Here is a 70,207-nt window from a genome sequence, read left to right as displayed (position 1 = left end):
CAGGGAATTCAAATTTAGGAACTTGATAATGAGGTTGAGGTTACTCTTCCTACGCCTAGAAACTCGGTGGATCTAGAGCGGAATAAAGAGGTTCAAACTATCATATCAAGGAAAAATATACTGAAAACAGATGGCACTGCTAGTGATACTGGAAGTAGTGGTAGCAGGAAAATAGTTGGGTATAAATTTGTGCAAATTCCAGTATATGAAGACGAGACTCCAAGCACGAAAATGATGATGAGTCATGAAATTCATTGTCATGCAATAGTTCAGGGGACTATTGACACATGCATACGTGTTAAACTGTGTTTTCCAGAATATGAGGAATATACTCTAGATATTCTTGTAGACATAGGAGCAACCAAATATATTGCAAGGAAGCAATGTTTTCCACAGGAGTTGTGGAAACCATTGGAAAAACCAAACCTAAATACGGTTGCAGATAGAGGTCAAAGTATGATCACAGATGTGGTAGAAAATGTGGTTGTACTGTTAAATGAGAAAAAATTCACTCTAAGGGAAGTTCTAATAGTAGAATACTTAGAGGTAGATTTTATTCTCGGAATTAGCTTTCTGCGAGGGCAAGCAGAGGTTAGGCCATTTACTCAAGATAACGACCACATTATCCTTGGAGGACACAAAATCCATATTCTTGTTAAGCTTGAAGTTTCAAAAGTTAGGAATGGTTTTAGACCAGTGAAACTAAGGTAAGAAGCAGATCACATTGTTTTCCAAATTCTGGAAAAGGAAAAATGGTGGTTGCAAACTTCTGAAGCAGAAGAAGTGGATGAGGCTTGTAATGTTTTCTTTCAAAGATTGTATCCTAGTCATCATATAAACCGGATTGCACGGGATATATCGCAGGAGGTTGACCCCTCTAATGCATGTCCCGAGAGCATGGATAAATTCATACATAAGGAAAAAATCTTGAAGATTGAAAACAAAAGCCAAGAGAACTCTTTAAGGATTGAAGAACTTGTAAAATCCTTTAAAGAGGAACTTTCTCCATGCTTTGATGATCAACCATTAAAGTTATGGGAAATGAACGGTATATATGCTTCGCTTGAATTAAAAAGGAAAGATGATAAGATAGTAACCAAATCCTATCCTTATACTCCTGATGCAGAGGAGGAATTTAGTAAGCAAATACCGGAATTGCTTGAAAAGCAATTGATACGCGCCAGTAAAAATCCACACTCTTCGCCAGCATTCATGGTTATGAATAGAACTGAGCGGGAAAGAGGTAAAGCGCGGATGGTTATCGATTATAGGCAATTAAATGAGAAAATCATTGACGATGCCTATAAGATACCAAACAAATCGGCTTGTTTGAATAAAGCAAGATTTGGAAAAATCTTCTCCAAACTTGATCTAAAGTCAAGATTTTGGCAGATCAGGATGGCGGAGTCAAGCATTCCTTTGACGGCTTTCACCTGTCCGAAAGGATTGTTTGAATGGATGGTTTTGCCTTTTGGACTTAAGCAAGAATCATCAATATTCCAGAGGAAAATGGATCAAGTTTTTGGAGACTTATCCAACTTTTGTATAGTCTATGTTGATGATGTTTTGGTTTTTAGTAAGACCAAGGAAGAACATGTAAATCATCTTAGACTGGTGAGCAAACGGTTCCTTGATAATGAAATGATTCTATCTGAAAGAAAGATAGAATGGTTTAAGAACAAGGTGAAGTTCTTAGGTGTAGAGATAGGTGAAGGAGGTATTTAACTCCAAGAACATATCTCAAAGAAGTTGCTAGACTTTCCAGATATGATGGAGGATAAGCACATGTTACAGCAATTTCTTGGATAAGCCAATTACATACGCGAGTATGTTCCTAATCTCGCTAATGTAATCAATGGCTTGACGCTTAAGGTTAGTGACAAAATGCTTGGACTTGGACACTTGAAGACACTAATTGTGTTAAGCGGACCAAAGTCTTGACAAAGCAATTAAAACATTTAAAACTCCCAAAAGATGAGGATAAACTCATAATAGAAAGTGATGCATCTCACTTGTATTGGGGAGGTGTGCTTAAGGCTAAGGGTACTGATAATATTGAACGGATTGTTCGATATGCGTCAGGAAAATTCTCTCCTACTGAAGTAAATTATCCTGTTCATGAGAAGGAAGTTTTAGCAGCGAAAGAATGTATTGACCGATTTCGATTGTTCGTGATCAGTCAGGAATTTACTTTAAGGACAGACTCTAAATAATTAAAAACTTTTATAAAATTGTCTTTAAAGGATGACAAATCTAGATTAATCAGATGGCAAATTTGGTTTGCAGATTATAAAATCAAGTTTGAATATATTTCTGGTAAATCTAACTTTGTTGCTGACTTTTTGTCCAGACATTTTTTTGAAGATTTGCAGGATAATGGCGGACAAGAAGGAAACTGGAAGTCACTTATCATGCTCCAAGTGTAAGCAACGAGGACACTTGAGAAGGAATTGCCCTTTGAGGATTACTTCGACTTCAAAGGTTACTTCCAAAAAGGAAAAAACTGCGGATAAGCAGGTGGCTTCTTCTTCTAAGCAAGTTACTACTGTAAAGCAGGTTGAAGGAAAGAATCGTGACTATGATTCTGATACTTCGGAATGAAGGAACCCGAAATTTCAACAATTGAAAGGGGAAACTTTTATGAAGGAAAATACTTTTGTAACAGAGGTTATTCTAGTTGCTCCTAAGAAGGAAAAGACTCAGAAGAAAGCAATAGTTTGCTGGTCTTATAAACAGGAAGGACATGAACGGACTAATTGTCTACTGCTAAAGACAAAGAATTCTGAGGAATCATCGTCAGGCGCTGCAAGCGTGGTGACTCCACACACTCCACATGATTTTTGTTGTAATATTCTATTCAATAATTGCCTCGGATAGGGGTGAACGGTTCCAGGGACCCTGCATTTTTCGGGGGAACCGGAACCGCACAGTGCAGGTTCCCAAAAAAAAAGAACCGGAACTGGAACCGCACAGTGCAGGTTCTCAAAAAAAAGAACCGGAACTGAAACTGCACAGTGCAGGTTCTTCAATTCAAGGAACCGGAACCTAAAATGCAGGTTCCGGTTCCTTTCCCAGGTACCCTATAAAAAATCAATTACCCCCCTATTAGTTTAAAAAATAACAAAAATACCTTAAAAGTTTACAAATACACCCCTAACAAATTTTGATTACTCATTCATTTGTGCCCAATGTAAACATAAACCTGTAAATTTAATATTATAAATTAATAATGTTTATAATGTAATATAGTATATTGTAATTAATTAAGTAATTATAATTATAATGTAATGTTATAATTAATTAAGTGATCATACTATAATGTAATGTTATAAATACTTATATTATTAGTAGTTATTTAAAATAATGTAATGTTATATTAATTAAATTATAATAATTTAATTAATACTTATGTTTAATGTTATAATATAGTCATAATTAATTAAATAATCATTTAATTATTTAATGTATATTAATTAAGTGATATATTACAGTGTAAATTGAATGTTATAATTAATTAAGTAAAATACTATTATTATAATGTAATATTATAATTAATTAAATTGTTAATAATTTAATTAAGTATTGTAATATTGTTTATGATAGAATGTTATAATTAATTAAGTAATCATACTGTAAATTTATAATATAATGTTAAAATTAATAAAATTCTAATCATGTAATTAAGTATTGTGTAAATTAGTAAATTACTAATGTTTATAATATAATGTCATAATTAATTAAGTAATCATTTAATTATATAATGTTATAATTAACTATGTGATCATACTATAATGTAATGTTATAATGAATTAAGTAATCATACTATAAATCTATAATTTAATATTATAATTAATTAAATTTCTAATTATTTAATTAATATACTAATTTTTATAAGGGAATATTATAATTGATTAAGTAATCATACTATAAATATATAAGGTAATGTTATAATTAATTAAATTTTTAATCATTTAATTAAGTAATATAATAATATAGTAAATTACTAATGTTTATAATGTAATGTTATAAATTCATAACTAATTATGTAATCATTTAACTATGTAATGATATAATTAATTAAATGATCATAATGTAATGTAATATAATAATGTTATAATTTAATTGAGTAATTATTTAACTATAATGTAATGCTTAATTAATTAAATTTTAAATTATTTAATAAAGTAATCATTTGTCTATAATGTAATGTTACAATTAATGTTTATAATATAATGTCATAATCAATTAAATAATCATCTGATTATGTAATGTTATAATTAATTATGTAATCATACTATAATGAGTTAAGTAATCATACTATAAATCTTTAATATAATATTATAATTTATTTATTTATAATAGAATATTATAATTAATTAAGTGATCATTTAATTATGATGTAATGTTACAATTAATTAACTAATTAAGTAATCGTACTATAAATTTATACTGTAATGTTATAATTAATTAAATTTCTAATCATTTAATTAAGTATTGTGCTAATGTTTATGTAGTAAATTAGTAATTACTAATGTTTATAATATAAGGTCATAACTCATAATCAATTAAGTAATTATTTAATTATGTAATGTTATAATTAATTATATAACCATATTATAATATAATGTTATAGTGAATTAAGTAATCAGACTATTGATCTTTAATGTAATATTATAATTAATTAAATTTTTAATCATTTAATTAAGTAATGTAATAATGTAGTAAATTACTAATATTTATAATGTAATGTTATAAATTTATAACTAATTAAATAATCATTTAACTATGTAATGTTGTAATTAATTAAGTGATCATAATATAATGTAATGTAATAATGTTATAATTTAATTAAGCAATTATTTAACTACAATGTAATATTTAATTAATTAAATAATCATTTAATTAAGTAATCATTTGTTTATAATATAATGTTATAATTAATATTTATAATATAATGTCTTAATCAATTAAATAATCATCTAATTATGTAATGTTATAATTAATTATATAATCATACTATAATGAAATATTGATATACTACAATAAATTAAGTAATCATACTATAAATCTTTAATATAATATTATAATTAATTTGTTTATAATATAATATTATAATTAATTAAATAATTATTTAATTATAATGTAATGTCACAATTAATTACGTAATTGTACTATAAATTTATAATGTAATGTTATAATTAATTAAATTTCTAATAATTTAATTAAGTATTATGCTAATGTTTATATAATAAATTAGTAATTACTAATATTTATAATATAATTTCATAATTAATTAAGTAATTATTTAATTACGTAATGTTATAATTAATTATGTAATCATACTATAATGTAATGTTATAGTGAATTAAATAATTATATTATAAATCTTTAATGTAATATTATAATTAATTAAATTTTTAATCATTTAATTAAGTTTGTACTAATATTAAAAATTGGAACCAGAACCTACCCGTACAGTGCCGATTCAGGATAAGTTTTGGTTCTGGTTTCGGTTCTACCCCTAGGTTCCAGTTCTACCCGCTACCTGTGCTCACCTCTAGCCTCGGAGAAGGTTTATGAGTTTAATTTGTTAGTATTGTTTGCTTTCTTTAATTTATTAATATTTTCTTAAACTAAATTTACCTGCACATGGCTGATCTTGTTTGACCATTCTTTTGTGCCTCACGGGGTCCATTTTCGATCATGTTGGAGACGGGGAGTGATGCTTTCAGCTTAATCCATACTACTCTGCCCCACCTTGGCTCAAGCCTTATCCGAACAGCGCTCCCATCACCCTCTTCTTGCAGCAAATGGTTCTCCTTGGCAGCTTTGAAAACATTATTCCCTCATTCTGTCGCTCTATCAACAAAGGAGGAAGCTAACATAGTGGAGTGAAAAGGTTAATCTTTGAATAAAATATAATAATTTTAATAATTATTGAAGCTGAGAAAAAGACTGAGTGGGGCACTCAATAAAATAACTATATTAATATTTGTTTTAAGATAGGAAAAGTTAAAGCTGGATATTATTCTTCTTTGTCTTTCCTTTTTCTTTTTTAATTCGTTTAGATAGCCTCACCTAGGGGTGTTCGGTTTCGGGTACTCTACACTTTTTGAAGGAACCGAAATCGACGGTTCCTTGAAATTTGAAACCAGAACCGGAACCGACGGTTCCGGTTCCTAGGTACCCAGAACCAGAACCTGTAACAACGGTTCCGGTTCCGGTTCTGGGTACCCTGTAAAATTTCATGACCCCCCAAAAGTTTTTAAAATAGCAAAAAAACCTTTAAAAAAGCAAAAAAACCTTTAAAAACTTACAAATACCCCCCTACCTGGCACTTGTTAACAAAAATAAAATTACAAATTATAAATTCAAAATTACAAACTCCATTACTTTGTAAAGGTAGATTCTCAAAAGTCAAAACAACTTACTTTAAATGTTATGAAATATAAATATAAATGTATTCACATTACTTTTTCTACAAAAGTTTATATTAATTCCCCTAATCTTTAATTTTATTTTATATTAGTCTCGGTTCCTGGTTCCTGGTTCCGGTTCTGGTTCCTAACTATAGGAACCGGAACCGGAACCGGAACCGCACAGTAACGGTTCCAAAAATTTGGAACGGAACCTACCCATTGACGACTGGTTCTGGGTAGGAACCGGAACCAAACTCAGGGTACCCGCCGGTTCTGATTCCAACCGGTTCTTTTGAACACCCCTAGCCTCACCATGTGAAGTTGTTTATTACATTACATACTTTTAGTTTTAAATTAGAAGAAAATCAACTTTTTTTTAATATTATACTCTTTTATATTATTTTTCTTTCCTTATTACCACATTTTAGGGATTCATCATGCCGCACGTTACCAACAATATTTATCATTATGAAGGCCTAAAATAACATACTGCAACCTTAATCTTATTATATATATTTGTGGGTAAGTTTTTTATATAAATGAGGGGGTAAAATGTATATATTTTCTTAATTAGAACATTTAAAATACATTTTTGAAACAAAATTTATCAAGCATTCTTAATTTCTACACTTGAACAATATAGATGTAAAATTAATTATTTTGCTGAAATTACAAATAAAACATCTTTCCAAATTTTGTCAAAATGTTATTTATTTTATTTCCAATTAATCTTAGGGGGTGTGGTGGAAGTAAAAGTTATAGTTGCAACAGTACCACAGAAGTGGAGAAGGAAAACAACATTGAAGAATGAATTTTGCAGTAATTGTCTTGAACGAAAACGACCAAGTATTAGACAATTATTTTCTTCGAGTAACATTATTTGAGGATTAAAAGTACAGTTTCCTGTTTTTGGTTTTGGTAGCTATGTTTAGAGCAATGTTGATGTTTATAATGAAAGTAAACAAACAAACGGCCAATATAGAGAGATTGGGGCTGCTTAAATGTTTAACCTACTTTTTTTTTTATCTAAAAAAAAACCGAAAAAACAAAATGAATGGTTAACATGTATTACGATAAAAGTTAAATTTTGAGTTAAATCTGAAATATCAAATTTTAACTTGGACGATATTTCATCCTTTATTATAATCAAGACTGACAATGAAACAGTCCCAAATGACAGCTTAAGAATCTTATGGGCATGATGATGTAGTAAAATGGTTTGATGGTCCAGTGGGATGAAACCCATTAGATGTAACTGTAAAGAGTAAAGACAGTAGAGTGTAGAGACAAGGGAGGTGGTGTGTTCTAAGAATATTTTAATAATATCAGCTGACTGCAACTGTAACGCAGTGACGTCGATATTCGTTGATACATGCCGAAATTAGATTAGGATAGTTGACTGCGGACAGCTCCGAATTCAAGCCCAGGGTAAGAGGTTAATTAAGCTTAAGCCACGACGCTCTTTGGAAAAGTTCAGTAATCGTCATATTACCTAATTGCTTTCTAATCTGAACAAGTGTATAGCCTGAAATAAATAATAGAAAGAACAAATAAATTAAATTATTAATTGATGTATAAATGATCAATATTATGTCTTTCATTTATTAGCAAAATAATAACAGTCGCTTTTAAGCGCATCCTCTAATACATTTTCATTGCGTGCAATTTCTTAGGAGGACCAATAAGAACTTGTATATAGTCATGAAATAGATGAAGAGAAAAACAAGAAGTCAAGAACAAAGCAACGCAAAATTTCTAGTTTATTCCTCTACATTAAGGTAATTAACAACAAATAAACCATAACAAATCGTTAAAAGTTGTTGAAAAAGACTAGAATAGAAGTCGAAAAGCCCTACAATTATCAATCACCGCCAAACTTCATAACCTCGGCCACTTTTTTGAAAGCTGGCCTACAAGTAATATCCTCCCACCAAGCCTTCACATGGGGACGTTCATTTATAAGTGAAGCAAAAGGAGTCTTCGTGAAATAATAAGTGTAAGAAAAATGGTGCAAATCAGCCAAGCTATAGAAATCTCCTGCAAGATACTTGGTGCAACTGAGCTTAGTCTCGTACACGTCAAGCACTTGCCCTAGCTTCACTAAGTTTGCATCAATGATGGCTTGATCTGGTGTTTTGCCTTATGTCGGCGCCACATAGAATTGGTACACAATCGAAGACATGGGTGGGTGGAATTGTTGCGATTCAACTTCGAGCCATACCTTTACCAATGCCACTTCTTTCAGGGGTGTCTCTAGAACATTTGTGACCCTAGTTAGGAGTTACTTTGGGGTCCTCTAATAATATAAGTATATATTAACAAAATTATTTCTTTTTTTTTTTTTTTTTTTTTGCCTTTTGAAATGAAAAATCACTAGGAGAGGTGAACAGTAATCGACAGGCTAACAACTGCAGTAGCAGATCCAGGAATTTCTTTTAGGGTGGGCCAAAATAAAAATTTATTATACATTACTATTTTTGTCAAATAATATTTTTTTTAGGGTGGGCCAAAATATATAAATTTACATATTAATATTAAAAAAAAAATTGAGGGTGGGCCAAAAAGTGGCTGGATCCGCCACTGCTAACAAGGTTAGGTTGGTGGGGGGTTTTGGAGAGTAGATGTTGGAGAAGTGATGGGTGGTGAAATGGGTGATTTCCAATGCCAAGATTGATAAGTAAAGGCTTGAGAAGTCACGGCCTAAAAAGTATCGATGGCCTGCGATTGGCAGAGTAAACGGATAAGGTATGATAGAGGTTTTGGTGAGAGGGCTGAGGGGAGGAAGATGGTGGTGTCGGGGAAGGCCAACAATGTCGGATACATGCCAAAAAGGTTGGAAATGGCTGTCGTGTGGTGGAGTTAGGTTGCGAAATTCATCATAAATTAGTCAAATCGAGGGCTATCAAGGTTGGGAAATGATAAAATGATGATTTCGGTCGATTTTGGTGAAAAAATCGACCGGAACCAAAATTGACCGAAATCAACTCCAAACCACTGGTGGCAGAAGAGGACTAGAGATGATTTATGTGAATGTCAAATTTTTGGATTGAATTGGGGGTGAGTTATTTGAGATATGTAAATGACTATTTTAGTCTTCCATTGTTAAAAGAGATTCAATGTGTTAATTTAGGGGTATAAACTAGAATATATAAAACTAGAGGTATAAACTTGCTATTTTGTTAAACTTTGGATGGGAATATATGTAAAAAGTTTATAATAAATTTGGCCTTTTATGGTTTTTTTTTTTTTTTTTGGGAGAGGGGGGCCGCCTTGGCTTAAATAAGAAATTATAAACCATTTTCATTTTTGTAAAATATTAAAAAAAATTACAAAAAATTTGGGCTCCCATTTTTTTGGGGCCCTAGACAGGTGCCTCATCTGCCTACCCCTTAAGCCGACCCCTTGACTTAGGGGGACCTTAGCTTAAATAAGAAATTATAAACCATTTTTATTTTTATAAAATATTCAAAAAAAATTATAAAAAATTTGGGCCCCCATTCTTTTAGGGCCCTAGTAATTGACTCACCTGCCTACCCTTAAGCCGGCCCTGGCTTCTTTCAGGTCTTTGCGCCTCAAAAGATCAGCGCCGGTTTCCTTGAATTTTTCAGCAACGTATGATGTGATTGCACTAGATTCTAGCATATATAACAGTTAAGTTTATGAGGGTTTCGTTCAAAAATAAAATGATTGAATGAGTTACATGAGAGAAGGAAGAAATTAAAGCTTACCAAATAAAGTGAGATCATTGTCTTCAAGAAAACCAGCTCGTGCAAATGGGCAATCATGCACGCATAATGATCAACACTCGGTGAAAAGCCATACTTCCCATCAATCAATGAAATAAAGTGGGAGGATTGAAGAAGGATCAAGAGTTTTCTAAGGAATTAAAGAGAAGATTGAACTTACGCCAACTGCGGATATTAAAGGGCTAGCTCTTGGTCAGACAGGAGAGGAGGCAGTTTGGGTGGTTCTAATGAAATGGAACAATAAGGGTATAATGCTGACGAAGTGACCTTGGTTAATGTTGCTTGTCCCCACTCCGGACTGTGTGCTATGCACAGATGGGAAGATGGAGTGATGTTTAAAAGTTCTGGGAGTCGATGAAAGAGAGGAGACTGAGAAGGACCTAGGCTCTAGTTCTCTAGTAATTACAGGACCCCCAAGTGCTTATGATTCGTATTAACTGTTATCAAGCATTAATTCCATTTCCATACAAGAAGAGTCGCGGCAAGTATGGAAGCAATGATGTATAATTTTGAATCATACAAGCCTGTTTCGATGTTCTACCATCAATTAGCATCCTGAGCTGCATCACAGATGATACATATCTAATAATGTCAAAACAAGGATTTTGGTAAATAGTTGTTGTGTTGTCCACACAAAGTAAATTGACAATGTTCACAAACTAGAACTCTGCTTTAATTCACTTCTATTTACCAAATTGGAAATAAAATCGGTAAGATGTCTTTGGGAAGGCAATTTGTTATATTCCTCTTCGTTTTACCTACAAATATCAGCGTAATTCGTCTGTTTACAGGAAATACAAGATTCGATGGCAAATATTGTTTTGTTTTATTATAATTATTCTCATAAGTCCACAAAGTCTAATCATCCCAAAGTGTATCACAACTATAGTTATCTTAGACAATTGGTAGTTTGGTACGATACAAGCTTCAAGCAGTACACAAACGCTTCAATATTCAGACACACTAAAAACATAATAAAAACTCCCGAAAACACTGCCTTTATATTATGACAGACAAGAGACCGTCAAGTGGTGTGCAGTGGCTAAATGCCCAAATATCTATTGCTTCTGCATGGCAACGACCTTAGACCAAGCTGGTCTAGATGAGATATTTGCAGCCCATGCACTAACATGCGGGCGTGAATCGAACAGCTTTTTGACTGGTGTCCCCATCAAGTAATGTAAATTAGGGAGGTGATGCATATCTGCTAAGGTGAAGCAGTCACAGGCCAAGTACTTGGATTGAGCCAATCGAGCCTCGTAGATGTCTAACACCTTGCCCAGCTTAGCTTCATTCTCTTCAACCACAGCTGGATCCGTAGTCATGCCAAACATTGGCTTAAATACTAGTTCCCAGTTCAATTTTGATGCTACAGGGTCGAATTGTTGTGCTTCAACCTCCTTCCATACCAAAATCGGAGCCAAAGGCTTGCCTGGGCATGTTAACTGAGTGCCCTTGTCAGCATACTCCTCAGCGATGTATTGGGTAATTGCCCTTGATTCTGCGGAACAAAATTTGAAAACATTGAGTAAACGCCAGTCATATTCATACAACATTAGTAAGAGAGGCATTTGTTAATTATATTTACCGAATAGCTTTTGGTCTCCAACTTCTAGGGCTGGGACTTGACCAAATGGCTGGCATCATCAACCACACAAAACTTCGTTAGATTGAAGAAGAAATTTCACATGGATGTAGGCAAGACATGAATTAACCCACATAAAAGGACTTTTCCTTTTATCATAAAACAAGTCAACGAAAGGGGCTGACTAATTAGCATAATTTCAGTGCTGTTTGATGTATTGAACAACTAGCCAAGCAGGCATAAAAGCTTTTACTTGATATTATACTTACATTGAGGGAAAGGAATGTTTCCGATTTGTGTTGACCAGCTTTCATGTCTATGGGAACAAACTGGAAATCAAGATCCTTCTCGTAAAGGCATGCAAAAACACGCATTGAAGCTGTGGAGAAAACGGCACCGTGGACTTTCAAGACTGCCATGGTTGTTGTGATTAAACCGAAAGGTAAATAGCTTAATGGTTAACGGTGGATGAGGTTGGAAGCAGAGGAAGCAGGCGTTTATAAAGGAAGGAGACTTGATGCTTTAAATTTCTAGAATACTCTTCTAGGTTATAAAAATATGTTTGTGGTGGGGAAAAGGCCGGTAGATGCCTACCCTGTTCGTGGAAAAAATCTTAAATTATATTAAATTATTGATAGATCTAGACCTCGTATTGTCATTTCATCTTTGTTTTGTTCACTAGCATATACCTAGTATTTTAAAACCTACATAGAATTATCAACTTTTATTTGTTTATAAAAAAGATGAGGGTGAAACTAAACTCTTGGCCTTGGGTAACCCGCAGCAAAGTCATGCTGGCCTTTGTTGACTTGTAAAATTCTATAAACTTTTATTTGTTTTACATTAAACTCCCTTATATTAACGGACGCACAAAGAAATTTCAAAAAAAAAAAAAAAGGGAGATTTGGAGTCATGTCAGTTTGAGGTGAATGAATAAAGTCAAGTTGAATTGAAGGCGTAGCTTTGGGTCGTGGACTCGTGGGGCTGGTTGGGGTCATCTATTGGTCTTTGTCAACTGACCGACTGTCGGTGGCCTAACCATATATATATATGTTAGTTTATATTCTTGTATAATTTAGTGAGTACATGGGCTATGCTATAGTGATTCAGACCTTTATTTTTGTTGCACTATTGTATTCGATAATTGCCGCAGAGAAGGTTTATGAATTTAATTTGTTAGTATTGTTTGCTTTCTTTAATTATTAATATTTTCATAAACTACATTTACCTGCAGATGGCTGATCTTGTTTGACCATTCTTTTGTGGCTCATGAGGATCCATTTTCGATCATGTTGGAGACGGAGAGTGATGCTTTCAGCTTAATCTATACTACTCTGCCACAACTTTGGCTCAAGCCTAATCCGAACAGCGCTCCCATCAGCCTCTTCTTCCAGCAAATGGTTTTCCTTGACAGCTTTGAAAACACTATTCCCTCTTTCTGTCGCTCTATCGACAAAGGAGGAAGTTAACATAGTGGAGTGTTATTTGGAGTTAAATATAATTCTATGTAGGTTTTAAAGAAGAAATATGATGATTATTTTGAAAGAATAGATTGAGATTAAACCCGAAATGAAAAAAAAAAAAAAAATCTTGAAAATAGATAATCAGGTTAACTAAGGGATTTAGGAAAAAAATATAATCTTTGAATAAAATATAATAATTTTAATAATTATTGAAGCTGAGAAAAAGACTTGAGTGGGGCACCCACTCAATAAAATAACCATATTAATATTTGTTTTAAGATAGGAAGAGTTAAAGCTGGATAGCATTCTTCTTTGTCTTTCCTTTTTCTTTTTTAATTCGTTTAGGTAGCCTCACCATGTGAAGTTGTTTATTACATTACTTATTACACCATACTTTTAAATTTTAAATTAGAAGAAAAGCAACTCCACGAATCATTTTTTTAATATAAAATTGTATGCTCTTTTATATTATTTTTCTTTCCTTATTACCCCATTGTTCTCTGGATTAGGGATTCATCATGCCACAAGTTACCAACTACATTTCATAATTATCAAGGCCTAAAATAACATACTGCAACCTTAATCTTATTATATATATTAATTTGTGGGTAAGTTTTTTTAGATAAATGAGGGGTAAAAATGTATATATTTCTTAATTAGAACATTTAAAATACATTTTTGAAACAAAATTTATCAAGCATTCTTAATTTCTGCACTTGAACAATATACATGTAAAATTAATTATTTTGCTGGAATCACAAATAAAAAATCTTTCCAAAATTTGTTAAAATGTTATTTATTTTATTTCCAATTAATCTTAGGGGGGCGTGGTGGAAGTAAAAGTAATAGTTGCAACAGTACCACAACAAGCGTTAAAGGTAAAACACTACTAGCTATTCCTCATAAGGAGACTGATTTAATTAATTGAAAGACAAATATGTTTGTTTGAAACACTAGCTATTCCTCAACCAAATATGTTTGTTTGAAGGAAAACAAGCGTTAAAGAATTTGCTCTAAACTAGGAAATATAATTCATTGAAAGACAAATTTGTAACCAATCTTCATTATTAATTCTTGAGAATATGCTTGTCATATATATATAATACGACAACTTGGTATTCAATTTCCCGTTAAAAAACATTAATTTTTCTATAAAATTTATATCATTTTCATTAATAATAAACAACATGAAACGAAAGATAGATGTTATGTTTAAAAAATCAGGGCTGACACAGGCTTACATCAGCAAAGACAACCAATCAGAATTTAGGAAGGGATTGTGTCGTCTAGGCACTGCCATGTCGTCCAAGGACAGAAGGAGTAAGGTTGTCATCAACTTGGCAAGTAAAGGTTTGGCGAGTAAGTGGCTGGGAGTCACCCACTTGCTCAAGCCCTACGCGATTTTAGGATATCTTCCGTGTAACCGGCCAATAGGAAGTAAGATAGGAACTGTACGGCACCTGCCCGCTGGCAAACCCATAATCATTACCTAGAAACCTCTTACTATAAATAGAGAGTTCATCTCTATTTTTCGAGATTCTAGCTTTGATAGCATATACACTCTCTCTCTCTCTCTCTCTCTGTATTTCTGTTCTCTTAAATCGTTGCATGCGACCTGATTGTACTCTTTTATAAATAAAAAATCAGTTGACGTAGGAGTCGTTTTGAGCATCCAAACCACCTTAAAAATTGTCTCCCCTTTATTTGTTTCATTTTCCAGTTTACGCGTAATTTCTAAGTCCGTTTAGCATTTTGCACATGCGATTAGTTGGTGTTAAAATCCAGCATCAACAATAGAAAATCAAGAAATAAGAAATAGAAAGTCAAAAATTTATTATTTCTTAAGCATTTCTGTACAAAATTACGACATCATTTACACGCAATCGAAATAGATGAAATGCTTGAGGATTTGGGTGCATCTGAAGCATCAAAGTCCATGTAGGTCGAGCGAGAATCTGAAAGCACCATGCACTCATATGAGGCCGACTCTCAAAAAGCTTCTTAGCCTTAGTTCCCAACGAGCCTGCACGTTTGGGATGTGAAGTAAGTCAACAATGGTGTAATTATTAAATGCCAAGTATATGAACATTGTTAATATGTGATTTCGACACCAACGACCTCGCACATGTAAAACGTTAAAAAAGATTTTAAAAATTACACGTGAACAAATTTGAGAGTTGATTATGGAATACTGTTATCACAGTTGCATGCAAAGACTTAAAGTAAATGAGACAATGAGAGTTTTATAGTAGTTCGGATGCTTAAAGCGAATCCTACATCCATTGTGTTCTTTCATATGAGTGAGTTCTTGGTTATTAGCCAAGTTTACAAGAGGTTGCAAACTGCGATCTGGTTTACAGGTGCTTAGTGTTTTAAGTATTCTTAGAGAATATCAAGCTAGTCTCTTTCTCGTAGGGTGTCTTTGTTATTTTTCTTTGTTAAATTCAAAGTGTCTTATTTTGATTTTGTGAGGGGGAGCTACTTATTTATATCCGCTGAGCTCAAGGTAATGATTATATATCTGTAAGTGGGTTGGTGTCGTGTAAATCCTTCCTGGCATCGATCTCATTGGTTGATAACTTCAGAAATATCCTTAAATTAAATGAGGTTTGAATAAGTATGTAAACCAAATTCATTCACAAATAAAACTTGAGTCAACTGGGTTGTTGACAGATGTATTCTTTCTGTCTTGAGCGACGTGATAGACCTTGGACGATGCAAAACATTTCTAAACTTTGATTGGTGTTCACTGATATCAATTTATGTCAGCCTTGATTTTTTAAGCATAACAAACATAAATGTCAAGAACTTTTGCCGGTTGGTCTTCAGCTTCACCCATAACGCTGTCATTGGGAGTCAATCTGTTCTTGGGCTTACTAACCGACTCCGATATCAATTTTATTGCGGGTGGATCGAAGTGGTGATCCTCCACATCAATCCAATGTGCTACAACAGCCTCTTCTTCTCATCTCAGTAGATGAGTTCTTCTCCTTTTCTTCTCATACACATGAACCATGGGTCTTATTATTCCTCTTGATTCTACAATAAACTCATGATTCTTTAGTATATATAGGAAAATGAATGGTTAATATGTATAATTGATTTTATATACAATATAAGTTGAATTTTGAGTTAAATCTGAAATATCAAATTTTATAACTTGGACGATATTTCATCCTTTATCATAATCAAGACTGAAATGAAACAGCTTAAGAATCTATGGGCCCAATTGGGAGGTGGATGAAGATATAGGGAAATGGTTTGATGGGTCCAGTGGGATGAAACCCATTAGCTGTAACCGTACGTAAAGCCATTAGAGGCAGTCCTTCACGTGTTCTAAGAATATTTTTATAATATCAGCTGACTGCAACTGTAACGCCGTGACGTCGATATTCGTTGATACCTGCTGAAATCCGATTAAGACAGTTGACCGTGGACAGCTCCGAATTCAAGCCCAGTATTTGGGCTTAGGAAGGAAAGAGGTTAATTAAGCTTAAGCCACGACGCTCTTTGGAAAATTTCAGTAATCGTCATAATCATATCACCTCTTACTAATCTAAACAAGTGTATAGCCTGAAATAAATAATAGAAAGAGCAAATAAATTACATTATTAATTGATGTATAAATGATCAATATTTATGTCTTTCATTTATTAGCAAAATAATAACAGTCGCTTTTAAGCGCATCCTCTAATACATTTTCATTGCGTGCAATTTCTTGAGAGGACCAATAAGAGCTAGCATATAGTCATGAAATGGATGAAGAGAAAAACAAGAAGTCAAGAACAAAGCATCGCAAAATTTCTAGTTTATTCCACTACATTAAGGTAAATAACAACAAATAAACCATCACAAATTGTTAAAAGTTGTTGAAAAAGACTAGAATAGAAGTCGAACAGCCCTACAATTATCAATCACCGCCAAACTTCATACCCTCGGCCACTTTCTTGAAAGCTGGCCTAGAAGTAATATCCTCCCACCAAGCCTTCACATGGGGACGTTCATTTATAAGTGAAGCAAAAGGAGTCTTCATGAAATAATAAGTGTAAGAAAGATGGTGCAAATCAGCCAAGCTATAGAAATCTCCTGCAAGATACTTGGTGCTACTGAGCTTAGTCTCGTACATGTCAAGCACTTGCCCTAGCTTCACTAAGTTTGCATCAATGATGGCTTGATCTGGTGTTTTGCCTTGTATCGGCGCCACAAAGAATTGGTACACAGTCGAAGACATGGGTGGGTGGAATTGTTGCGATTCAACTTCGAGCCATACCTTTACCAATGCCGCTTCTTTCAGGTCTTTGTGCCTCAAAAGATCAGTGCCGGTTTCCTTGAATTTTTCAGCAACGTATGATGTGATTGCTCTAGATTCTAGCATATATAACAGTTAAGTTTATGAGGGTTTCGTTCAAAAATAAAATAATTGAATGAGTTACATGAGAGAAGGAAGAAAAATTAAAGCTTACCAAATAAAGTGAGGTCATTGTCTTCTAGAGCTGGAATCTGACCAAAGGGCTGCCCTAACCAAAAAGAGATTTTAATTAGAAAATAGAGTTTAATAGTGGAAACCATCAGTGATTATAGAGGAGAAGTTAATTACATTCTTGGCTAGAAAAGCTGGTTGCTTGTGTTCAGCTGCAAAAAGATTAACGGGGACAAGCTCGAAATCCACAGATTTTTCATGTAGACAAGTCATCACACGCGTGGTGCAGGTAGACATTGGGGCTCCATACAGTTTCAGCGCCATTCTGTATTTGTGTGTTGAGAGAGAAATCAAATTTACACAAGTGAAAGAGAGTAAGGGCTCTATATATAGGCTTCACACCCTGAGATGGCTGAAGTTCATATTTCAATTTCTATAATGTTTTCATGTTTATAATTGGCTAAATTAATAAAATTAAATCTTACTGACTAAGAGGCATGTAAGACAACAATATTCTTCTTTAAAAAAAGAAAAGAAAAAGAATTTCTCCCAAACTCCGATATGTATGATGTAAGGCATAAAAAAAAATTCACTAACATGAGTTAACCAAGAGTTAAAGCTATCAAAATTTCTATTATCAGTTATTAATAATTTTTAATATGGTATAAAATATCAGATTAAGACAATAACAAAACCATATATAAGCCTGTAAATATGAGGCCTGCATTACAATTGGGAGGAGGAAAAGTTGGCTAAACCTTTCTCTTATTTACATGTTCTAAGCCCCACACCAAATGATCGATTAATTAATATATGCACGTCGACAAATTTGTCAATAATACAATAAATGAATCTTTTAACAAGACATTCTCAAGCGGCCATCCTAATGAAGTTATACAGTAATTCAAGAAAATCATTCAAGTCAAGCATCGTTGTTGACGAGCAGGAAGATATATACAAGACACCAATCAACCCTTTGAAGAATTAATAACCAAAGATAGAAGACACCAGTACAGCAAAAAGAAATAACTCAATTTTGAAGACAAATTATTTGTTATTTAAAACTTATTAACTATGAAAATATCACAGCATATATATGATATTATGGGAAGGGCCATATATTTCAGTTGGAATAAGTTGATTAAAATTAAATAAATGAGGCTGATTCAGTGACTAGTTAACTAGGGTTTGTTTGTCAACATGTCGAGTAAATCAGTGCCTATAAGATGAAGAAGGGAAAAAATTGGCAACTCGTGATGGTTGTGCTGATCTGCATCTGCATCTGCATCAGCATCGGCATCAGCTCTGTGTAGTTGTGTTTTATTATTGCATGTGTTTTCTTATTCATTGGAAAGGTAAACTTGCAGGTTTTTATAAACATTGATGAGTTAGGTATTGACTTGGTTTTATCCCTTTGAATTTCCATTGGAACACTACTATATTTATTACCCACCTATTTCTTACCCTTTCTTTTTTTATTATAATATATGCAATTTGAAGTTCATTACATTTCTTAAATCTTTACACCAAGTACTGGGCAAAGGCCTAACATAATGATGTTGCTTAGCTGTAAAAATGAGAAACCATATATATATATATTCTACAACCTTCCCTCATCATCATCTTATTAATATATTTAGTGGTATAATTATGATACTTAATGGATTGGAATTTAGGTATGCTCACCTATTGTAAACATAGGGGAAAGACTATGAAATTGATATGATATTCAGCAATTTGCCTAAAAGTTACAACAATTACAAACGGGATTACTTCTTTGTTGCAATATCAATATGAATACATTATATCAACAGTGGCATGATATGTTAGGAGCTAATTAGGAGAAATGATGAAGAGTCATCCTCTCACTCACATGATCACAGACATCCAAGGACCTTGCTGCTCCAGCCACATGGGCTGTGCCTCATAAAATGAAAAAATAAAAATAGAAGGTATAGTCTAGATATGATCCAGTCAAACCACAATTTTCGGTGCATCAATATAAAAATGGTCGGCTTCATATTGAGATTTGTTCTTAATCTTGTGAAAACACAGAATTTCAAATAAAATACAGAAGAAATTCTAGTTAATACAAGTTTAACTTGATACATAACTGTCATGGTTAGACGACAAGTTTTCAACACCAGAAGTTTGAGATGGTAAACGCTTTTACCGCATTGATTAATAGATGCTCTCAAATCTCAACTCTCTTAGTCGTATCGTTGTTAATAAAATAAATAAATCAACTGTAAGAGGTTATAAAACCAAGTAAAAACAAATACAAATCAATAACATATGCCGCAATGAATGAAATCAATTAATTAATTAAAAAGATTAATAGATGCTTTTGTGCCTTGGTCTCGACTCTCTCATCCTGTGTACCTTGTTTTGTGCTGAGTGAGTCTGAGGAGCTTCTCATTCTCGAAATTCAAACTTTTTGTTGATTAATCCCAATGTGTAAATAAGCAGTCACAAGTAAAAATTGCTGACCCAACTTACCATTTCTAGTTGAATTTCACCCCATTGTCAAAATGTTTGAAAACTACAACCACAAAGAATTCTGACAATACCACAGGGTATCCTATACTGAAACAGCCAAAATTATTTTGGATTCAATAAACCTTTTTTTCTGCAGCCGACAAGGATTCTGGATCACAAAATATTAGTATCAGAACCCTCTCTTTAGGTTTACTTGTCATACTAACCTTTAAAAACTGGTTCCACAAGATTAACCATTTAATTCAATCAGATACACATGAGCTTGAATCTTCTTTTATTCTGAAATTAAAAAACCAAATCACAAGTTGTTTATTATATTAATTTCCACCAGGGACATGGATACTACAGGACAGGGAAACTCTTTGCACCCATCCTTAAAGACTGCAAGTTGCAGAATGTTAGTAAGCCCAGGTAAGATAAACTAGTAAACATTAGAAACAGAGGTACAATGAAAGTCTTGATCAAAGATTTAATTGAAGTCCATCTCGGGTGTAGATACAAACACTGAATTTCCACTTAAAATTTCATGTGCAGAGCACTGTTTGTGACCCATAAAAAAAGATTTGTTTAGTGGAATTCATATAAAATATTTACAACTCACACAACAGAGGTTTACCATATTTTTACCACCATCTTGTCCTTCTAGGAATTACACTATTTGTAAGGGAAGGCCTTGATTACCTTTTTTTTCCTTTCAAATTAAAGTGAAAAAAAGTTAATTGAGTGGCAGATTTTACAGGTATATATACTCGTATTTACATCGAACAACATAATACGAGGCAACTCTACAATACCATACAGTATTGACACTGGTGATAAGGGTTACCTCAGCCTTATCCACCTTTATCCAGTGATCCTTAAGGTTCCAGTATCGATACATGAAGGTATCATATAAATTTTCCATTAAGATACACCTCTAGATTACATGAACAGGTGAAAAAAGAGAGTTAAGGTAAAAATATACTTTATATATTGCCTAGATATCCAGATTTCAAATAGCCTTTCAGAACACTGCTTCTGGCTTTAGAAAGTTGTGATATTCAATTTGCGTCATTTCTCCACCATTAACCGGGTCAAATTCGCATCGATAGAAGCTGCATTCATAATCACTCGGATATAAACAATTTGATTCCATAAAATTACTCTCTAATTGAGGAGAAAAACATAAACATAGCAATGAAATGTGTCAAAAAGAGATAAGACAGGGTGTCAGAATCAGACCAAGGAAAGAATTCGTAAAAGACAAAAACCCAACAAAAATATGATATCTTCACAGATTTTGGTGCCAGGAGGAAATTTCTAGGAAATGCACCGTGCAACTCTTAAGTTGAATTTTGTTCCATATCAGAAACCGAACAATGGTACAATACGTATGATGACCTATTTAGTATTTATACAAGGTGAGGCATAGAGGACTCAAAACTACTCACAGCAAAATATACTTTACTTCACTGAAATGGTTACGAAAGCATTATTTTACAAGTGACTTGTTAGGATGCAGTTAAGGGTCATATGTCAAAAATTGGCATGTTTAATTATCATGTTAAACAAGTAAAGCCGATTTAAACCATAACAATGCTTTGCCAAAACAAAACCTAATGTATCAAGTTAAAGATGTGGTTAAGGGTCATATGTCAAAAATTGCAATCCCTGACGGTCAGTGTCTAATTGATCAGTTGGTCTCCTCACAGTAACTCAAAAAATTTCCACCACCCTGCATTCATTTCATTACCTTCCATCCATGCCAAGGATTACCACTGTATTCTTTTGGTGACCAAAGGCAACAATGTATGCAGAACCCTCAACCAAGCGGAACTGAGCCACTGACCACTCTGAGCTGAAATACTTGGGCAACACCCCTGTAAGAGAAAGGCATATTAGTAATGGGAATAGAAAAGAGAATTTCCACACCTTTCTGGGCAATAAACTGTTACATGTAACTTATTCATTAACCCTTTGTAAACCTGTAGCCAAAAAAAAAAAAAAAAAAAAAAAAAAAAAAAAAAAAACCGAGTAGAAAAATCTAGAATTGAGAATATAAAACTTCTATTTCCTATTGACAATATTATCAATTAGTAATATATCCAATACATATGAGAGATGACTATAACATTGTAGAGTGACAAGAATGGGATATCTTAGGAAAAAATAGCAAGACTCTGCTGTTAAGAGCAGCAGAAGTTGTGAAGAATAAGGCCCTTCATACATATTGAAACAACCACAAATACTAAAACGAACTTAAATACTAGAGTTGAATTGGAAGTCAGAGAAGAAGTCTTTGGAGAAATCAGAGGTCTGTCAGCACGGACCTCTTGTTAATTATAACATGGCTTATTCTTAGACATATTATTAAAGCCAATCAAAACTTCATTGACTCCCTACTTGAGTGTCATTCATTAACTAGGACATCGTCATCTCGTCCAAACAACTCTGTGTATCCAAAGACAGTTCGAAAAAAATCTATTTCATTGACCTAAAAATAAAAATAAAAAAAATTCCTGGCGGTTTAAATGCATGGAGAGATAATTCATCAATGGCATCTCATAAGCGCACATACACCTTTCATAAGTTCAGAGAAGGAATTTTGCAGCCTCATTACAATATACTTGGCTCAAGGTCTGGTGTCTTAAATTGTCCATTCAATTTATTTGTGTGTTTAAGGGCGACAAATCAATTATCGCCAAAACATTTCCAAAGAAACCTTACTGATCCATGTAATAATTGGAGAAGCAAAAAAATAAATTACTGCAGTCAGAAGTAAAGGTACTCGACCTTTGATGAAAGAGAGGGATGAGGTAGGCGATGAGGTAAAACTGGGATCAGATGAAGTTCGTTGATTGTCAGTTCTTGGGGATCCAGAATTAACCTTAAGATTGAAAACATGGACAGTGCCCTTATCACTTGAGACTGCCAGCCATTGGGCATTTGAAGAGAAGGCCAGACTATAAATCTCCGCTCTATCAGCGCCCCTCCTCACCTACATTCCATATTCAATTAGTTCCAACCTAATGGCAAAATGCTAGGATGTACATTAAAGCAATTCACAATTTACAGTTGTCAAACCAAAAAAGCCAAGAACCAATCGCCAATACATCAAAGAAAAAAAAATTAAAAACAACAATATTTAGCTTTCCTCATTAACATTCATAAGCGAAATTAAGGAAGGATGTTACGATCTACCAAACAAAAACATGATATTCAAGTTAAACCCACCAGCAATAATGGCTAATAAACAAATTTACGTTTTCCTAACTTAATAAACGCAGTAAACATAGTGAATGTAAAGCCTTAGCAACACCAGAACAATTTCATCGTAACCTATAGAAAATTAATATTCACTCAAAGGGTTTTCCAATAATATTAGGGAAAAAGACATGCTTAATTTTAATCAAAAGCAATTAAGCATACCTCTTGCAGCAAGGTACCATCAAGAGTATTAAAAATGCGAACAAGGGTTCCTTTGGTACTGGCCGTTGCAAGCAACTGTCCATCTTGAGTCAACGCGAAACACGCAATTCTTGAATCGTGAGCCATAATAAACTTTGTCCTTTTGGAACCGTAATGTTCCACCCTAACCTGTCCCTTCTGTAGCCCAGGACACACCAACACCAACGACCCAGTCACCTGAGACACCGCACATAACCCTTTCGGATTTGAAATGGTTTCAATTTGATGTAACAGCTTCAAATCTGCGAAATTGTACACGAATATCTTCTGTTCCAAAACCACCACGATTCTGTCACGACGGAGTTTCACCGATCGAACCTCTGACCTAAACGACAGCTCACCGATGCAACGGCTTTGATGGTCGTCCCAGATCATCACCTTATTAAGGGGATATTGTGGGTCCGGTCCACCACCAACAAGGGCTAATATATTGCATCGGAAAAGCATTTCAACGACTCCGATCCCTCCACCGCGGTCAAAATCTCGACGAAATATCTCCCGGAAAGGGTCACAATTGTAGATCTGGAAGCCGTGGTCGGTGCCGGCAGCGAAACAGCCATGGTCTTGGTTGAAGGAGAGGTGAAGGAGGGATGGCGGCGGCGCTGATGCAGGTGAGGTGGATTCGCTAGGGGAAGAAAGCGGGGTGTGAAAATTGGGGTTGGTATTGGGAATAGCAGGAGAAAAAGGGTCGGATTGGTCCTGAGACATTGAAGAATAAGAATCAAGGTTACGGAGCTGGTCGTCGGAAGGAATGAAATCAGAATTAGGGTTAGGGTTAGGGTTAGGATTGGAATTGAGATTGGGATCTGGATTGGGGTCTGGCCAAGGAGATGAATACTCAGAAAGAGTAGCCATGGAAGGAAGGAGGATCTAGGAACCAAAGATTTGTTCGCAGAAGCCTTTGCAGATGATATGGTTACTTTTTAGTTTTTACAGGAATGACGATAATAATACTCTTGCTGAAAATACGATATTATCCTCTTTGTTATGATAGAAGGGAAGGACATAAATGTCCTTTTGAGGATGTAGTGTTTGATATAAATATAATATCGTTATTCGTTAATTTAGGGACACGTAAGTAGTATAGAATATAGATGCATGACGCGTCTCGATAAAGGTAGTAAGTGGGAAGGGGGACAACTGAAACTTCATCTCCACGCTATTATTGTTGGGAAGTCTTAGTGGTTGAATGATACGCTGACCCTTTTCGAGCCGCCAGTTTTATCAAACTCCGTTTTGCGAAAGATTCTAATTAAATTTAAAGAAATTCAAAGCAATTGAGGTGGTTGTTTGATGAGCCATATACTAATACAACTCCCTCAGGTAATCAATGACCAACATATAATCACTGCCGATCTCATTAATTTGATAAGAAATTATTTTTATTCAAACCAGGAAGTATGATCTGACTATTATTATACTAAGAGCGTATCTTAAGTTTTTCTGTGAGTGCACACGCACATGTCCGCAAAAATCTTCTCCAAAATTAGCTTTATACTTGATGAGTTACAATTTTGTAGTATTTTTGTTTTTTCAAATTTCAATCCACTTGATTACTTTGAGATATTTATTTTAAAACCTTCTCACTTTGAGATATCTATCATCCTCGTACATACAGCTAGAATGATTATCCATAAATTAAATAAAAAAATCCTACTTCAAGCAAATTATATATATATAAGGGCATTGTTAAATTTATTGAATCCTTTCCAACATAGTTCTTCTTGATGCTTGATTTTGACACCAACGACTCATACATGTAAAGTACTAAACGGACTTAAAAATTACACGTGATATGAAAATATGAAATGAGAGGATAAATGAGAAGTGGTTTTTAAAGTTGTTCAGATGCTCAAAAATGAATCATACATCCACTATTGTTATATTAATAGATGGGTAAAGTCAAGTCGCGCGTGACGAGCTGAGTTACAATCTAGAGAGAATACACAGAGAGAGAGAGAGAGTGTGTGCTGTTTTAGACTAAGATAAGTCAATCCCGCAAATGAAAGGGGAGTCCTCTATTTGTAGTGAGAGAATTCAAGGTAATGATTACAAGTCTACAAGTGGGTAGGTGTCGTGCAAGTCCTTCCTTGCATCCCATTGGTTATCTGTACGAGAAATATCTTTAAATTGCGTAAAGCTTGGGCAAGTGGACGATTCCTGGCCACTTGCAAGCTTGACGTTCACCTACTGCATTAACAAGAACCAGATCTCTTCCGTCATTGCGCGACATGGCAACGTCTAAACGACACAAAACCTTCCTGAATCCTGATTGGCTCTTACTGACTAGAGTCCACGTTAGCCCTAACTTTTTAGGCACAATAGTTCTGATCTTAGCATCTTCTTCTGCTTCTATTGCTCATCTACTTCCCCTCTCTATTCCTGCAATTAACAAATTTGTTTAATTTTAGTGAACGTTCGGTAATAGGTTGAAGATCAGAGGATTAGATCGACCACCAATTGCACCACCCTTGTTTCCGAAGAAAGATAAATTGAGCTTGGTAGCAATTGCATTACTACTCATCTTATCACCACCCTTTTCTTTTTTGTCTTACCATCAGGTTTTCTACACACTCTTTAACGTGTCTATAAGTTCTTTAACAACCACGTGAATTTCTCCTATTTCTGTAAGTATGAATGGTGCGATTACATATGATACGAGCTTCAAGGTAATGACTAGAAGGTTTGTTTAAGCTAGCTTTCATCTAGAGTGAACTTCATGGAATGATTCCACTTGGCGCTCTTACATCCGTCATTGTCTATGGGAGTCTTACTACTCATTGTCGTGGTCACAGGTAGGGGTGTTCGGTTCCGGATACCCTGCATTTTTTAAAGGAATCGGTATTGGAACCGACAGTTCCTTGAAATTTGGAACTAGAACCGAAACCGATGGTTCAAGTTCCTCGGTTCCGGTTCTGGGTATCCTATAAAATTCATGATCCCCCAAAAGTTTTTAAAATGACAAAAAAACCCTTAAAAACTTACAAATCCCCCCCTAGCACTTGTTAACAAAAATAAAATTACAAATTATAAATTCAAAATTACAAACTCCATTACTTTGTAAAGGTAGATTCTCAAAAGTCAAACCAACTTACTTTAAATGTTATGAAATATAAATATAAATATATTCACATTATTTTTTCTACAAAAGTTTTTATTAACCCCTTACTCTTTAATTTTATTTTATATTAGTCTCGGTTTCTGGTTCCGATAATTAGGAACCGCACAGTAACGGTTCAAAAAATTTGGAACCGGAACCTACCCATTGACAGTTGGTTCTGGGTAAGAACCGGAACCAAACCTTAGATACTCGTAAGTTCCGGTTCCAATCGGTTCTTTTAAGCACCCCTAGTCGTAGGAGATGGTGGTGGTTACATAGACATTGAGCTTCACCATTTTTTAGGTTTTTTTGCAGAGATTATGGTTATCTCCAAGCTTCCTTGTGTTTTGAGAGCTTGAAATGAAAAAGATATTGGGATTGGAGGTGGCGGTGGGCCGTGTCTAAAAATTCAAGGCTCATCGTATCGTGGGCCGTGTCGTGCCAAGGCCCACAAAAATTCGTGCCGTGTCGGCCCATCAAATTTGAAGGCCTACAACACGGCCCACTACATATTGTGTCGTGAGTCGGCCCACTTGTTTTGTAAAAATATATAATTTCAATATTTATAAATGATAGTAATTTTGATTTATAATTAATAATTATTATAAAAATATTTTATATGTTATATTTAGTGACATTTTGTATTTATATTAATTAAAAAAATATATAATCATTATAAAATGTATAAAATAATGACACATTGAAATATTAATTGAATTTCAACACTTTTTATTGTTTATAAGTTATAATTATAAATACAAACTTAAAAATTAGGATTAAGAATTATTATACATCTTAATTTTCATTAATTTCTAAGGGTGTATTTGGTTTATTATTTTGGATAAGATTTTGGGAAAATATTGGGTAGTTGAATAGGAGAGTATTACGAGGTAAAATTTAAAAATTTCTAAAAAACCCCATAAGTTTGCTAATTTAATTAAATACCCCAATATATAAATTTTTTGTAAAATAACAAAAACACCCCCATCACCCGCAGTGCCAGATTCCGGCCACCACCACGGGAATTTGGCTGAAAAATTGTGTTACGACACAGACATGTTGAATCTGTGTCGTACTGCGTCGATATGACCTTTTTTGGCCAGATCTATAGCCAAATGTGGTCGTCGAAAGCCGGAAAAAGCCAAAGATATGGTCGTGGTTTTCGGTCAATGATGGCCAGATTTGGCCTTTTCTGGCCAGATCCACTGTGGACTGGCCGAAAAAGGCTAGATCGGTGAACTACTGGCCAGTTATGGTCGTGGTGTAGGCCGTTGTATATATTTCGGCTACCACCGACGGTGATTACTGGAATCTAGCAAGTATGGGTTGATGGGGGTATTTTTGTTAATTTTTAAACCTTTTTTTTTTGGTATTTATGAAATTAATAAACTTTAGGGGTCTAAAAGTAATTAAATTTTTTTTCAAAAAATGTGTCAAACAATATTTGGGGAATATGGATAGAAATAGGGAGCCAAACACACCCTAAATTCTTATAATTTAATTTTTCATAATTTTTTATTTTTTTGGTGCTATGCCTATGTGCCGACACGGCGCCGACTCTAATTGGAATTTATATTATATATGCAGTAGCTAGGACGCAATGAGACGTTTACTTTGAAGTGCCAGTTGCAATGCAAGAAAATTGCAGAGTCTGATTCCTGAAGATATGAGAAGAATTATCTGCTATGTTATTAATTAGGAAGGAACGTCAAAAAGTCAACATGATAGGCTATGTTTGGCTTAGTATTTTTATCTATATTCTGGATCTATTCTCAAAATAATGTTTGACGCATTATTTCAGAAATATTACCCTATTTTTTAATTACTTTTAGACCCTATAAGATTATTAATTTCACTAAATACCCCTTGAAAAAAAGTTTAAAAATTAACAAAAACACCCCCATCAACCCAACTCGTAAGATTCCGGCAACCACCGTCGGTGATAGCCAGAATCTGTACAACAGCCTAACTTCCGACCAGAAATGGCCGGAAGTTCACCAATGTGGTCTTTTCCGGTCGTCGACGTCCATAACAGACCGTAGATCTGGCCTTTTCCGGCAAGATCCACCATGGATCTGGCCGAAAAAGGTCATAACGACGTGTTACAGCACAGATCCAACCGGTCTGTGCCGTAACAAAATTTTCCGGCCAGATTCCGGCGGTGGTGGCCAGAATCTGGCACTGCAGGTGGTGGGCGTATTTTTGTCATTTTATCTGTTAGGGTCTTTAATTAAATTAGTAAACCTGAGGGTTTTTTTACAAATTTTTAAAATTTACCTCGTAATACTCCCCTATCCAATAACCCAATACTATCCCCAAAATTCTATCCAAAATACTAAACCAAACGCACCCATAATTATCCGAAATACAAGTCAATATGGGAATATGAACACTTTGCATCGGTCAGTGCACTGTCACTGGTTCATGCCTGCCTACAGCGGCGGTACTGAATCGAATTTGTGTATAGAATGACGTGATAAAATCTTGATCATTGATTAATTTTAACTTAATATTAATCAACGGTTGATTAATTTTAACTTAATATTAATCAACGGTCAAAATTTTATCACGTCATTCGGTGCACAAATTCAGTGCACTACTATCAGTGGCTATAGCATTACTCGCCTAACAAATGATAAATTTTCGTTTGTTTCACTTTTGGGAGTATTCCCAAAAAAGTTAAACGGTAAAATATTATTATTCTCAAAATATTATTTTATATTTTTCAATTTATTTTAAATTTTATGAATTTATTAATTTAACTAAACACCCTCAAATATTTTTTTTAGAAATTACAAAAATACTCTGATCATCCTCTAACGGTGACGACCGACTGTCCATATTTAATGGATGGGTTAAAGGTGTTTTTGTTAATTTTTAATATTTTATTATAGAGATGCTTAGCAAATAAACAAACATAAGTGCGTTTGGTTTAGTATTTTGGATAGGATTTTAGGGATAGTATTGGGTTATTGGATATGGGAGTATTATGAGGTAAATTTTAAAAATTTATAAAAAATGGCCTTTTGCAGAGATTATGGTTATCTCCAAGCTTCCTTGTGTTTTGAGAGCTTGAAATGAAAAAGATATTGGGATTAAAGGTGGCGGTGGGCTGTGTCTAAAAATTCAAGGCTCATCGTATCGTGGGTCGTGCCATGCCAAGGCCCAAAAAAATTCATGCCTTGTTGTGCTGTGTCGGCCCATCAAATTTGAAGGTCTACAGCACGGCCCACTACATATCGTGTCTTGCCTTGGGCCGTGTCGTGAGTCGTGCCATGAGTCGGCCCACTTGCTTTGTAAAAATATTTAATTTCAATATTTATAAATGATGGTAATTTTGATTTATAATTAATAATTATTATAAAAATATTTTATATGTTATATTTAGTGACGTTTTGTATTTATATTAATTAAAAAAAATATAATCATTATAAAATGTGTAAAATAATGACACATTGAAATATTAATTGAATTTCAACACTTTTTATTGTTTATAAGTTATAATTATAAATTATAAATACAAACTTAAAAATTAGGATTAAGAATTATTATAGATCTTAATTTTCATTAATTTATAAGGGTGCATTTAGTTTATTATTTTGGATAAGATTTTTGGAATAATATTGGATAGTTGAATAGGGGAGTATTACGAGGTAAAAATTAAAAATTTCTAAAACACCCCATAGGTTTGCTAATTTAATTAAATACCCCAATATATAATTTTTTTGTAAAATAACAAAAACACCCCCACCACTCGCAGTGCCAGATTCCGGCCACCACCGTCGGAATCTGACTGGAAAATTGCGTTACGACACAGACTTGTCGGTTCTGTGTCGTAATGCATCAATATGACATTTTTCAGTCAGATCTATAGCCAAATGTGGTCGTTGACGGTCGAAAAAAGCCAAAGATATAGTCGTCATTTTCGGTCAACAATGGCCATTTCTTTGGCCATTGCTGACGGCGAGATCTGGCCAGTTCTAGTCGTGGTGTAGGCCGTTGTACAGATTTCGGCTACCACCAACGGTAGTTACCGAAATCTGACAAGTATAGGTTGATGGGGGTATTTTTGTTAATTTTTAAACTTTTTTTTGGGTATTTATGAAATTAATAAACTTTAAGGATCTAAAAGTAATTAAATTTTTTTCTGAAAAATATGCCAAATAATATTTGAGAAATAAGATTGAAAATATGGATAAAAATAGGGAGTCAAAGTACCCTAAATTCTTATAATTTAATTTTTCATAATTTTTTTATTTTTTTTGGTGCTATGCCTATGTGCCGACACGGCGCCGACTCTAATTGGAATTTATATTATATATGCAGTAGCTAGGACGCAATGAGACGTTTACTTTGAAGTGCCAGTTGGCAGTTGCGATGCAAGAAAATTACAGAGTCTGATTCCCGAATATTAATGGGTAATGTTACATTTACACCGTTCATTATATCATTTTCATTATACTATTTTTATTTTATTAATAATTATTTTATTATAATATTAAAAATTTAAAATAATTAAAAATTTATATAGATGTAGGATATACCATATTATAATGTAATAAAAATGATGTAATGGATGGTATAAATATAACATTACTCGTTATTAATTAGGAAGGAGCGTCAAAAAGTCAACATGATAATTATCAAAAATACAAGTCAATATGGGATTATGAGCACTTTGCATCGATCAGTGCACTGTCACTGGTACATGTAACATGCCTACCTAACAAATGGTAGGTTTTCGTTTGCTTCGCTTTTTTTTTAGTATTCCTAAAAAAGTTAAACAGTAAAATATTATTATTCTCAAAATATTATTTTATATTTTTTAATTTCTTTTAAACTTTCTGAATTTGTTAATTTAACTAAACATCCTTAAATATTTTTTTTAGGAATTATAAAAATACTCCGACCACCTGTCAATGGTGACTGCTGACTGTCCGTATTTAATAGATGAGTTGGAAATGTTTTTATTAATTTTTAATATTTTATTATAAAAATGTTTAGCAAATAAATAAATATATATGATATTTTTATTAATTTCTAAATCTTACATATAATACCAGTCTAATTTAACTTTTTTTAAAATATTATTTTAAAAACTATAGAATAATGATCCAAACGAACCTGAATAATCTTGTATTATGGCGTTATTGATTAATGTTTCAATCCGCTATTTCTTTATTTACTTTTTTTTTTTTATTGTATATTAATCGGCGGTATCTTGCCAAGCCCAAGGCTTTAGCACAACAGGCCCAATCCATTAAGAAAACACACCGCAAAAGCAAGCCCTTAAACCCCATAGTAAATTATTCTTACTCCCAAAATATTTTCTTGCATTCGGACTAAAAGACATGGAAGACACAAGTAAATAAGACAACACACAGCAAAGCAAACCGTTTAAAGTTAGAAGCGCCCAATAATCTTTATAATAAATAGATTATCTTTCCCAAAATATTTTCTTGCATTCAACATTGCGTGTAGCAAAATTAATACCATCAGGAAGCATCATAATATTGGGCAAACTTTTTCCGAATATTATAGATAAAAGAATATGAATTCGTCAAATAAAGAGGAGATGAGTTTAAATCTATGAACTTATTTACAAATGGAATCTCATGATAACCAAACCAGACAACAGCTTTCTCAAAGAATAATTTTAATAAATCCACAAGTTCTAGGTATTAAAAAGAAAAAAAAAAGAAACAAACAAACAATGAAACAGACGTAATTTTATTTTCCAAATTAATAGATTATAAGTAAAGGAGACTAAGAGAATAGTAGAAATTTTTTACAAGATACTCCGTGATCATGCAGAAGTTCAGTTCCATAAATCAATCAGAAGATATTGAAACCACAGAATTAAAATGGCTCAACCTATTTCACACCATAAATCTTACCCTCAGTGTTTTAACAAGTTTTTAAACCCAGAGTGACCATTCACTCTATCCCCGGAAACAAGAGAGGCCATATGCTAAAGATCACTTCGCACTTGCCCTAGTGCAGAGATTTTTGTGCTCCCTATTAAAAGTAGCCTCAGTGCACTGATAACTGCACGACTCTGGATGAATCTAACCTAATGACAGTATCCTGCAAAAGGAATGAAGTAATACTCCTTTCTCCAAAAAGAACCCCAATGTATCATCTTGAAATTTGAGAGAAATATGTACATAAAATAATGCTCTCACCATCTTCCGTGACCTGAACCTCTTTCCTGTGAAAAAGTTGACCAAATTATCATCTGATTGAAATTGCATATATTGCTTCCACTGAACTAGTGCAGAAGACAACTTTGCAATATTCTAATAAAGTCAACAACTTGCATTACACTACTGCAATAAGAAATGGAACTCTGTTCCCAAAATTTATCTATAAAAATGGAAAAAGTTGACAATAAAGGAAAGGTTATATCTGCAGCTAATGTTTAAGGCAAATTGGCTTGACTGATTGACAAAACATATGTTTCTTTATATGACTTGTATAAGCATAATTTCTTCTAATTAGATTTAGAATTATCAAACCCTTCAACAATAATTAAATTCTGACATACATACCACGGGGGGTGAATCCGAATTGACTTCCCAGCTTCGAGGTCAACATCACAGCAAACTCTTGGATTAAAAATAATTGTCCTTTCTCTTCCATCATTTACCGTTGTTTTGTTAAACTCTGGCCATTTTATGCTCTGCATATGCAAGCACGCACTTTATTTTTCCTTCACCAAGAACAAACAGACATGAATCTGTATTTAATCAAAACATGCAGCTGGATGCACATCTAACAGGATTTATCATCTAAATCTCATTCAGTTCTGACATGCACAAGCATGCAGATATACATAGCCTGTGTGTGAGGTAAGTGAAGGGTAGAAAACTTTGGTCAAAAGGAAAGTAGCATTTTAAGCAACCAATCACAGCTCACAGTCAGAAAGAGCAAGAAAGGTGAAAAATGTTAGAGAAAGAGAACCTTGTATTTCATTTTACAAGTCGCAACCCATAGGCTGTAAGAAAATTATTGGCATTAAGGAAAACTTCAAATTTTAAGAGCAATTCTCAATGAAAGTAGATGATGCGTAACATAGAAATTTATAAAACACTACAGCTTTGAAACTTGTCAGAATATTGAAAAGAGTGAAGATTCAGGGCTTCATCAACATGATTTTATAGAGAATGCAAATTCAACTTGTTCTCAGATTCAAATATGACCTCAATGTCCTTCACAGAAGAGACACGACAAACTATCAACTTTGCGTCCAAGTATCTTGAGAGGATTCTTACATCCATGCAGCTTGGATCTGAGGAAAAATGTAAAAGAAGACCCAAAATGAGAAGGCGGGTAAAAATACATTGACAAATTGTTTGTGTTATAAGTCTACGTAAGTCAATTTTCCATGACTGTAAGTCTGTATTAGCTTTCTTGAACCACTAAAAAAAGAGGCAACAACTTACTATTTGGGCTAGCTCTGCTCTGTAAGTTCAAAAAGTTCATATCTTTCAACTTCTCACTCTGCATGACCTGCTGCAACTTCCCAAATAACCCAACTCTGTGGATTCAAAAGCACCAAAGCACAGTTGATATAGGGTTACTCTTATGAAATGTACTTTTATTAACATTTTAAGGCATGCACAATGGAAAACTCAAGCTCATCATTTACCCAGATGTTCTTTGTACAGTAACAAGGGCTGTTGCATCATTTGAGGTAGCACCTAGAGCTTCCTGAAATCTATCTGCAATAGTTTGCCTCTTCATCTCGGGGAATGCAGTTTTTACATTTTGATGATTGGCCTATGTGATCATGCAACTAGGATGACATAATCAGTGGTGAAGATAAAACTATAAGAAAGTAATGACATCCAAGTAATACCTCATCATCACTTGATCCACTCATGCGTTCAGGGAGGTCTTCAGTGACGATGGCTCTGTCTTCCAGTGGTGACTTACTTTTCTTTACAACTTGGATCTTTTCCCCTCTACTTCTGCTATACTGCAATATATACTTGATTAAACAGGGTACAGAGTGTTGTAAAAGGAAGAAAAACTACTGGTCAAAAGGAATGCTACCTTCTTGGAATTTCTTTTCAGCAGACTAGTCCTATCCTGAAGCCCATCTAAAAGCTCAGCCACTGAACACTCACCATAGAAATGCAGATCTTCTACTTCAGCAGACACAATCTCTGATTTCTTGGGTTTTTCTCCGTAGAAATCTTCAAAAAGCTCGGCAATTGAATGCTCTCTAGAGTTGGCTGTTTCCAACCTTTCAGGTACTTCATGAACCTTGGATGGCACACCATTGCCATCCTTATGTGACTGGAAGTGGAATGAAAATTTTGGCCTGGATTTACTTTTGATTCCTGCAGAGCATAAATAAACAGGTACTCTTCATTGAAGAAAAAAGTACCATTCTCCAAAAAGCCATATAAAGCTGCATCAAATCTACGGTCTGAGAGAGTTTGACTAACTCAAATGAACTTTGGCCACACAAGTAGGTCCCTTAATGATAGTCAAACCACATACAAATCCAGTTCTTATTTTAAGCACAGAATGTATTTCAGTTTATATGAATGTATGAAAGTATAGTTTATGTTAACATCTGGAAATTACTTAACTTATATAATGATTCAATTAGCATTTCACAAATCCAGCTTAATAACTGAGTGTATCACAACCCATTCCTGACACATAACTGGGGGGATGGTCAGCTATATGAATCCTCTAAAACTTTGTTCTGCAGAACAAAATTAAACTTTTGCATGACTATCATGAGTGTATTTTTTTTTTTTTCTAGGAAACATGAAAGGGGGAAGAAAAAAGTATATCTAAATTGAAAATATAAACAACATACAAATTACAGCCTGGAAGCATGTATAAATTTTATAAGAAGACACTTCGTATGAAAGAAAACTACTTTCTACTAACCACAAGATCTACAAGATTTATTTGACAGATATGCACACAAACTACAAATGAGAAACATGAGTACCAAGAAACCATTGAATTATCATAGAATACCTTTACAAGATTTGTTTGCTTTGGAGTAGGCAGAATGTGATGATGAAGATATAGCAATTTCATTAGATTGGATGGGTGCCTCAGCCTCTTTACCTACTGTGGAGCATGAGTTTTCCACATCTTGGTTCCCACTTAAAAAGTTATGAACTCCATCTTTATGGAATGTTTTAACACCAGAGGTGACTGAAACTTTTAGGAGTACGTTTTCCTTCCAAAAAAAAGGGCAACGAGGACAAATTTTCAAGATAGCTACACAGTTAGTTACTGCAAAATTGCTATACCTAAATCTTACTGAGTACCTCATCATCAGAGATTGCTTCATCATCTGTGTTGCATGTAGATGCCTTCCTTCGGGAAAACATAAAGTTGTCCTCATCAGGGAAGTCAGGGACTTCAACCTCATCTTCACAAGAGACACTTGATTGTTTCTGGTTCCATCAACACGATCATAAGCTAGTTTCCACTAAGCAAACTGATTGGAGAATTATACTTTTAACCCAAATTTAATCACATACCTGTGTTGATGAACTGCTAAATTCCCTTCCATAATTTATGTCATAAGTACCTACGTCAAAATCAAGATTCGTGTATAGCAAAGCAATAATAATTAGTAATACTAAACTTAAGTGAAAATGGTTACAACTTGTAATTCTTGACTGCATTCATTAACTTGAAAAAACTTCTTCTTCTTCTTCTTTCTTTTTTTTAAAAATAAAATTAGGGTTCAGCAATATACCTCTTAGTATATCCAATCGTGATTGAAGTTGTAATCCTTCCTATCAATTTACAAATTTATAGTAAGAACGCATTGCAAATTTACCTCAGTATAGAAAACATACTAAAAATACCCGCTAATTGTCCCTATCATGATTCTGACCATTTTCAAGAAACTGAATTTAAATCAAGAAACAAAACTTCTGCATCTTTCATCAAGACGACTAGATTACATTACAATTAAATTGATGAAATAAATTCGGGATTTAAATTATATTAGCCAAGTGGCCACCTACCTCTTTGTCCTGACGCCCACACATTGAGACACAATTATCTCGCAAATCAACATTATAATCTTCCTCATCTGTGAAATGATAAATGAAAATTTAAGAAAATACATAAACGCTTATACTGTAAACAAACGAGCGTAAAGATACATCACTAATGCAATTTAAAATGTCGCTTTAATTACCAGAAATGCTTTGATCAGAATCTGGATCTCCCTAAAGCGCATAAAATCCAAAAACAGAAAAAAAAAAAACATACACAGAGACAACGGGGTTAGTATTTATAAAAGAAAATTCATAGAAGAAAGAAGAAAAAATCTTTATAAGAGAGGGTTTACCGGACAAGTCTTTTGCCGCCACATTTTCGAGAGTGTTTACACAGAGACTCGACTCAGGGAATAATATTCCGTGTATTTATTTATATATTAAAATAGGGAACCAATACAAGTATACAACCCAATTACCCAACGGTTTAATTTCTATCGAAATTACTCATTTGACCTTGCACGTGCTTAAAATCAATATTTTATTTCCCACTAAGAAGTGGGTGGTAGAGCTTACATACTACGCAACGTTCCAATATAGTGTAATATGCCACGTCACAATCGCTTTAATAGGTCAGATCAAAATTTGTCAAATCTTGTACGGTGAGGATCAAATCTTTAGGATTACACTGTAGTCCTTGTTCCCTCCCATTCTTGTTTGGCAAGATTACTGACCCGCGCAAATTGAATCATTTCATTTTCAAAATTGTATTTAAATTTATTTTTATATGCAAGCACATACAAGAAACAGAGAGAGAGAGAGAGAGAGAAAGCGAGGAAGAGAGAGGGGGACTGGTAGAGTGATGAAGAGGAAAACCAAAACCCTAAAACCGTGGAGTAGCAATGAGAAGAGAGATACGAACAAAATGAAGGGAACACTAGCGAGGCATTTGCAAGGTCAGCTAGGAGTTTCTTCTCTCCAGCACCAATCTTCTTCCTCTATCTCGTCGTCCAATCCCTCTAATCGCTTCCAAAACCATCTAGAACCTGTGGACGAGAACTCCGCTCTCAGTGTCGATGTCGATGCGTATGTCGACGATAAAGAGACCATTCTTACCCAAGATTTCTTCTGGTAAATTAGTTTTTACCTTTTTCCTTTAAAGAAAGAAATGAAAATTTCAATAATTTACGAGAAATTGATGATTAAGTCAATATAATCCAATTTTTTAGTTGTTTGCGATTGAATTTAGATTATGTTTGCAACATCTGAAGTTATTCTTTTTATGTTATGGTTTTTCAGTACACCTGATTATATCACCCCGGACAATCAGAACATGTTGAACAGTTTCGATTGCAACAAGGTAAGCGGAATATTTGTACTAGTATGCAGAACTTGATTTATGTAAGGTTAAAAGTTATTAAAATTTGCTTCTTTTGTTTAGCAGGAAAATATTCCTTGCCCTAAATCACCTGAGAAGCTAAATACTACCAAAAGCAAGAGGTATCGACAGGGTAAGATTGGCTATTGTGACTAGATTTTTGGTTCTCATGTTTGCTTCTACTAGTTCTTGAATATAGTGAAATAAAAAAATTAAACTTTGATGTGTTACAACAAATAAATATGAATAAAACAGCTAGGAAAAAAAAAAAAAAAGGATGCCTGACAATTGAGTTATATAATGTGGAGGGCCCCTTTTATTTAATAGGGTTTGAAGCATTTGGAATGGTATGTCAAACTTTGAATAGCTTGAGCCAAATTCTTACTGGCAATAAATAGAATTAGCCTGAGTTTACCAAATGATCACCTCTGGTCCTGTTTCTGGATAAAGGATTACTGATTCGTGCTCTATTTACTTGACAACAAATGATTGCAATTTATTGAATAAAAGGAATTATGGAAATTGATGGTTGATCTGAATGCATAGTTCTGGGAAATTGGTTACAGAATCAATATCTTGTATTTGAGGTATGGGATATAATGCAAAACTTTTTCTATTTACAGTGGTTTTTATATGTCCTTTGTTGTCTGGTCCTTTACCTTGATATATTTGGTCCCTTCAAAATTTTATAAAATTATGGCCATTCCATCTTTCTGTTCCTCCTATCACATAAAAACGCTTAACCAAAATTAGCATCCAATAATCACATTTCTCAAGTTCAATTTTTTTTTAATGCTTGTATTTGTTTGAACCCTCTTTTTCAACTATTCTATTCATTTCAGATGGTTTCTTAGTAAATCCCCTCAGTCCTTCATCTGGCTACCAAGATATAGTGGACCTTGCAAAAGATAGTTTTGGAATAGATGAAATTAAGGTTGATAAAACAGCGGTAATTGGAACACAGAAAACTCAGAATTATGTTTCACAATCTGCTGTTGCTTTACGCTGTCGGGTCATGCCCCCTCCTTGCATTAAGAACCCATATCAAAAGGATGCTTCGGAAATGGACATAGATCCTTTTGGAAATCAAAGAGCAAAATGTGCAGGTACCATTTTAGTTGGTTTCCATAATAGTGTTTTTGCTGCAAGATGTTTCTGGGTTGTCTGTTTCACATTTTTTGCTTTCCCCTCGGGAGGCAGATGGCACTGTGAGAAAGTTCCTAGATTCATCATTTTACAGTTGTAATTACACAATACTTCAATTTCCAGGTTTCTTCCCCGCAATTATTGGAGGCAATGGCCTTTCACGTTATCACACAGATTTTCATGAGATTGAGGTATCTATCTGAAGTCCTGAAAACTTTTGGTCATAAATTAAATATTTAAGCTCCTGGTGCTTTTTGATACTTGGTAGAGTAATTTGCCTTCCTTATTCAGCAAATTGGTGCCGGACACTTTAGTCGTGTTTTCAAAGTGTTGAAGAGAATTGATGGGTGTTTTTATGCTGTAAAGCATAGCACAAGACAGCTGCAACAGGATAGGGACAGGTAAGTTCATGCTTTTGCTATTTTTATCATTCTTCAGGCAACTTACTTATGCAATAATGTTTGCAATTTACAGGAGGAAAGCTTTGATGGAAGTTCAAGCTATGGCAGCTTTAGGTTTGTGAGCTTGTCTTTGTAATTGTGCTTATATTAGAAATAGAGCTATTTTCTTGAATGATTTAACATATTGCTTTGTAGGGTCTCATGAAAACATTGTTGGGTACTATTCAGCTTGGTTTGAAAATGAGCAACTGTACATTCAGATGGAGCTGTGTGATCACAGCTTGTCCATTGATAAAGCTTCACAGTTATTTACAGAGGGAGAAGTATTGAAAGCCTTGCATCAGGTTATCCATCTTCAGAGCATTATTTTTGCAAACTTAACTTTTGAAACTTCGTTTTACTTTAGCTAAGAATTGAGATGTGTAACATAATCAGTAGCATAAAGTTATTACTTTATTGATAGTGCAAAAGAATATTTGTGATAAATAGTAGTATAAGATTGAGATTTTGTGTAAGATCCAGTTTAATGAAATTTAAGTAAATGGTTTATTTATTTGAATTTTATATATTTATCATTTTGCATATCATGCTGTTGTTTGCATATGTCCACCTCATCAAAAGATATCGCTTCATTGTCATTTCATTTCATTTTTTGTATTTCCCAACACAAAGTAAACCCAACTGTAATGGGAAGCAAGATTTAATCTTATTTTATTTATTTCTACTAATCAATGTCAAATAACTGACAGTTGGTGTTCATGATTATTCAAAGTGCAACTTAACACTTTATATTTGATGATTTTTTAACTTGGCAAAATTTTGTTTCCATTATTACAATGTTATTTCTGATGTCAAAACTTGTACAGATTGCAAAGGCATTGCAGTTTATACATGAGAGAGGAATAGCTCACCTAGATGTAAAACCAGATAATATTTATGTCAAGAATGGTGTTTACAAGCTAGGTGATTTTGGATGTGCAACTCGTCTTGATAATAGCCTGCCAATTGAAGAGGGTGATGCACGCTATATGCCACAGGAAATCCTGAATGAGAAATATGATCATCTTGACAAGGTTGATATCTTCTCCTTAGGGGCTTCTGTTTATGAACTAATCAGAGGGTCACCTTTGCAAGAAGCTGGACCCCAGTTTTCTAATCTTAGGGACGGAAAGCTGCCTCTGCTTCCAGGTCATTCCTTGCAATTTCAGAATTTACTCAAGGTACTGATTATTACCTATGCTTTTGCTTGTCAATCTCTTATGTTGTGTTTAGAGTATCTTTGGGGAGTAATTACTAGGGTGAATATAGTACAAAACACCAGGGGAAGTGTTTTCTCATAGCCAAACGCTCTCTTTCTCTCCCTCTATTTTGTTGTGTGTGTGCTTGTTCTATTGTTCTGAATCTTGCAATGTGATTATTCAAGACCTATATTTTGATACATGTATATATCATGAAAAGTAAACTAAAATGTTGTATGTTCAAATCACCCAGTATATCTTTCAAATGATAAACATTTCAAGTACTATGGTTCTCAATCTTTTTTTTTTTGGTGATTTGAAATGAGAAGTACCTTGTTTGCATTGGCTATACATAAATGCCATGTAGCAATAATATTTACCTGAGATCTGTTTCATCAAAATGCAGGACATAGGCTTATCTATATTTACCCTTAATTTGTCAGGTTGTGGTTTCATTTCAGCTTCTTGTAATGTTTAAAACAAAAAAGGTGTCGAAGAACTAGCAATAATATCACTGATTTATTCTGATAATTTTTCAGGTCATGATGGAACCAGATCCTGTTCGACGGCCTTCTGCTAAAGAATTGGTAGAAAATCCAATTTTTGATAGAATTCGAAAAAGTTCAAAAACTTAAACCATTTATTGGTTATGACTGGGATTGGAATGTTGTATTATTGTATATGCACTTAGTTTTTTATTATGACCAGGTAGCGCAACCTGTAGGGCATGGGAAAGATTACAGTTGGTCAGATTATTTTTGATGATAGTCATTCTCTAATTTATGCACCAAGTTTTCTCCATGGATGGTGCAAGTTTTGTGCAGTTTGGAAGAAGTCGGTGATGTATTATGTGGAGTGAAGGTGTGCAACACTGATTAAGAGTTTGTATTACACTGTCATGTTCCTCAGATAAAATTGAGCCCACTTTCTAGTTATATGTTGTTGCACTCATCTATTCTAGTAATGATTTCTTTATTTTATTTTTGTTATAAGGTTGTTCTGAGAGAAATGTTTTAGCTGACAGTTTATCTCAGTCCAAGGCCTAAGCTGTTTGATAAATGTAACTCCATTCATTTGCAGGTGGACTTTTCCCATGGTAAGCTGCAGCTATCTTCAAATTTGTCATCACGCCAGATCTAAGATAAGAATATATATTTGTGATACTAGTTCTACTTGAATAAGAATAGTTTAACGCATAAACTTGAATAACAAAGAAGATATTATTGATTATTTATATTTGATTAATAATAATCAATATGATTAATAATAATTTAAAATTAATACTATAAATATATATATATATTTTTTTTTGTAGATATTGTAAAATATTTTAAAAATAATGTATTTATTCGTTAATTTATATGTTTAAAATAATAATACCATCAATTAATATTTTGAATTTATAATTTATTTGATTAGCGAATACTTCATTAAATTTGATTAATAGTAATATATAATCTAACATTAAAAATACTGTATTGAATATAATAAATGATTTTATCTATATCATAAAATCAATTATTTAAAATATTAAAAACGCTATGTAAAATTAACGTGTTAATAATTAATATAAGATAAAATTACTGCACCAATAGCCTCAAAACGTTGAAGAGTATTTAATTTCTAAAAATTCAAATGGGCAATTAATATTTATATATGTGTAAAATAATCTGGACATATGTGATACAACCTTGATTTTATGGCTCTACCACAGAAACTGCAGCTGTGTGTGTGTGCTAATGTTAGTTATATATTGTGTATAATCCTAATCCTAATCCTAGTCCTAATCCAAATCCAAATCCATTAACACCTAATCCCTAACACCTTTATTAGCAAATAAAATGAACTAATTTTCATCATGGATGAAGCATGGAGAGATATAAGACGATGGCTTTAATTTTTGTAATATTGTGCATCAGTACCAACTAATTAATAAATGGAAACTTTCGGTAAAAAATATTGTATTTTATCTTTATGTGGTTGTTACTTACTTTTTGGAATATTTGGTAACCTGCTTTAAAAAATCAAATAAATCTACTTTCGGTAAGAATTATTACTTACTTTTTCTAATGAAACCATTTATAAAAATAGCTGACTTCATATCTACGTCTTTGTTATCTATTTGATGACTTACCTATTAAACTCATGTCAACTTCTGTTCGTACTTACTTAAAAAAAATTCTTACTTTTATTTATGACATAAATAAGATTATATTTCCAAAAAAAAAAAAAAAAAAAAGCTCCTTTCTTGAGATGTGAAATCCACACACTTATGAAATTAATAGTAATATTATGGGACATATTATATTTATATACCCAGGTCATACTATCCTCCTTTCTTTGCATTTAAATAGCAGCAGCAATATCCAGGATTCCACCTCGCCTGGCATCTTGTAATCAATCAGTACTAGTCCTGCTTCATTTGTATTTCTAATAAGGTTTTTGAAATGTCTGGCGATACAGTAAACGACGGCAAAGATGAGAAGCAGGAGATAGCTTCTCAAGAACTCACAGCAAGGAAACTTTCATGGCAAAATTTAAGATCTGATTCCTTGGACATTGAATCCCGCAAGGTTTCTAGTCATCATGCCCATGCCACCAACATTAAGGTCTTTGCTTAATTCCGATAGACAACATATACATATATATATTAAAAATCATTTTCATAAATTCTATATATAAATATAATATTATTATCAAATATCGTTTATACCCCTTTAAAATGCAAATGAAAGTGTAATTAATGGTGTGATATAGGATGCTTTGATTTTCTATACTTTCACCTTGATCCCGCTAATCAAATATGCATTCATTGTCTTACAGGCCAACGATAACGGTGAAGGTAAGTTATGTTCATTTTTTTTTTTTTTAATTAAAACAATTTCTAACTATTACAACATTTAAGAAGAGTAGTATATATCATGGTAAAATAAAATAAAATATATTGATGTATATTAATTAAATAATTAAATTTTGATATAATTAATTTATATTTTAGTATTTTATGATTATGAATTATTTATAGATTCCAACATCTATGTGTTTCTATACATAGTTTACAGTTTTAGTACAAATTTATTCGATAAGATTTAAATTATATTATATTTTAATAGTATCTGATTTCAAAAAAAAAGAAAATGATTTAAGTATTGGATTTAATATAACACTTTTAAATAATGAATGAATTCAGATTGCTATTAAACGTTTTGTGATGATGAAGGATGAGAATTTAAGAAATTGGCTTAATAATAGACACGTAAATGAATGTTTTTTTCAGGAGGGACGTTTGCTCTATACTCACTCTTATGTCGATATGCGAAGGTCGGGTTAACACCAAGTGAACAAGGTGAGGATTTTGATGTGTCAAACTTTCAGGTTGAGTCACCTAGGCCTAGCAAACGTCTAATGAGGGCTTCAAGACTGAAATATATGCTTGAGAACAGTCAATTTGCCAAGTTCTTTCTACTGATCACCACCATGCTTGGTACTTCCATGGTCATTGGCGATGGTGTCCTTACTCCTTCTATTTCAGGTTAATTAATTTTCTCACTGTTTTTTTCTTATTGTTAACTAATAGTGGTCCGACTTTGTTATCTTATTCTTTCATCATATGTCTGACTTTTGACTTGACGAATTTGATCTTTGATTAAACGGCAGTTTTATCAGCAATGGAAGGCATCAAGGTAGCTACACCTGCAATGACAGAAGGTACCTCTTGCTTTAATTATAATCATATTTTCTTACTTTTAATTTGACTATGTTATATAAATTACTATAGACAATTTTGTTGAATCTCGTGGCTTAAACCGACACATATTTTGACATCCCAAATCACGCACGTTAATTTGGAATCTTTCCCTTCTAGGAACCAGAAAAGTTAAAAGGAACCACTAAAATATATATATTGCTTCAAGCCGTATTTAAATTGAATTCTGGGGAAAAATCCAAGTTTGTGTTTTTATAGTTTGATTAATTAAACCCTTGCTATGATATGACTCCGGTTAAATATATATAATAATGAATAAACTATATATGATTTTAAATTATAAGATGTTAGGATACCACACATTGGAAGGCAAAAGGGTGAGTATGTGAGTTATAAAGGGCTTGGGCTCCCTTGGAAAATTGGTTTTCCAAGGAGAGCTCTACTTAAGCCTACAAAAGACCCATTATCCAGCCCAATTGCTTGAGTTGTTAGATGGGTATCTATCAAATGGTATCAGAGCCAAACCCCGCTCGAGCTCATGTCCTTTCGGAAGGGGTGGCTTGGGAAAGGGCTACCTAGGATGGGGCGACCTCTAAGAGTAGGCCACTCAGAGTGAAGCCGTCCAGAGTAGGGTGACCTCTAAGAGTAAGCCACTCAAAGTGAAGCCGTCCAGAGTGGGCCAACAATGTTTCAGAATTAGGGGCGACCTAAGAGAGTAGGCCACCCAGAGTGAAGTCGTATAGAGTGGGCCAACGGGAGAGTAGGCCACTCAGAGTGAGGCTGTCCAGAGTGGGCCAACGTGGACGTTGAGTCTCAAAGCATGGGAGAATATTAGGATCCCACATTAGAAAGAAAAAATGGAGGGCATATGGGTTGTAAAGGGCTTGGGCGCCCTCCCTTGGCAAACCGGTTTTCTAAGGAGAGTTCTACCTAAGTTCACAAAAAGCCCATTACCCAACCCAATTGTTTGAGTTATTAGATGGGTATGTATCATAAGATCTCGTCTCTTATAATGTTATAAAAAATACTCCCTCCGTTTCCAAATAAGTGACGTTTTAGCTAATTGCACAATTTTTTATGTACTGATTTTTTTAATGTAAACAAAAAGAGAGAGGAGGCGTGGGCATACAAAAAAGTGGAGAGAGAAGATTGAGGCAGACACGCATAGCAAAGAAAGAGAAAGAGAAGAGATGTGGGCCATGTAAAAATGAGAGAATAGAGATATCAGACAACTGAGACAAGACAAGCGACACTTATTTAGAAAAAAAATTATACCCCCAAAACGCCACTTAAGAAAAAACGGAGGGAGTAATATAATATTAAAATGCAATATCATGGTAATTACTTTGGATTCAGTTTGACCATATGATGCTGCAGAAAATTTTGATTTGTTAGTGAATAATACAAATATATTGTGAATACTTGATCAGGGATTTGATGCATTAATTAAGTTTACGTATCAGTTTGTCCAAATGATGATAAATTTCAGATCTCTATTCCAGAAGATTTTGATGTGTTAGTGAATAACAATGAACTAATAAACAAATGCTATCTATCCAATTTTTCGTATTTAGATCGAATTGTTGGGGTATCAGTGGCCATCTTGGTTTGCCTATTCGCTGTTCAAAGATTTGGAACTGACAAAGTAGGCTATAGCTTTTCTCCAATACTTTGTATTTGGTTCGCACTCATTGGTGGCATCGGTGTCTATAACTTCTTCAAATTTGATCCAATGGTGATTAAAGCTCTCAATCCAGTATACATTGTAGATTATTTTAGAAGAAACAAGAAACAGGGTTGGATTTCCCTTGGTAGCATTATCCTTGTCACAACAGGTATTCATTTCTTTTTGCTTATATTGTTAATGAATTTATTTTATTCATTTTGCTATATATATATATATATATAATATATATATATATATATATATATAAGGAGCCGAAGCAATGTTTGCCGATGTCGGTCATTTCACATTCGGTCTATACAAATAAGCATGTGTTGTTTGATTTATCCTCAAATTTTAGCATATATTGGACAAGCCTCCTTCCTTCGCAAGCACCCTGATCTTGTAGGCGATACCTTCTACAGTCAACACCGGGTAAATAAAACATATGCAATTTCAATTTTTATTTTAAATTTTTCTCTTTAAATACAAATTAATTATAATTATTGATCCAAATGGTAAAACAATGCAGGTCATTTGTATTGGCCTATGTTTGTGGTGGCACTATTGTCATCAATAATAGGAAGTCAATCTATGATTTCGGGGACTTTCTCTATAATTCAGCAATCCCTTGCCCTGGGATGTTTCCCTCCGGTGAAAATCGTGCATACATCCACCAAATATAAAGGACAAGTTTATATTCCAGAAGTTAATTATCTACTTCTGCTGGCTTGTGTTGGAGTTACTCTTGGTTTTAGGACAACGGCAAAGATCAACAATGCCTACGGTAATCCCACACTTCTATATGGTGTTTCAACTGCCCGTTTAATTTCATACAATCTAAACACACATGTATATGTATTTATTTTAAAACAAATCAATTAGTTGATGATAAGTTTGTTAATTACTTTGTACAGGAATTGCGGTGGTGTTTGTAATGGTACTGACATCAAGCTTGTTGGTTCTTGTCATGATAATGATATGGAAATCTAACATACTTGTTGTTATATCTTATGTTCTTATCATTTGCTCCGTGGAGTTGATTTATTTGAGTTCTGTCCTTTACAAATTTGACCAAGGAGGATTCTTACCACTAGCCTTTTCTGCTCTTCTTATGATAATAATGTGTGTTTGGAACAATGTGTATAGAAGGAAGTACTATTATGAGCTTGAACACAAGATTTCTCCTGAAAGGGTAAAGGAGATAGCTGCTGATACAAATTTCTGTCGAATTCCTGGACTTGCCATGTTTCACTCAGAGCTTGTTCATGGGATCCCACCAATTTTCAAGCATTATGTGGCAAATGTGCCTGCATTGCACTCAGTCCTTGTTTTCGTCTCTATCAAATCATTACCAATTAGCAAGGTTGCACCAGAAGAACGGTTTCTTTTCCGTAGAATAGAAGTAAATGAGCTTAATGTGTTTCGTTGTGTCGCAAGATATGGGTACAGAGATGTTCGCTATGAGGAAGAACCGTTTGAGAGAATATTAGTCGAAAAATTGAAAGAGTTCATAAGAGAAGATTATTGGCTATCGCAAACAATCACCAATCATGCGGAGGTTAGTGAAGGGAACGTAGAATTTATTGATGCGCCAATTAGAAGAGAGAACGAAGGTGAAAAGGATGTAAGATTGGTTCAAGAAGAAGAGCAAAAAGAGGCAGTACTGGAGAGAGAGATCGAATTGGTGGATAGAGCATTGTGTGCTGGTGCTGTTCACTTGATTGGTGAGGGTGAAGTGATTGCAGGAAAAGGAGCTGGTATTGGGAAGAGGGTTTTGATAGATTATGCTTACAATTTCTTGAAGAAAAACGTGAGACAAAGTGACAAAGTATTTGACATTCCTCACGAGCGAATGCTCAAAGTGGGAATGACATATGAGCTTTAGAACACATATTAAGTAAAGGTGGGACGAACTTGAATATTTTGGAAGCCAAGATGTTTATTATATGGAGGTGTTTATAATTAATTTATCATAAAAGATATATTGTCATCACTGTAGAGGAGAAATTCAGCAATCAAGAAGTATGTTCATGTTGTAAAAGAATGTGGAATAACAGATCATTTATAAGAATGTTATGGATGTATATAGGCTTGGGATTACCCCTGCAGTGGAAGTGGGTTATGTGTTGTTGTTCAAGTATGTATGCACAAGGTACTTTGTTAATTAAGCACAGCCAAATGGGTCAAATAAGTCATAAGGTTCTTTGTTAATTAAGCTCGAACACATGATCTCTAGGTAATCCAAAGTCTTGTCATCCGGCCGTCAAGTGATTCATTGGGTTTGATTTTATGTACATTAATTTTATTCCTTGTATAATGTGTTGATTTCCAAGATATATGCATGCCCACCAAGTTGTTTGGCTTAATGATAATATGTTTAAAAGAATGAAAGAAAAGAATTATGTTGCCAGCATCAGCTCTATCGAAGCAGAATATTACTATTGGAAAATTACGGATATCCAAAACCAAATTATATATTAGTAGGATCCCAGGAGGAGTTGCAGTTTATAGTAAAATAAGGGGATTGAAACAACTTTTCTACTTATATATGTGGACTGTGGTGATCGGCATTCCGGAAATTTGGTTCTGAAACTTGAAGGCCAATAGCAACAGAGAGAAGTGTTGAACCCAGCTATGTTTTGTCTTGGCTCAGGTTACACCAATGTCGAAACTGTGTGTCGAATTGGACGAAAATTCATAAACAGAACAAAGCAAATCAAGATAAGTTTGTACAAATTTTCCATCCCTATCATAGCTAACCGTAAGCAACCTGTTGACTGCCGTTCTTAACTTACAAGACAAACTAAACCATATGCATAATCCAAATTCCAAAACTCACCATTAATTAATTAACTTGTATCATCATTCATCACTCGTGTTTTGCTTGTACTATTTCCGTTAAAAATTTCGATGACAAACAAAATTACACGCGGATTCAATTGTTTTTAATTTAGAATATTCTGCATTCACAGCAGGTATATGCCTTGCAGACTTGGTGATACAATGCCTTAAACAAATGCATGGTTCCAGTTACACCTAGGGCTTCGCCACGTTTACCAACTTTTTTATAAGAAGCTAGAAAGCTACACTTTTAGGGGATTAGAAAAGTGCAATTATTAATTATCATCAAATCTACTATGAAACTGTAAATAGTATTGCTGTCTGGAATTAACGTAAAATTATTTTTGACGCGTAAGAACTAAGTTAACTTTAGTGAGGTTGGTTGGGATAATAGAACAACTTGACAGAAACTTGATAGGTAAAATTAACATAAAATAATGGCGTGAATCTTCCAGAGATTGAGTAGTGTAAAATATTAGTAGTAGCTTTCTTACATACATTGATTATTTATACATCAGAAATACAAATTACAGAGACATTATAAAGTGGTTTCGTAAGAGGCAATATTACAACCTCAGTATTTTTCTAAAAAATAAAATAGGCAATATTTATTTGAAATAACCTTGGTATTTGTTATACAAACGTGATGTTCATGGAACTAACTGCAGATGTAGAGCTAATGTTACTTTATATTTGTATTATTCTAATTCATTCATTAACGCCTTTATTAGCAAACAAAATTAACTCATTTTCATCGTGGATGAAGCATGTAGATGGCTTAATTTTTGTAATTTTTTGTATCAATCATCACCAACTAACTTTGGGTAAAAACTATTGTATTTTATTGTGTCATTATTGTAGTTGTTGCTTACTTTTTGCAATATATTGTAACCTGCCGGTAGTTACTAGGAATAAACACAATCAAATAAATCAAGGTCATTTGTTAACTCGATTTTTAGGTTCGATATATATTCCGTGGCAAAGAAAATGATAGGTGATGGTGATACCAATATTTAATCAATTAATTAATTAATTGAGAATAAAGTATGGCATTATTGTTAAGCATCTATTCTTCTTTCAAACTCATCAACCCAATTTTACATTGGAAAATTAGGGATATCCGAAATCAAATAATGTGGACTGTGGTGATTGGCATTACAGATTTTTCTTGCAGAAACTTGCAGGCCAATAGCAACAAAGAGAAATGTTGAACGCAACTAACTGTGTTTGTCTTGCCTCAGGTTACGCCAATGTTGAAACTATGTGTCGAATTGGACGAAAACTCATAATAAAACAAATCATATCAAGAAAGTCTGATCAGCTAAGTAATATCTGTTTTTTTTTTTTTTTTTTTTTTTTGACCACAAGGTTTTTCTAACTTAACCATTTGAAGAAATGGCTTCATATTTGTCATTGTTATTACAACTGTATTTCTCCAAAAACTTAATGACTAATTTGAGTATCTGCTAGAAGATGATCTGTATACAATGAACAATCACGGTGTTTCAACTGATTTCTTTTAAGATTATTTTTAAATTAAATATTTCACATTAAAGTAAGGTTGCTTTGTTTAAGTCTTTGACAAGCAACATTAAGAAGCCACTAAAAATTAGGAGACGTGGATGCTCTTAATTGGATAATTAAGAGAGCTTCGAGGATTCCAAGGCAATTTCTTATGAGTCAAACGATGAGAAGGAGATAAAGCCTTCCCGTGATATAGCAAAAACCATACACGTGATGATGACTAATACCCCGCACGTGACGCTTTTTTCTTCTTTCCTCGTAGAAATAGACGTCTTAAACTCTTACATAAGAGCAGAGGACGAAAATGGTGATGATGGTTTGACCTTGAACCTTCAATTATGGCTTCCCATTCAAATTTAACCACCACCAAAAATTCTTAAATATGCATAATGCATTGCATTAGTCTACCATTTCACATGATCAGTTGTTGACTTAAATTTACTATTATCGATATTTCTATATTATAACAAATTAATGATTCTTTCGTATATAAATCTTGTGAACAACAATCATACTTTTTGGGCGCATGAAGAAAACTGTCAGAATATTATATTGTTAATTGCTATATATTTTATTGTTGATCTAATCTAGGAATCTGGAAGAAGACGTTTTATGAAAAGAAAAAAAGGAGATCAAAGTGGAACTCTTTGTAATTCCGATTCATTATATACTTTATATAAGAATAATTACTATTTGTTGGAGTCCCACATCGACTAGATACGCTCAAGCCTATTAGGTTATAAGAGGGGGTAATCCTCCCATTCAACAAGACCTTTTGGGTGAGGAGTTAGGCCCACCTTAAATTCTAACATGGTATCAGAGCCTAGGTTTAGTTGAGCTGAGCGTTTGACCAGCGAGTGAGGAGTTAGAGCCAGCAACTACCTCCAATAACAGGCATGACCCAACATATGGGCTTGACCGTGAGAGGGAGTGTTGGAGTCCCACATCGACTAGGCACGCTCAAGCCTATTGGGTTATAAGAGGGGGTAATCCTCCCATTCAACAAGGCCTTTTGGGTGAGTAGTTAGACCCACCTCAAATTCTAACACTATTTAATCATAAAAAATTATAATTCTAACTTAGGCCAATTATAAATAAGAATAAATTTTACATTGTAATAAGTTATAGATTTTTAAGACCCCGTCTTAAGGAATTTATCTCTACATAGTAATAATTGTATGTATATTATAAAAAAATGTGTTATGTTACATTAAATATTTAAGATGAAATAAAATATTTATCTAAAATTGTTTGAGACAATGATTTATGTTTTAAAGTTGTTAACATATCTTTTATCTTACATGTATGTAATAAGTTGGCAACATAGATACCTTCTTGTTGAAGTCAAAATATTTCTAACTGCATGTTTAAAGCTTCTTGACACAAAACTTTTGGTATTTCTGTACTATATTCATCCTCAAGATTATCTCTTTCCTCTTCTTGTCTAATTCCAGTAATGATTTCATCTTTAGTTAAAGTATACATGACTTGTTATTCATTTGATGATTAAGAAAGATATTAATACCTATTTGATTAGTGTAATTAAATTGTTAAATCTGATCACTCAATTTTATAATAACTCTTTGATATCTATTTCCATACTATTATAATGCGACTAAAACAATGAATTGAAATTCTAATACTATTAAAACATGAATTATAAAATAAAAAATCAAAATGATGATTTTTTAATCAAAACAATAATTTTTATAACTGCATCTCTATTAAGTTATAATATTCTCATAGTAATAAATTTAATTAGTCTCAATATTATAATTATGGAGAGATTTTACTGTATTATGAATACAGAGATGATTTAGTTCAAGTCTTATTTAATGAATTTAAAAGAAAAAAGTTTGAATGATAATTAATTGATTTAAAATTCTTGCCACAAAAAAGTTAAAACGTAGGGAAAAAGAAAAAGAAAAGTAAACGCGTTAAGCTAAGCGAGGAAATTACGTCAATAAGATCCCATAGGATGGGAGGCCGCCAATGCCATCAACGTCTGAGGCCTCGGACGTCTCGTTGGGTCTTCACACACTTTAGAACTTAGAAAAGAAAGACTTTTTGGTATGCCCAACATTAATTTCACACGTGTGAGTGTGGGTGATGCTATCCTCTTTATTTGCATTTAAATAGCAGCACCACCTCGCATCGTGTAAAACCAGCTTACTATAGAGAACAAAAAAATAATAATCCTCATCACTCCTGTTTAATTTCAGACCGCTACAGTTCTCTCTCTCTCTCTCTCTCTCTTGTGCTTCTCAGAGAGAAAGAGCGTGGGTGAGATCCCATAACTTACTTTTGATTTATAGTTCTAATACGGTCTGAGAAATGTCGGTTGATGAAGTAAACGACACCAAAGATGAGAACCAGGTGGAGGTAGTTTCTCAAGAACTTACCGCAAGGAAACTTTCATGGCAAAAGTTGAGAAGATCTGATTCCTTGGATATTGAGTCCCGCAGGGTGTCTGGTCATCATGCTCATGCCACCAAGGTCTGCTTCCGAAAGACTACATATATTTCAATATAGAAAATCATTCTTAATCTAAGAAAATAAATTCTATTCTATTTAGAAAAATATTTATAAATATAAAAAGCTTATATTGTTTATAATGGTTTGAATATTGGGTAATATAGGAAGGTGTGAAGTGGGAAGTGATACTGCAACTAGCATTTCAAAGCATTGGAATAGTGTATGGAGATATTGGTACATCGCCTCTATACGTATATGCAAGCACTTTCACAGATGGTATACATCACGAAGATGATATACTAGGGGTTCTTTCTTTGATTTATTATACTATCACGTTGATTCCTCTAATCAAGTATGTCTTCATTGTCTTAAAGGCCAACGATAACGGTGATGGTACGTTATGTTCTTCAATTTTTTTATTTTTTATTTTCAAAACAATTACCTCCTGCTTATCACAAGTTTGTTTCATTTACTAACCAATCAAATACATAATTTAAACAATTTTCAGATCATTCATTTGCGTTTTCTATTAAAAAATAAAAAGTTTTTGCTAAGTTTTTTTTTTTTTTTTAAAAAAATTAAATTAGAAGACTACTATGGATACCAAAACTAGCTGGGAGAAACTTAACTAGTGAGGTGAGGTCCAAGACGTTATTTAAGAGAGGTGTCTACTATTGTGCAGTCAATTTTGAAAGGGAAGAGAAAATAATTTAGATAGATTTATGTAAATTTTAAACCAAGACCTACCGATGAAAAAGAAACAAAAAAAAAAAAAAAAGTGAATTTATTACCCTCTCTGTATTTTTTTCCTAGTTTTCTTCCTCCAAAAAGTTAACTTCGTTCTAATTTTTTTTTTTTATTTACATTTTTCTAAGTCAAATATTCAACTCATTTAAGTTTACAGTATTTACTAATTACTACCAAGGATCTTATTAGATTTAACATATTTGTACATAAATCCATACGATAAAAATGGTTTTAAGTTTAATTTTTTTTTTTTTTTTTTTTTTAAATGGATCATTAACATCAACACGTTTTCGTAATGGGCCATATTTGGGTTATTAATTTAAAAATCATTTGACCTATTTAATCTATTAATAAAAGATATTTTAGTAATAAAATATTTACAAAACCATTAGAAATAAAATAAAATATTTTGATTATTTTTTTTTTTTTTAATTTAAACATAATTGTTTGGTATTCTTTATAGTTCGTATCGTAACTCAACATCAAAAGGAGAATTTATTCTCTAACTTGGATAATAAATTGTTTGAACATGACCCAAGCAGCAACTAATCCCCAGTAGTATTGGGCCCAAACAGATGCAATCTTGAAGGATGAGAAATTAAACAAGTAAATTAATATTTATTTTCAGGAGGGACGTTTGCTCTATATTCACTGATATGTCGATATGCGAAGGTGGGGTTAATACCCAGTCAACAAACTGAGGATTGTGATGTGTCTAATTTTCAGCTTGAGTTGCCTAGCAAACGTCTAATGAGGGCTTCAAGACTTAAAAATAAGCTTGAGAACAGTCGGTTTGCAAAGTTCTTTCTATTGATCGCCACCATGCTTGGTACTTCCATGGTCATTGGGGATGGTGTCCTCACTCCTTGTATCTCAGGTTCATTTTCTCACTGTTCATTTTATTGTTAGAATTTGTTGTCTTGGTCTCTCATCATATGTCTAAACTTGATGAATTTTATTTTGGTTGAACGGCAGTATTGTCAGCTGTGGGAGGCATCAAGGAAGCTACCCATGTAATGACAGAAGGTACCTACCTCGTGCTTTAATTAATTTTATACATATTTTTTCTTACTTTTTAATTTGACTATTAAATCACTGTAGACAAAATTGTTGAATCTCGTGGCTTAAACCGACACATATTTGACATCCCAAATCACGCACGTTAATTTGGGAATCTTTCACTTCTTCTAGGAACCAGAAAAGACGAAAGGAACCATTAAAATATAGATTACGTCAGTCATTGACTTGAATTGCTGGAGATAAATCCAAGTGTTTGTGTTGTTATAGTTATTAAACCCTATGATATTGATATGCCGACTGTTAATAAGAACAAATAAAGTATCATTTTAAATTATAAGATTTCAACTCTTATATATTATAAATGTTGTTAGAAAGAAATACAATTAAAACGCAAAATCATGATTACTTTGGATAGATTATAAAATTGGTATAATTCCATATCATCAAGATTGGACATTAACAATAGAGTAAACCACTTTTTCCCATCTAAAAAACGATTTAATGACGCTTTTCCACTCACAAACTTTAAAATATCATTTTATTATCTAAATTTATATTCCATTTCTAATTTCGGTATCGTTACGACTTTATATCGCCACCATTCTCTTCCTCCGTCATCACTCATAAAAATCCCTCAAATCCTATTCTCGTTGACTCTACCAACCGCTGACAATCGAGTGATTAAGGTGTACACAACCGCATCCCCAAGTCAAATTCCAATCAATCTTCACCATCAAAATCCAACATTCTATCACCAAAAGACTCATCGATCTCCCCTCTTTAAAAATCCCAACAATCTAGATTGAGTTTACTTTTTGTTCGTCACTAAAATATAAATTTAGATAGTAAAATGGTATTTTAAAAGTTTGTCAATGAAAAAGTGTCATTTAATCATTATTTGGATAGGAAAAAGTGTTAGCTCTTAACAATAGGCTTGAACAAAGTTAGTGGTGTATCACTTTTATCTAGTTTATATATGAATATTTATATTTATCAAAATCACCATAGTCAAGTACATATCAGTTTGGCCATAAGATTTGATAAATTTTAGATTTATATTGCAGAAAAAAATGTTTTGTTAGTGAATAACAAATATATTATTATGAATTGGGCATTAATGAATTGATTTAAGTGTACACATATCAGTTTGTCCGTAGGATGTTAAATTTCAGATTTCTATTCAGTAAATAACAAACAAACTAATGCTATTTATCCTATTATTTGTGTTTAGATCGAGTTGTTTGGATATCAGTCGCCATCTTGGTTTGCCTATTCGCTGTTCAAAGATTTGGAACTGACAAAGTAGGCTACACCTTTGCTCCAATAATCTGTGTTTGGTTTGCCTTCATTGGTGGCATTGGTGTCTATAACTTCATCAAATTTGATCCGTGGGTGATTAAAGCTATTAATCCAGCATACATTGTGGGTTATTTTGGAAGAAACAAGAAAAATGCTTGGATATCCCTTGGTGGCGTTGTTCTTGCCATAACAGGTATTCTTTTCTCTTTGCTTATATATATAACTTTAATCAATTTATTACATTAATTTTGCAGTTTGCTAATCAACTTTTCTTTTTATTTTCGTATTAAAACAAAAGGAACCGAAGCATTGTTTGCTGATGTCGGTCATTTCACAGTCCGGTCTATACAAATAAGCATGTGTTGTGTTACTTATCCAGCACTCATTTGCGCATATACTGGACAAGCCTCCTGGCTTCGCAAGCACCCTGATCTTGTAGGCGATACCTTCTTCAAGTCCACACCAGGTAACTAAATAATATATATGCACTGAATTTATTTATTTTTTGTCTTTAAGTATCAATTAATTAATTTATCCAAATGGTAAAACAATGCAGGTCGTTTGTATTGGCCAATGTTTGTGGTGGCTGTATTGGCTGCAATAATAGCAAGTCAAGCTATGATTTCAGGGACTTTCTCTATAATTCAGCAATCCCTTGCCTTGGGATGTTTCCCTCGTGTGAAAATCGTGCATACATCCACCAAATATGAAGGACAAGTTTACATTCCAGAAGTTAATTATCTACTTATGTTGGCTTGTGTTGGAGTTACTCTTGGTTTTAAGACAACTGTGAAGATCGGCAATGCTTACGGTAATAATCCCACACCTCTATCCCTTGTTTTAACCTGGTTTAATTTCATATTAAAGAAATAAATTAAATTCATTAATTAGCTGATAATGAATTTGTTAATTACTTTATACAGGGATAGCGGTGGTTTTTGTAATGACATTGACATCAAGCTTGTTGATTCTCATCATGATAATGATATGGAAATCTAACATACTTCTTGTTATATGTTATGTCCTTATCATTTGCTCCGTTGAGATTGTGTATTTAAGTTCGGTCCTTTACAAATTTGATCAAGGAGGATACTTACCATTAGCCTTTGCTGCTCTTCTTATGACAATAATGTATGTTTGGAACAATGTGTATAGAAGGAAGTACTATTATGAGCTTGAACACAAGATTTCTCCTGAAAGGGTAAAGGAAATATCTGCTGATACAAATTTCTATCGAATTCCTGGACTGGCCATGTTTTACTCAGAGCTTGTTCAAGGGATCCCACCAATTTTCAAGCATTATGTGGCAAATGTACCTGCATTGCACTCAGTCCTTGTTTTTGTCTCTATCAAATCGTTGCCAATTAGCAAGGTTCCGCCAGAAGAACGGTTCCTTTTCCGTAGAGTTGAACCAATGGATCTTAATGTGTTTCGTTGTATTGCAAGATACGGATACACAGATGTGCGCAATGAGGAAGAACCGTTTGAGAGAATATTAGTTGAAAAACTAAAAGAGTTCATAAGAGATGATTATTGGCTGTCGCAAACAATCACCAATCTTGAGGAGGTTGGAGAAGAGAATGGAGAATTTACTGATGTGTCAATTAAAGGTGAGAACGAACGTAATGAGGATGTCGGATTCGTTCAAGAAGAACAGCAAAAAGAGTCAGTACTGGAGAGAGAGATTGAAATGGTGGATAAAGCACTGCGTGCTGGTTGTGTTCATTTGATTGGTGAGAGTGAAGTGATTGCAGGAAAAGGATCTGGTATTGGGAAGAGGATTTTGATAGATCATGCTTTCAATTTCTTGAAGAAAAACTTGCGACAAAGTGAGAAAGTATTTGACATTCCTCACAAGAGGATGCTCAAAGTGGGAATGACTTACGAGCTTTAGAAAACGAAGTAAAGGTGGCTCAACGACCTTGAAAATTTGGAAGCCAAGATGTTTATATAGAGTTGATAATTAATTTATCATAAAAGAGATCTTGGCATAACAGTAGAGGAGAAATTCAGCAATCAAGAAGTATGCTCATGTTTTATAGAATAAATCTGAATCACAGATCATGTATAAGAATGTTATAGATGCATATGGGCTTGGGTATACCTATGCAGTCGAAGTGGGTTTTGTGTTGTTGTTCAAGTATGATGTGTACAAGATACTTCATAATTAAGCGCATGAATTTTCATTTAGTATTGATTTTCAAGATGCACGCCCATCAATTTATTTGGCTTAAAGATAATATGTTTAAAATAAGAAAAGAAAAGAAATTTGTTGCTGGCATCAGTTCTCCCGATCCCCGAAGCAGAATAACAATGTCCAACTAGAAACAAATTATATATACTTTTCAAATCTAGACTACAATCTATATTTACCTATGTGAGAAAAATAATATAGAGCTACTTTACTCTTTACCTCTTTGTCTGCCTTCTTCCCCACAAACCAAAATCACACGGATGCTTTATTTAATCACCAAATGACTGAAAAAGGAAATCAAAACTCTACATGCATCTCAGTTCATAATTAACAGTTAATTTTTAATTCCTGATGCACTTGACATGTATATATGCCCATGAGGATGATATGTCAGACGTCTGTATATTCATTAGGATTTATATTCAAATTAGTAGGAATTTCAAGTCCATATATAAGGAGAATTAATAAAGACTTAAGCAAGATGAAGGTGGAAAGACGTGTAATTACTGAGCAAAAAGTACCATTGACATGAGACATATATTCGGAGATTAATAAATTATAATTGCCGCCCAATTGACCACCCAAGCAACTCGACCGGGCAATTAGTTAACCTACTGCAAGACAACACCAGGAAGTCCGTCATGGAGAGAGAACAGCTGAGATATTTTACACCAAAGGAAGCGCCATGAATATAGATTGGTGAAGATCTCATGGGCGCATAATTTTCTTAATGACAAGGTGGCCGGCAAAAATGCTTTGCTTAGCTAGAAAATGTGCCTCAGAATTGTGTCCCCAGTGCATTCGTACACGTTGCATCACGAGGATATCTACTAGATGTCACATGGAGAACTTATGATTCACATGCTCCTTGTCGTATTTGTAAGATTTTGGTGTGGTTGTCATCAATTAATTAGATCTTACTTTTTTTTTTTTTTAAATCTTCTTAATACAGGAAAAGATTCTTAATTTTAACTTAGGAACAGAAACTCATCCCTTTAATTGTCTATTTTGAATCTTCTCCGATGAAAAGATTATTGATAGTATCCCTTCGAAAGAGGAGAAACATCAACTCAACAAAACTTTCAGTAATATAATTGGATACAGCTCAACAGATGATTTGTAGGTTTCCAGTCTTTGTCGTCAGTTTCAAATCTTGTATTATCCACTCTCTCTTTTGTGATTATCTAAAACTAATGAAGGATCACAGGGTATCTTTGGATTATATATGCCTAAACAAGAACCTTATAATACATATAAATCTTTGATTTTTATTATATTTTTTGTTCTCTTCTTTGTCTTATCTGCTATTAATTACACAAAACTTCCAAAATAAGACCTTGACATTTTAGTGATCCTCAGTTATGGGGAGAGACGATCCAAATCCATTCAAACATAAATATTAAAAGTTAAAATTGCAGCATCATCGAGACCTGATGGTTTTTTTCACGACATATCTTAAAATGTAGAATCACTAAATTGTGGTCCCCGGATCAAGCCCTAGCTACCTACTTAACCCCAGCCGAACAATAATTTACTATATATGTAACCGATGGTTAACTTAGATTAATTAACCATAACCATATGAACTAATTATGGTTGCGTATTTTGGCAATCGGGGTGATTTCTATAAGCATACATCAGCATACTCGTATAGATGACAAATACGTCATCAACATGCTTTTTTTAGTAGGTACATACAAACTACTACAATAAGAGAGTCACAAGATAGATTTAACTTCAGTGTACATTCAAGCTGTGTATTATGCCTATCAGAAGGGGGGAGGGAGAGAGAGTTTAAATTATATGGCAAGATACAATTTGTTATCAGCAAAGCAGATTTCTGAATTATTCATGCATATGAACTATCATCAATCAGATAGAATGAGTATGATCAACCAACAAAGTATGTTTAACTTCATATCTGCAGGTCTTCCTACACCTAAGCTTCTAATCACATAGATACACACACACACGATCATATTGGATGATTACCACAATTGAAAAGAGCGTACCATAAGTATAGAAAAGTGGAATAAAAATAACCTTCTTGCTTTTCTTCGCATCCTCACAATGAACTTATCATTCTCAAATAATTCCAACTGTTATTACAAATTGGGGTGGCCAAAGACTCTTTAATTTCTTCTCTGGACAACACTTCAAGGAAATTAGGCCATCCAGGGGAAATTTTCTATTTTGGTAAAAGTTAAGAACAAGAGATGTTAATCTGAAACTTCACCTTATATATTAATCTCAAACCAAACCCTAGATATTCAGATAAAATTCCAAATTACAAACCAATATACAACAGTCGGTCGTGCATCTGTTATAATACTGTCTGATTCGAGAGATCATAATTTCAGCACAAATTAAAATACAAGGATTATTAGCTTTAATTCCCCACAATTCTTAAGCTAATAACAGGGAAACAAAAACCAAGGGAGTGGATCCTTAGGCCTCAATGGCAGAAACATCTGAAACGTCCCCACAGCATCCAAGCCTCACCATGTAATATATAGCATCATAAATTACAAGCAGCATCATAAGATAGGAGTAGAAAATTACCACACTCAATATACATGTGTTTCAAAAGCGGCCGGAGCTATTAGCACTGCTGTCAGTCACGTTGAAGTTGAAGGGAGTAGAAGAAGAAACTGCAGGTTTCCTTGGTGGTTCAGCTCTATAAACGTTGGATGGTTCATCCTTTTCTTCACTGCTCCCAGCCTTGTTTTGGTTAGCTCTTTCTCCTTCAAACTCCCTATACTTATGCAAATACCTTTTCAATTGATCTGCATAGTTATCAAACCCTAGAGTTGCAAGAGCCCAACAAATGTCATCTCCGTTAACTGTCTTCCGCTTCTCCTTGTGACACTTGTCCGATGCTTCTCCAGTTACAAAGCTAATGAACTCAGATACACATTCTTGCATGGTTTCTTTTGCTTCTTTCGATATTTTCGCATTAGGAGGCAAAATCTGCTTCATGATTCTCCCAACATTAGCTATGGGAAGTAATCGATCTTGCTCCTTAATGGAACTGGCACCATCCTCACCTGAGCCACAACTAGCTCCTGTACCTGCAACAGAAAAGTTATACCTATGGCGTTCTCTATCTAAACTATTGCCTATATTATCAACCATCTCTATAAAGAGAAAACTGATATCCTGTCAAACACAGACACGTCGCTTCCTCAGCTTCTAAGTCGCTTATATATATATATATGTTTATAGGTGTATAATTATGTATATGTATGGACTTAAACTCATGTATATATTGAGATGGTAAAGGTTCGCGAGCTGACGTGGCATGTAAGGACCACGTAGACCTGGTCACTGGTCATTGTCACTGGGGGGACACAGTGGCAGGCAATTTCCATTGTTAGTATGAGTTAGGTTCTTTTTTTAATTCTTTCAACGAGCTGTTTATGTGGTTGTGGCAATCAATAAACCCTAAAATGCTTTTATTTTTATAAAATAAAAAAGTCTCAAACTTATCAAAACCGTAGGCAAAATGGTCCCCTCCAGTTGGTACTTAAAGTTAATGCTCTCAATTAACTTTGAACTATGTTTCTCTTTAAAATATTGCTGTGAGTTTGAATTTGTGGACTAGAGTAATGCACGTGTGCTTGTTGCAGTGTAGACATAACCAAACTACTAACCTAAAAAAGAACCTATTACTTATAAATTACAAACCCTAGGGTTGGATTACCTACTTCTTAATTAGATCAATTTAATTATTTTTTACATTACAATTAATCGAAATTTCTAATGTCACTCTCGGATCCTGGAACTCTGGACTGCTTTATAATATATATGCCATAGCGATCTAGTTTTCTTGGATTATTGCTATTTATAGGTTAAGTAGGGTCGACATGTGGCAGCCAATGGCGTCAATCAGGAAAGCTTTTATTATGTATATACAAATTTGAATATTACACATCTTAATCTTTGATCATTATGATTGTTAAACCATCTTCACATACATTATGCAAGTACTTATGTTATTAATTAAGGTTTAATTAGACGGTCGGTACTAAAGCTTCCCCTCTAAGTTTTAATCTATTTAATAAAATATGTTTTAATTATGTAAACTAATTATGGATTAGATGCTACCATTCAAATTAAACATCACGATCTCATACGTTGAAGATTCGAGAAGAACAACAATCAATATAATAAAAAGAGGTTAAAGATTCGATGCCAGATCTTTCGTAAAATTTGATTTCTTTCTAATAATATATAAAGTCGTTCATTTGTTTGAAAAAAATATAGAAATTGATGCGTTGCTAATTAATTTATATATGAATATTTTTAAATTTATGTTACTATATATGTGTGTGTGTGTGTGTGTGTGTGTGTGTGTTGGGTCTTTGTAGTTACTTTAAATAACTTCTAAGCAAGAAATAGTACTTATATATATATTAAGCACTAAGTGTGTTGAGCATCACTTAATTAAAATTTGATTAGCAATGGCGAATGAATGGCAAGACACATGCAGTGAATGAGTGATCTTCAATCTATTGAACTATTGATGATTAAAAGTTTGAATTCCTGGTGAACAAAACCATGATTTTGGCTTGTACTGCATTATATATATATTCTTTTATATTTGTTGTTTGGTTTACATAAGGGACCATTTCATCAAGCATTGAAGGACTAGTTACTTGCTCATACTAGCTAGCATCCACGCATGGAATTCAGATTTATTTGCAAGATAAGTAGATCAAGATGACCACAAAACTACCAATTAGGTGTAAAATCTATTTCCTTTAGAGAAGCTCTTTGGCTGCACGTATGTATATGCCTAAGTATGTTAGAATGTATTAGAACTATAAAATCCGGATAGAGAGAGAGTAAAATCAAACGCACTTGCATAAATTTTCTTGGAACTTTTTTATCTTTTCTTCTCAATTTTTTTTTTTTTTTTTTTGGTTGGATTAATCGTTTCAAATCTAAAACATATGTAATGTAGTGAAAAAATAATAATAATGATAATAAATTTTGGCTGTTAATTAGCCAATGGAAAGAAAATAGAATGCAGAAGTGTGTGATTCAATATGAATTAAGCAGTACGAGAATGATGTGCATATATTGCTTTGTGCATATTCTCAAAGTCCAACAGATTAAACTAAATTTACATCTTTATAGAATATATCCCATCCACAAATTTAATATCGATCAAAGTATCTTGATATATGTACCAAATTTATCGCTATTTGTGAAAGGTAATTGCTTAACCAGCCAATCTTTTATCTCCTGCTCCTGCATCTAACTGTACTTCCCTGCGTGAAATCACTATTAAGAAAGAGGACTTGTGGTCCATGGAGAAAAGTGGAGGAAGAAAACAATAGAAAAGACATACTTATGGTTCTCATAACCCTTACTTTTTCTTAGTTTAATTATATGCTCTTATTTCTCATTCAAATTCCTAACTTCATTGTGATATATACAACTTGTAAAGAGTCCCATCTTGCTGAGATTTTGTATATATAATCAATTGTTTCCACAATCATGATCGTCGTGTTGTGTTTTAGTCAGAGAAAAACCCTAGCTAGCTACATATGGCATTCTTTTGGATGTTTATAGACAAATTTGAATTAAAAATTGGCGTCAAAACCAAGGGCTCCATCACAACTATATATCTAGATTGGATAATAACTAATAAAAGAAAAGAAAAGTCTGTGGTTGTGGCTATGCAGTGCAGACACTCAATCAAGGAAAGAGGAGTTGAATAAACTCTTAATAAGTTTAAATTATTAAGTTGTTTGAGGACCTTCAAGGAAAGTCACATTCTGTTCTCTTTTTAGAGTCCACCTTCTTACTTTGTTAAGATTCTTATCTCCATCACCTCTAGTGGGCATCTTAGTTGATCTGACCTACATTTTGAATCTAAACTTTGCACAGTAGGCTTTGGACAAATGATAAATTAATCTACTCTTCTCATTATGTCTTCTTTCGCTTTCTTTAACCCAACTTACTACGCCATATTCCATAATTGTATTTCCTTTCTTTTTAGAATTAAACTATTGCATCTTTTTTGTAATTAATTTTCTATTCATTCCTTTTGTGATACGTACAGCCACTTGAACAGTTTTTACTGGATGCTCCAGCACTTGATATTTTTTAATCTCATCTTGCTTTAATTATATATTTTATTAACTGATATTTATCCACGAATACACATACAAAAATCAAACAAATCTTAATATGACTCACTCCAAGAATGTGGATTCCAATTAAACATCAATACAAAACCACTAATCAACATTAGTTAACCAGCAAGGCAACAATAGTATATATGGTTAGATAGATAGATATCCATGTTTAATTCCTTCTTAAAAATGATAAATTAATGCTAGAACCACCCTTGATATGAAAATCAGGAATAATACTAATATAACCAGTAATGAATTAATCAATTATTGAAGATGAATGAAAATATAAGATTAAGAATACATACATATAACATTACTTGAAAACCAAATTCGATCGTCAACATTATTGATTGTGTTAACCATTAGACTGATATTACCAGTACCAACATAAATAATTTTGGAAGTATGCTTAAAACTTCAGCTCAGTAGCACTTGTGGACTCTTTTGGTGAATCTCAAACCAAAATTAAAAAGCAAAAGAGTTCTTCATAAAATTATGTTTTTAAATTCTATTTTATAATTTGTTTTTCATCCGAAAGAAAAACCATATTTCTTCCTTAAAACTAAACTGTAATTCCAAGCAATTGACACTTGTTAAGTTCATCTTTCTTCCCTCTTTAATTTAATCCTTGTGAAATATATTTTGCCAGATATAAATAACAAGAGAGTAAATTTTATATTGTATTATTTTAAGTTTTAACCAAAGTTTTACATCCTAGATTATGTATTTTTTATTTTTTTTTGTTATATTACATTAATAATATGATAATATTATAAGATAAAATAAAATCTGAGAAATATAAATAGTTTTGTCAAGAAATACCAATGGCAAGGCTAACCATCTGATCTTAGGCCTTTCGTGTATATAACAAACTGGGCTTTGACGCCTAATGGATTTGTTTGGACTTTGGATTTCTTAAGACTTGGAAGGCCGGTGGATTCTGCCATTACAGAAATTAAAAATATAAAAGTATTCTAAAACTATGTCCCAAATAAATGGCATGTAACATCTAGAAACAATTATGTTCTCCTTTCCAACATTTATTTTCTTAGCCTTACCGTAGACCTACTACTTTTCAATTAAATTTATATAATATTTCAAATCTTCTATTTATGTTTCTTGTTCATATATGACGTGTGAAAATCACAGACAGTTTCTAATATTTTCCCAGTTATATCATATGACTCAATCAGAACCATTGAATTTGCCAGATGTATGTTGCTCATAAACTTAATAGTCTAACTTCATCCATTGTTAGCCGTCACCACCGTGATTCGTTGGATCGACAACTGTTTCTTAGTGAAAGTGAAACTGGCCCTAGATGGGGACCACCCACCATTCTTCTCGCAGTTCATATTAGATTTTTGGAGCTAAGCTAAGTGGGTCCTACTAACTCCATGTCAGCAATTGATTATATTAAACAATTTAAATAAAAAACGTCACCGCCTGACCAAATAAAATCTTCGTGGAAATCGTGATTATGCAAAAAAGGGATTAAAAATAAATATCCAAATATTTCAGAAAACGAAGAAAACAATATTAAAAAAAAAAACAAAATTACATTTAGTTGAATGTATTTTCAAACAGGTATAAAAACCATTTTCCGTCCCAAAATCCTAGTACTTGCCTTTTAAATGTATATATATAGCCAAACATGCCCTTATAATAAGAGAGCAACGTGCCTTAAAAAGTTAAAATTACATAAAATTCCAACAAATCAAGAAAAAAACAAATATAAAAAAGCAAGACTTGTATGAACCTTATAGTAATTTCACTAATTCATGGAAACCCACCTGCGAACTTGAGTGGTCTCACTCTAGTTCTCATAAATACACGCGTTAATCTTCATTCTTTATCTCTTTCTTTGTTTCAACAGTCAAGATAATTTTGCTTTTGATTGATTTTCTTCCTTTCTCTCTCTTTGCAAAGTCCTCAACAATTCAACTCTCATGTCCATGATACTTCAACTCTCTTATACGAGGTAAAAGAGCTTAAGAGCCAATCTTTTTACTGTACTATAACATGCTTTATTTTCTTTCTCTGTCTTTTTGTTCACTTTTTCCAGCATAAAAAATAAGTTGACAATCGATGTTTGTTGATTGATAACTGTAAAAACCATTTCCCAGGTTTGGTTTTTGACATGGGATTCAACGTTCAAGTTCTTTTGTTGAGGTTAGCAAATGCTCCTTTGAATCGTTCTTTTCATGTTTTTTTATCTGTTTTGTTATTCGTATGTGACTTATTCTACCCCTCTTGTTGTTTTTAAAGTTGCTTAAGTGGTTGAATCAAATTCAGTGATGATCGAATTTTCACTACAACATTGGTGATATACTTTTGTTTGATACGTTTTACTTTAATGCTATTGGTTGTGATGGGATTATGCTGTATTCTTCATATTAAAGAGTTATATCTTACTTGGGTTTCTTTGATTTTGCATTTTAATGATTTCTTTTCTGTTTAATTATTACGTTAACATGTTTCTTGGGGTTGAATATTGGTTATGGTATTGTTGTTCGTGGTGGTTATTTTCATTAATTCTTTTTCTTTTTTCTTTTTTATTTTTCACATGCAAAGCTTATTTGCCTTACCTCTGTTATATCTACTTCAAGTACTTTCCGTTATTCAACTTCCAATAAATATTCTGGGTTTAATTTTCCCATTATAGTTTTTTTTTTTTTTTTCCAATAATAATATGGTTGGGTAACTTACTGCATTTAGAAAGAGTCTTCCGACATAGATTGGCTGATATCTATGCAGATTTTTCTTTTTCTTCCTTCTTGTTATTTTATTATTATTATTTTTTCATCAAAGCTCCTTTATTTTGGACCATGGCTTTATCCATTGCTGGCACTAGCATATTCAACAATTCCTAGGAATAACAATGTTGTTCTGTATGCAGCATACAGAACATCAATTCTGTTTCTATCGTTCTGAAATGAAGTCAACCAGAGTAGTAGTAGATGAACCATCTGTTCATTAGAGTATACAAGAACCACTCAGTAGATGCCAGCATTCAGATGAGATTAGAAAGTCATTTATGTACTCTTTCTTAATGGGTCGAAATGTACTTACAGAAAATCAACTTTAGTTTTTACCTAGTTGACATTCAATTGTTTCTTGGCTTCAACCCCTAGTAATCAAGATCATTACACTCCACGAATTAGGTTCAGTAGATTCTTCTATTGTAGAATAATGGAATTGTTCTTTTTTTTTTTGTTGGTCCAACTCAGTTTTCTCATATTTTAAATTCAGCATTTTAATTTTACTTTTTGTATACTGTCTTTCTTTTTCAGATATCATAACCTTTATACACATGGGGAAAGCATCCTTCCCATCTAAAGCATTTGGCTTCAAAGGCTGGTGATTTGCAATCTTCATACTTGAAGATTGTATGCATGTAAATTTGCTGACTTCAATAACTGCTGCAATTTTGGAGATAAACTCTATCCATTTGGATAGAATTATGCAAAGGGTTGATGATGATTCTGATGGGCAGTTACTTTCTCCTTCTTCAACTGATATGAGTGATAGTTTTGACGACCCAGAGGTCGTCCCTCGTGTTGGACATGAGTACCAGGCAGAAATTCCACCTGTTGTTTTGAAAGATGATTATTTGCAACAAATAGATGAGCCAACTGATTCAAAGACCATGATTAATCTATCAAACCGGTTTTCTCTGGGGTTGCACATTCCACTTATGTGGGCAAATACTGTAATTGAAAATGTTAATGGAACTTTAGAGTTTGAGAATATTGAAGAGAGCCGGATTACTTCAAATGATGAAATTTCTGAACCTAAAGATGCATCTCTGGGTAGTGTGTTGTGTGATGGGAATGAAGCCCTGGGATATTCAGACCTTCAATGCTCAAATGGAAGTCATCTGATGGATGGTGGTCTAGTCGTACCTCAGGAATCAAAAAATAAGTTGGATCAGGTAGACAGAGGTCTCTGTCTTCTTCCAGGTTCTTTGGGTGAATCTTGGGTGCAAACTGAATGTGAGAGTTTTCTCCTAGGTCTATATATTTTTGGAAAAAATCTTAACCTTGTGAAGAGATTTGTTGAGAGTAAAGGGATGGGAGATGTATTGTCTTTCTATTATGGGCAATTTTACAGATCTGATGGATATCGCCGATGGTTAGAATGCTGGAAATTAAGGAGCAAACGGTTTGTGCATGGACAAAAGATATTCACTGGATGGAGGCTACAGGAATTGTTATCAAGACTAGTTTCTCATGTCTCAGAGGAATGCAAAAATATGTTGCTTGAGGTATTTTCTTTTTCTATGTTTAATTTTGTGTTAGCTAAAAACACAAAGCTCACTACCTGATATCTATTCTTTGATTATGTGATAATAAATCCACTGTCATTATTGCAAGTTTTTTCTAAGCAATGTCAAGATTGCATTTTAATTGAATTATTGAGATGTTCTCAAGAAACATCATGGTTCATGGAGGACATATTTACACAAGCTCAAAAATGAAGGTGAGAAACACATGTTTATGAGTTATTCTAGGTCTAGATTTTGATTTTCGTTACCAAAGAGAAAGTAGTAAGTGCACTTAACTTTAGCTATGTATGAAATTCCAGAGATTTCTTTCAGTTCATCCTTGAGGCTTCTTTGGTTCTTGGAAAGTACAAGTTAAAGGAAAAAAACTTGATAATAGCCTTCTTTGTCAGGATTCATAACCATTTTTAAGTGATATCCTTTTCTTGGTATTTTCTAAACAGCCAACCAACTGGATGAGTTTGAAATATATCTGAGACACATCCCGAAGATTCCTAGGAGTTTATCCAACAGTTATTCATTCCCAACCTAACAACTCTCAACTTAATTTTTTAGCTGTCAAATGTGTCTTTAAACCTATAATTAAGTTGGAGACATGTTTGGCAGTCGCTTTTTTGAAGATCAGATTAGAAAATTCTATTTATAACTAAATTTGTTCCTGCTGAAGTGAAATTGAAGTTAGAAATCACCTTCTAAGATTAATTGTGAATTCATTTTTGTTGGATGGAACTAATTTTGTCGTACTGAAAGCATGAAGAATAGGATACACGTAGGAAGAGAAATCGTTGCTGCAGTGAGTTCATCTTTTTAAGGTTGTCTTCCTGAAGAGTCCATTAATCTCTCTGAGAAGTTGTGTTCTGTACTTGTGGAAGTTAATAGATTTTTATGATAGCTAGTTTATAATTGTGTCACTAAGTCTACTCCATGTTTATTATCAAGAAATATATTGTATCCTATTTATTTATTTAATTATAATGTGATCATTGTAGGCTTCTAGGAAATTTGGCGAGGGAAAGATATCTTTTGAAGAATATGTTTTCACTTTAAAGAATACTGTTGGCGTCAAGATGCTCATTGAAGCAGTAGGTGTTGGTAAAGGGAAGCAAGATCTCACAGGCACTGCCATGGAGCCAATAAAGACCAATCATGTGTTTTCTCTTCGTTTTGAAATACCAGTTGGCAAAGCCTGCTCCTCTCTTAAACCTGCAAACATTATAAGATTTCTAAGAGGAGATTTCAGGTTAAGTAAAGCCCGATCAAATGATTTATTCTGGGAAGCTGTTTGGCCTCGTCTTTTAGCAAAAGGATGGCACTCTGAGCAGCCTAAGGATCATGGCTTTTCTGGTTCAAAGAACTCGTTGATTTTTCTTATACCTGGTGTTAAGAAGTTCTCTAGAAGGAAACTTGTGAAAGGTGACCACTATTTTGATTCCATTAGTGATGTGTTGAATAAAGTCGCATCAGACC

General features: G+C 33.5%; 9 protein-coding genes and 2 pseudogenes across 16 annotated transcripts in view; 4 read left to right on the top strand and 7 right to left on the bottom strand.

Moving 5' to 3' along the window:
• Positions 1–8,019: 8,019 nt before the first annotated feature.
• Positions 8,020–10,731, bottom strand: LOC116116447 (annotated as a pseudogene).
• A 293-nt stretch (positions 10,732–11,024) lies between these two features.
• Positions 11,025–12,263, bottom strand: LOC116116831 (glutathione S-transferase-like). The gene is made up of 3 exons (XM_031402881.1): positions 12,020–12,263; positions 11,754–11,802; positions 11,025–11,666 (listed from the first exon to the last, which is right to left on the bottom strand). Exons 1-3 carry the CDS (start codon positions 12,167–12,169, stop codon positions 11,224–11,226), a joined length of 642 nt encoding a protein of 213 aa, XP_031258741.1. The 5' UTR covers positions 12,170–12,263; the 3' UTR covers positions 11,025–11,223.
• A 2,791-nt stretch (positions 12,264–15,054) lies between these two features.
• Positions 15,055–16,267, bottom strand: LOC116116438 (annotated as a pseudogene).
• Positions 16,268–16,885: 618 nt separating this feature from the next.
• On the bottom strand, positions 16,886–17,971 carry LOC116116819 (glutathione S-transferase F13-like). The gene is made up of 3 exons (XM_031402875.1): positions 17,811–17,971; positions 17,677–17,725; positions 16,886–17,581 (listed from the first exon to the last, which is right to left on the bottom strand). The coding sequence occupies exons 1-3, from the start codon at positions 17,955–17,957 to the stop codon at positions 17,124–17,126; spliced, it is 654 nt and encodes a 217-aa protein (XP_031258735.1). The 5' UTR covers positions 17,958–17,971; the 3' UTR covers positions 16,886–17,123.
• Positions 17,972–20,839: 2,868 nt separating this feature from the next.
• On the bottom strand, positions 20,840–24,469 carry LOC116116699 (autophagy-related protein 18a-like). The gene is made up of 4 exons (XM_031402751.1): positions 23,541–24,469; positions 22,905–23,109; positions 21,865–21,991; positions 20,840–21,226 (listed from the first exon to the last, which is right to left on the bottom strand). Exons 1-4 carry the CDS (start codon positions 24,432–24,434, stop codon positions 21,136–21,138), a joined length of 1,317 nt encoding a protein of 438 aa, XP_031258611.1. The 5' UTR covers positions 24,435–24,469; the 3' UTR covers positions 20,840–21,135.
• Positions 24,470–32,420: 7,951 nt separating this feature from the next.
• Positions 32,421–37,095, bottom strand: LOC116116925. 6 transcript variants are annotated; one of them, XM_031402967.1, is made up of 15 exons: positions 37,025–37,095; positions 36,872–36,902; positions 36,696–36,763; positions 36,422–36,461; positions 36,201–36,250; positions 35,985–36,113; positions 35,686–35,893; positions 34,738–35,027; positions 34,541–34,660; positions 34,331–34,461; positions 34,125–34,219; positions 33,882–33,970; positions 33,231–33,361; positions 32,865–32,890; positions 32,421–32,766 (listed from the first exon to the last, which is right to left on the bottom strand). In XM_031402967.1, the coding sequence occupies exons 1-15, from the start codon at positions 37,046–37,048 to the stop codon at positions 32,753–32,755; spliced, it is 1,446 nt and encodes a 481-aa protein (XP_031258827.1). In that variant the 5' UTR covers positions 37,049–37,095; the 3' UTR covers positions 32,421–32,752. The 6 variants fall into 6 exon arrangements, 5 of the variants coding, with proteins under 5 accessions (XP_031258827.1, XP_031258821.1, XP_031258830.1 ...); XM_031402961.1 differs by having other exon boundaries at positions 32,421–32,890; XM_031402970.1 differs by having other exon boundaries at positions 32,421–32,890; positions 33,954–33,970.
• Positions 37,096–37,494: 399 nt separating this feature from the next.
• LOC116117001 (wee1-like protein kinase) lies at positions 37,495–41,996 on the top strand. Of its 3 annotated transcripts, XR_004125910.1 has the most exons (11): positions 37,495–37,802; positions 37,971–38,031; positions 38,113–38,182; positions 38,892–39,155; positions 39,319–39,386; positions 39,487–39,596; positions 39,670–39,710; positions 39,792–39,940; positions 40,463–40,816; positions 41,374–41,695; positions 41,915–41,996. XR_004125910.1 is itself a non-coding variant. In XM_031403049.1 (10 exons), exons 1-10 carry the CDS (start codon positions 37,534–37,536, stop codon positions 41,467–41,469), a joined length of 1,479 nt encoding a protein of 492 aa, XP_031258909.1. In that variant the 5' UTR covers positions 37,495–37,533; the 3' UTR covers positions 41,470–41,797. The 3 variants fall into 3 exon arrangements, 2 of the variants coding, with proteins under 2 accessions (XP_031258909.1, XP_031258899.1); XM_031403049.1 differs by lacking the exon at positions 41,915–41,996 and having other exon boundaries at positions 38,116–38,182; positions 41,374–41,797; XM_031403039.1 differs by lacking the exon at positions 41,915–41,996 and having other exon boundaries at positions 41,374–41,797.
• Positions 41,997–43,230: 1,234 nt separating this feature from the next.
• Positions 43,231–48,545, top strand: LOC116117209 (potassium transporter 5-like). The gene is given in 9 exon segments (XM_031403245.1): positions 43,231–43,443; positions 43,592–43,676; positions 44,112–44,366; positions 44,492–44,542; positions 46,115–46,375; positions 46,476–46,514; positions 46,517–46,627; positions 46,736–46,990; positions 47,121–48,545. Coding segments are annotated over 9 exon segments (2,190 nt in total). The 5' UTR covers positions 43,231–43,281; the 3' UTR covers positions 48,092–48,545.
• A 4,275-nt stretch (positions 48,546–52,820) lies between these two features.
• Positions 52,821–58,282, top strand: LOC116117139 (potassium transporter 5-like). The gene is made up of 8 exons (XM_031403160.1): positions 52,821–53,067; positions 53,211–53,439; positions 54,422–54,670; positions 54,769–54,819; positions 56,045–56,305; positions 56,411–56,578; positions 56,669–56,923; positions 57,036–58,282. The coding sequence occupies exons 1-8, from the start codon at positions 52,906–52,908 to the stop codon at positions 58,004–58,006; spliced, it is 2,346 nt and encodes a 781-aa protein (XP_031259020.1). The 5' UTR covers positions 52,821–52,905; the 3' UTR covers positions 58,007–58,282.
• Positions 58,283–60,523: 2,241 nt separating this feature from the next.
• Positions 60,524–61,523, bottom strand: LOC116116861 (nuclear transcription factor Y subunit B-4). Its single transcript, XM_031402908.1, has one exon. The coding sequence runs from the start codon at positions 61,439–61,441 to the stop codon at positions 60,890–60,892; it is 552 nt and encodes a 183-aa protein (XP_031258768.1). The 5' UTR covers positions 61,442–61,523; the 3' UTR covers positions 60,524–60,889.
• Positions 61,524–66,312: 4,789 nt separating this feature from the next.
• Positions 66,313–70,207, top strand: part of LOC116117110 — a 5,579-nt gene continuing 1,684 nt past the window's right edge. The window contains exons 1-4 of the mRNA XM_031403137.1: positions 66,313–66,436; positions 66,582–66,627; positions 67,749–68,722; positions 69,730–70,207. The exon at positions 69,730–70,207 is cut by the window's right edge and continues 1,684 nt beyond it. Coding sequence (XP_031258997.1) covers positions 67,847–68,722; positions 69,730–70,207 — 1,354 coding nt within the window. The 5' untranslated portion in view covers positions 66,313–66,436; positions 66,582–66,627; positions 67,749–67,846. The remainder of the gene's footprint in view (positions 66,437–66,581; positions 66,628–67,748; positions 68,723–69,729) is intronic.

This window comes from Pistacia vera, unplaced genomic scaffold (assembly GCF_008641045.1).
Source record: "Pistacia vera cultivar Batoury unplaced genomic scaffold, PisVer_v2 Contig123, whole genome shotgun sequence".
In the NCBI taxonomy this organism is placed as follows: Eukaryota; Viridiplantae; Streptophyta; class Magnoliopsida; order Sapindales; family Anacardiaceae; genus Pistacia; species Pistacia vera.
This window is presented reverse-complemented; position numbering and strand designations above follow the sequence as displayed.

Bases quoted from the DNA above. Each gene is read 5' to 3' on its own strand.
- LOC116116819 (XM_031402875.1), bottom strand. From the start codon at position 17,957: ATGGCGCTGAAACTGTATGGAGCCCCAATGTCTACCTGCACCACGCGT. The intron at 17,726-17,810 runs GTAATTAACTTC...TGGTTAGGGCAG, and splicing joins CAGCTTTTCTAGCCAAGAAT to CCCTTTGGTCAGATTCCAGC. The intron at 17,582-17,676 runs GTAAGCTTTAAT...TATATATGCTAG, and splicing joins CAATGACCTCACTTTATTTG to AATCTAGAGCAATCACATCA.
- LOC116117139 (XM_031403160.1), top strand. From the start codon at position 52,906: ATGTCGGTTGATGAAGTAAACGACACCAAAGATGAGAACCAGGTGGAG. The intron at 56,306-56,410 runs GTATTCTTTTCT...TTAAAACAAAAG, and splicing joins CGTTGTTCTTGCCATAACAG to GAACCGAAGCATTGTTTGCT. The intron at 56,924-57,035 runs GTAATAATCCCA...TACTTTATACAG, and splicing joins GAAGATCGGCAATGCTTACG to GGATAGCGGTGGTTTTTGTA.
- LOC116116699 (XM_031402751.1), bottom strand. From the start codon at position 24,434: ATGGCTACTCTTTCTGAGTATTCATCTCCTTGGCCAGACCCCAATCCA. The intron at 23,110-23,540 runs GTATGCTTAATT...TATGGAATGTAG, and splicing joins ATGGTACCTTGCTGCAAGAG to GTGAGGAGGGGCGCTGATAG. The intron at 21,992-22,904 runs GTCGAGTACCTT...TTTCTCTTACAG, and splicing joins ATCCCTCTCTTTCATCAAAG to GGGTGTTGCCCAAGTATTTC.
- LOC116116925 (XM_031402961.1), bottom strand. From the start codon at position 37,048: ATGTGGCGGCAAAAGACTTGTCCG. The intron at 34,661-34,737 runs GTAGCATTCCTT...TATATATTGCAG, and splicing joins TGAAAAGAAATTCCAAGAAG to TATAGCAGAAGTAGAGGGGA. The intron at 33,362-33,881 runs GTCATATTTGAA...TTGCATATGCAG, and splicing joins CTTCTGTGAAGGACATTGAG to AGCATAAAATGGCCAGAGTT.
- LOC116117001 (XM_031403039.1), top strand. From the start codon at position 37,534: ATGAAGAGGAAAACCAAAACCCTAAAACCGTGGAGTAGCAATGAGAAG. The intron at 39,156-39,318 runs GTACCATTTTAG...TTCAATTTCCAG, and splicing joins TCAAAGAGCAAAATGTGCAG to GTTTCTTCCCCGCAATTATT. The intron at 39,941-40,462 runs GTTATCCATCTT...AAACTTGTACAG, and splicing joins TATTGAAAGCCTTGCATCAG to ATTGCAAAGGCATTGCAGTT.
- LOC116116831 (XM_031402881.1), bottom strand. From the start codon at position 12,169: ATGGCAGTCTTGAAAGTCCACGGTGCCGTTTTCTCCACAGCTTCAATG. The intron at 11,803-12,019 runs GTAAGTATAATA...TGATGATGCCAG, and splicing joins AAACATTCCTTTCCCTCAAT to CCATTTGGTCAAGTCCCAGC. The intron at 11,667-11,753 runs GTAAATATAATT...TTTGTTCCGCAG, and splicing joins TGGAGACCAAAAGCTATTCG to AATCAAGGGCAATTACCCAA.
- LOC116116861 (XM_031402908.1), bottom strand. From the start codon at position 61,441: ATGGTTGATAATATAGGCAATAGTTTAGATAGAGAACGCCATAGGTAT.